Below are 72089 nucleotides of genomic sequence, written 5' to 3'. Positions count from 1 at the left end.
CCACAACACTACATAAAGATAGACACCCCAACACTACATGAAGAGAGATACTACAATAATTCATAAAGAGAGACACCCCAACACTACATGAAGAGAGATACTACAATACTACATAAAGAGAGACACCCCAACACTACATGAAGAGAGATACTACAACACTGCATGAAGATAGACACCACAACACTACATGAAGAGAGACAACACAACACTACATGAAGGGAGACAACACAACACTACATAAAGGGAGACACCACTACATAAAGAGAGACACCACAACACTACATGAAGGGAGACAACACAACACTACATGAAGAGAGACAACACAACACTACATGAAGAGAGACAACACAACACTACATGAAGGGAGACAACCCAACACTACATAAAGAGAGACACCCCAACACTACATGAAGAGAGATACTACAACACTACATGAAGAGAGACAACACAACACTACATGAAGAGAGACACCCCAACACTACATAAAGAGAGACACCCCAACACTACATAAAGAGAGACAACACAACACTACATGAAGGGAGACAACACAACACTACATAAAGAGAGACAACACTACATAAAGAGAGACAACACTACATAAAGAGAGACACCCCAACACTACATGAAGAGAGATACTACAACACTACATGAAGAGAGATACTACAACACTGCATGAAGAGAGATACTACAACACTACATGAAGAGAGACAACACAACACTACATGAAGAGAGACACCACAACACTACATAAAGAGAGACACCCCAACACTACATGAAGAGAGATACTACAATACTACATGAAGAGAGATACTACAACACTACATGAAGAGAGATACTACAACACTGCATGAATAGAGATACTACAACACTACATGAAGAGAGACAACACAACACTACATGAAGAGAGACACCACAACACTACATAAAGATAGACACCCCAACACTACATGAAGAGAGATACTACAATACTTCATAAAGAGAGACACCCCAACACTACATGAAGAGAGATACTACAATACTACATAAAGAGAGACACCCCAACACTACATGAAGAGAGATACTACAATACTACATGAAGAGAGACACCCCAACACTACATAAAGAGAGACACCCCAACACTACATAAAGAGAGACACCCCAACACTACATGAAGTGAGACAACACAACACTACATGAAGAGAGACAACACAACACTACATGAAGAGAGACAACACAACACTACATGAAGAGAGACACCCCAACACTACATGAAGAGAGACACCGCAACACTACATGAAGAGAGACAACACAACACTATATGAAGGGAGACAACACAACACTACATAAAGAGAGACACCACAACACTACATGAAGGGAGACAACACAACACTACATGAAGAGAGACACCCCAACACTACATAAAGAGAGACACCCCAACACTACATAAAGAGAGACAACACAACACTACATGAAGAGAGACAACACAACACTACATGAAGAGAGACAACACAACACTACATGAAGGGAGACACCCCAACACTACATATAGAGAGACACCCCAACACTACATAAAGAGAGACAACACAACACTACATGAAGAGAGAAAACACAACACTACATGAAGAGAGACACCACAACACTACATAAAGAGAGACACCCCAACACTACAAGAAGAGAGACACCCCAACACTACATAAAGAGAGACAACACAACACTACATGAAGAGAGACAACACAACACTACATGAAGGGAGACCTAAGAAACAAGACTAGGGTTGTACAATTCAGTGATTTCTGGCGAACCTGGGACATTTGGGAAAGTTTTGCAACCCTCATTTCCTCAGGACTCATTTCCTTTGCAGTCCTCAGACCATCCTACTATGTCTCTAAATTAGTCCCCTGTTACCAACCCTTTGTGTGATGCTCCTATGTCCTGTCACTCTTCCCCAACCCCCAACACCCCTCTGTTTTACAACTGTGATATCTCTGTGTCAATGGCTCCTCTCCCTGACCCTTGACCCTTAGCTTTAAGACAAGCCACTGACCCCTCTCTTTATAGCCTAGCTCCTTCTATTGATGTCCCTCCCCCACCACCAAGCCCCGAGCTCCCTCCCCCCAAACAGAGTCACTGGACTGGGGTATGTGATAGTCTAAATGCCCCTCATTGTTGGCAGAATGGTGCCTTTTGTCCATGGCCCCATCCCCCCAGCATGTGCTGACTAAGGGTCATTGAATGAGCCCACTCATTCTATAGTTTTTTTTGCTATGCACCACGCCTCTCTCCCCTGGAGTGTTTTAGGAATTTAACTTTCTCAGTACCAGTGTCCCTTACCATCCCCCTCCTCTGGCCCATCCCATATTATTGGTACCCCCCATCTCCACCTCCTCTGGCCCATCCCATATTATTAGTACACCCCATCTCCACCTCCTCTGGCCCATCCCATAATATTAGTACCCCCCATCTCCACCTCCTCTGGCCCATCCCATAGTATTAGTACCCCCCATCTCCACCTCCTCTGGCCCATCCCATAATATTAGTACACCCCATCTCCACCTCCTCTGGCCCATCCCATAATATTAGTACCCCCCATCTCCACCTCCTCTGGCCCATCCCATAGTATTATTACCCCCATCTCCACCTCCTCTGGCCCATCCCATAGTATTAGTACCCCCATCTCCACCTCCTCTGGCCCATCCCATAGTATTAGTACCCCCATCTCCACCTCCTCTGGCCCATCCCATATTATTAGTACCCCCATCTCCACCTCCTCTGGCCCATCCCATAGTATTAGTACCCCCATCTCCACCTCCTCTGGCCCATCCCATAATATTAGTACACCCCATCTCCACCTCCTCTGGCCCATCCCATAGTATTAGTACCCCCATATCCACCTCCTCTGGCCCATCCCATAGTATTAGTACCCCCCATCTCCACCTCCTCTGGCCCATCCCATAATATTAGTACCCCCATCTCCACCTCCTCTGGCCCATCCCATAATATTAGTACCCCCATCGCCCCTCCTCTGGCCAATACCCCTATAATATTAGTACCGCCCCCTCCTCTGGCCAATACCCCTATAATATTAGTACCGCCCCCTCCTCTGGCCAATACCCCATATAATATTAGTACCTCCCCCTCCTCTGGCCAATACCCCCTAAAATATTAGTAATGCCCCCTCCTCTGGCCAATACCCCCTATAATATTAGTACCGCCCCCTCCTCTGGCCAATACCCCTATAATATTAGTAATGCCCCCCTCCTCTGGCCAATACCCGAGAGGTATCAATTCTTCAGAGACATTAATGTAATGTTAACTTGTGTATTTCTCACGTCCCGAACACTAGCTCTGGAGGTTGCACACAACACTCTCCAGATGACAGGAGGAGGACAGTGTAAACAGTGTAAGCAGGACAGTGGAAACAGAACTGGCTCGTTCAGCCCAACATTCCTACTGCAGAGCAATATTTTTGGTTGTTGACATTTTCATTATACTGTATTAGAGACTTGCTTTATTGAGTTCTCACTTGAAATTGCTGTAACAACCTGTTACGTTCTGAAAGTGTTGTCTTAGCATTAAGAAAGGAAAGCTCAATGGAGTTTTCCCCTTTGGCTGCTCTGAGCCACCATCCAGCCCAAAAGCATGCAGCAAAAAAGCTAATCAACACACAAGTGAATTTGTAAAGTTTCAATTGCAATTTTGAGTTTACCTCATATAATTATAGACCTCCATGATATTGATAAAACAAAGCCTGGTTTGTACTTGTATATTCCTATTACAGGCGTAACTCTTCATCAAATCAAATGTTGATTGTTACTAGCTAGCTGTGTTATTTTCTTGCAAGCTACATTTACCTAATGTGTATACAAACAAGAAAATAAATGGTTTAATTGATTGTATGCACATGCTTGTGATTTGTTGCATTATTCAAGAGTTTAATACGGTTTGGTTGCATTATTCAAGAGTTGCTAGCTGATATGTTTTAGAGGAAGCGTTGCTTGCAATGTTGAATAGTAAGTTTCAAATAACTTAATGGCTAGTCAGAGGTTACTATGATACTGAAATATTACAGTACATTTGGAGCTGTAGAGCAAGAACGTCACGTTGCCAGCCACAACGAAGGTAGATCAAGAACGTCACGTTGCCAGCCACAACGAGGGTAGATCAAGGACGTCACGTTGCCAGCCACAACGAGGATAGAGCAAGTACTTCACGTTGCCAGCCACAACGAAGGTAGATCAAGAACGTCACGTTGCCAGCCACAACGAGGATAGATCAAGGACGTCACGTTGCCAGCCACAACGAAGGTAGATCAAGGACGTCACGTTGCTAGCCACAACGATGGTAGATCAAGGACGTCATGTTGCCAGCCACAACGAGGATAGATCAAGGACGTCACGTTGCCAGCCACAACGATGGTAGATCAAGAACGTCACGTTGCCAGCCACAACGAAGGTAGATCAAGAACGTCACGTTGCCAGCCACAACGAAGGTAGATCAAGGACGTCACGTTGCCAGCCACAACGAAAGTAGATCAAGGACGTCACGTTGCCAGCCACAACGAGGATAGATCAAGGACGTCACGTTGCCAGCCACAACGATGGTAGATCAAGAACGTCACGTTGCCAGCCACAACGAGGATAGATCAAGAACGTCACGTTGCCAGCCACAACGAGGATAGATCAAGAACGTCACGTTGCCAGCCACAACGAGGATAGATCAAGAACGTCACGTTGCCAGCCACAACGAGGATAGATCAAGAACGTCACGTTGCCAGCCACAACGATGGTAGATCAAGAACGTCACGTTGCCAGCCACAACGAGGATAGATCAAGAACGTCACGTTGCCAGCCACAACGAGGGTAGATCAAGGACTTCACATTCATTGAAATGTTTATGTACATGTACGTATATGTATATTGAAATCTCGTCGCGCTGCCTCTCCTTAAATGTTTGCAAGGAAAATAGCCTCTTAGCTTATCTGAGAACATTGATTAGAGATGTGGAGAAAGGATTGAATATGAGATTACTTTCTTACCATAATAAGGATCTGCATACATCCACAATCCTTAATTCATCTCCCTAACACGCCCTCGTAGCCTATAAAGGACTTCCTATGACACGCTTTTAAAATGTCCCTTTCAAATGATCACTGGTAAACCACGTAGAAGCACAGAATGCAGTGTGCAGACTGTGGCGTCTCCCTTGGTCATTTCCTTTCAAACTATATCTAATTCATTGTACTCGTCTGACTGGTATTTATTTACTAGACAGCCTTCATCGCCATCCCCCTTTAAAAAAAAACACATGCCTGTCTATGACCATATATCTTTAATTGTATGTCAGGCTATTTAACGACACACACACACACACGCACGCGCACACACACACACACACACACACACACACACACACACACACACACACACACACACACACACACACACACACACACACACACACACACACACACACAGACAAATAGAGTCAGCCCGCAGTATAAATCTCCTCCACATCAAGTAGAGAGCCTGCGTCTACACATCAATATCTTTCCACCGTCGCCTGGTTATAATGGCCGTCGTTACGACAACCGTTCATAATAACCGCCACTTGACTTCCTCTTTGATTGGGCTAATTATGCGTCCTGCTGATCATAGTAAACTTCAGTGACACACACACTTCTTCAGCTTCAGTAACAAGAGGGCCATTAGAAGCAACAGGGAGAGGCTCATTCACTTTTTAAATGCCCCAATTTGCAAGGCTGTGCTAGGTAATAAAACCCCTCCACTCCTAGGTACTAAAACAACTCCACTCCGAAGTAATAAAACCCCTCCACTCCTAGGTACTAAGACAGCTCCAGTCCTAGGTACTAAAATCCCTCCACTCCTGGTTACTAAATCCATTCCACTCCACTCCCAGGTACTAAATTCACTCCATTGGAGTATCGACCCACTGTTTCTGACACCCTGTATTTGCAGGGCGAAAATAAACATCCAGCCAGGACGGGTTGTGTCAGCTCTACACTTCAGACCTCCAGTGCGCCTCCAGAGTCCAGTACGCCCTGTTTCTGCTCCTCGCAATCGCCCTGAGGTGCGTGTCCCCAGCCCGGTACCACCAGTGCCGGCACCACGCATCAGGCCTCCAGTGCGCCTCGGCAGTCCAGAGCGTCCGGTGACAGTTCCCAGTCCAGAGCGTCCTGCGACAGTACCCAGTCCAGAGCGTCCGGCGACAGTTCCCATTCCAGAGCGTCCTGCGACAGTACCCAGTCCAGAGCGTCCAGCGACAGTACCCGGTCCAGAGCGTCCAGCGACAGTACCCTGTCCAGAGCGTCCTGCGACAGTACCCAGTCCAGAGCGTCCGGCGACAGTACCCGGTCCAGAGCGTCCGGCAACAGTACCCGGTCCAGAGCGTCCGGCGACAGTACCCGGTCCAGAGCGTCCGGCGACAGTACCCGGTCCAGAGCGTCCGGCGACAGTACCCGGTCCAGAGCGTCCGGCGACAGTACCCAGTCCAGAGCATCCGGCGACAGTACCCGGTCCAGAGCGTCTGGTGACAGTTCACAGACCGGAACCTCCAACGACGGGCCACAGTCCGGAACCTCCAACGACGGGCCACAGTCCGGAACCTCCAATGACGGGCCACAGTCCGGAACCTCCAACAACGGGCCACAGTCCGGAACCTCCCACGACGGGCCACAGTCCGGAACCTCCAACGACGGGCCACAGTCCGGAACCTCCAACAACGGGCCACAGTCCGGAACCTCCCACGACGGGCCACAGTCCGGAACCTCCAACGACGGGCCACAGTCCGGAACCTCCCACGACGGGCCACAGTCCGGAACCTCCCACGACGGGCCACAGTCCGGAACCTCCCACGACGGGCCACAGTCCGGAACCTCCAACGACGGGCCACAGTCCGGAACCTCCCACGACGGGCCACAGTCCGGAACCTCCCACGACGGGCCACAGTCCGGAACCTCCCACGACGGGCCACAGTCCGGAACCTCCAACGACGATCCGGGGTGGGGGGGATACTGTCACACCCTGACCTTAGATATCCTTGTTTTCTTTATTATTTTGGTTAGGGAGGGACGAGGGTGGTTTGTTTAGTTTTTGTATTGTCTAGGGTTTTCGTATTGTCTAGGGTTTTTTGTATGTCTATGGGTTTTTGTAAGTCTAGGTGTTTATATGTCTATGGTTGCCTAGATTGGTTCTCAATCAGAGCCAGCTGTTTATCATTGCCTCTGATTGGGGACCATATTTAGGTAGCCATATTCCTTGGGTAGTTTGTGGGTTGTTATTCTATGTTTAGTTGCCTGCCTGCACTAGCCATATTAGCTTCACGGTTCGGTTTGTTGTTTTGTTAGTTTCGTTCAGTGTTCATTCTTTCATTAAAAGAAGTATGTACGCTTACCACGCTGCGCCTTGGTCTCCTCCATATGAGGACCGTGACAACTTCAATGTGCCTTGCATACCCCATAACACCACCACTATGTTTGAGGTTAATTTGGTAGAAATTGTGTTTAGGGATTGAAAATATGTAATAGCACTGGAATTATGTAATTTACAGACATTTGCCACTTTGGAGAGGTTTAGGGACACTTGGAAACATCCCGTGACCACACCTGACACCAATTATTAAAACATCTGCCCATTTATAGTTGTTAGGTCTATCAATTCAATTTTTTCCAGAATCATGTAATTACACATGAATAGCAGTTACTTTTGGGTATGTCTATTTAGGAGGAAATCAAAATGTTGCCATTACATCTAAGAGGTTTTAAGATGTTTCGTTGAGTATATCTATCTATATTGACGCTTATAATGGGATGCTGTGTCAACAGTGTCATAATGTTGGATATTGGTTATGAGAAAGTTGGTTATGTTGTTACTTTGGGTTAGGAGACAGCTTAATGTGTTTCAGTGACTGTGGAAGTACATAATAGGACTGGGTAAGTTTATCGACCTATCTATATTGAGTTGCATAATTTTGAGAGAGCACAGCCAACTAATACCATACAACGTTGTTACAATGTTGCAAACAGGTGATGAGAAGGTTGGTCAGGACGTTACCATGTGATGACGTTGTGACAACCCCACTTTCCTTTCAGGGTATGGATATACAGTATGTTTGAGTAATGGTAGTGAGTGATGTGATATTGTGAATGGTCAACGATATGCATCCCGGTTAATGACGCCAATACATTGTATTCAATGTACAAAACGTCTGTGTCCGTGCATGGTGGATGGTCCACCATTGTGGAAGTGCATCTAGGGTTTATAGAGGGGATACGAACCATCTGGCGAAGGCCGGATCTGACAACTCATTAGTTTTCACATGGAGATCCATCATGGAAACTACACTGTAGTTCCTATAGCATCAATGCCAGACAGAAACTACACTGTGGTTCCTTTAGCATCAACGCCAGACAGAAACTACACTGTGGTTCTTTTAGCATCAACGCCAGACAGAAACTACACTGTGGTTCCTTTAGCATCAACGCCAGACAGAAACTACACTGTGGTTCCTATAGCATCAATGCCAGACAGAAACTACACTGTGGTTCCTTTAGCATCAACGCCAGTCAGAAACTACACTGTGGTTCCTTCAACATCACAGCCAGACAGAAACTACACTGTGGTTCCTTCAACATCACAGCCAGACAGAAACTACACTGTGGTTCCTTCAACATCACAGCCAGACAGAAACTACACTGAGGTTCCTTTAGCATCAACGCCAGACAGAAACTACACTGTGGTTCCTTTAGCATCAATGCCAGACAGAAACTACACTGTGGTTCCTTTAGCATCAATGCCAGACAGAAACTACTCTGAGGTTCCTTTAGCATCAATGCCAGACAGAAACTACTCTGAGGTTCCTTTAGCATCAATGCCAGACAGAAACTACACTGTGGTTCCTTTAGCATCAACGCCAGACAGAAACTACTCTGAGGTTCCTTTAGCATCAACGCCAGACAGAAACTACACTGTGGTTCCTTTAGCATCAACACCAGACAGAAACTACACTGTGGTTCCTTTAGCATCAACGCCAGACAGAAACTACACTGTGGTTCCTTTAGCATCAACACCAGACAGAAACTCCACTGTGGTTCATTTAGCATCAACGCCAGACAGAAACTACTCTGAGGTTCCTTTAGCATCAACGCCAGACAGAAACTACACTGTGGTTCCTTTAGCATCAATGCCAGACAGAAACTACACTGTGGTTTCTTTAGCATCAACGCCAGACAGAAACTACACTGTGGTTCCTTTAGCATCAACGCCAGACAGAAACTACACTGTGGTTCCTTTAGCATCAACGCCAGACAGAAACTACTCTGAGGTTCCTTTAGCATCACAGCCTGACAGTCATTCTTTCTCTCATCCACCTTCTTCCACTTTGTCAACTCAATGGTCTTCTGTTGGCCAGGGCATAGTAGAATACTGAATCATCAAGGCATAGAGTAGACCACTTCAGAACCATCAGAAAACCACACCATGCTTCCTGAATCACCTCTCTCTTCTCTCACTCGCTCTCTTCTCTCGCGCTCTTTGTTGACCAGAATAGACTACTTTTGAACCCTCTTTCTTTCCCCTCTCTTTTCAACCTCATCCTTTCTTTTCGATGATTCACTTCAACCCGTGACTGTGTGTCTATTGGGACCCTCAGAGTAAGTGGGGTATATAGTGTGTTGTTGGTTGTGTTGGATTGGGGAGGGGGGGGACATAGTCATATTTTAGCAGTTTGATCCTATAACATCAATTAGAGCCAGCTGTTGCCGTGGTTTCGTGGTATGACTGTAGTGGCCTGGACCCCCATTTCATGTGTAGATAATAAGGACGTGAGTTACTTCCTTAGCGTAGCCTGACTTAATAAAAAACAGAAGCTGAAGCAAAGAAACAGCTCAGTGGAGGAGAGGAGAAGGGATTGAGGTGGTATCAGACAGTAAATAAAAGACGGCTATGGGTCACTAGAGTTAGGTTTTCGGGTGAGAAGTGATTACAGGGAGACGCCATGCATTCATTCATTCAACCTCGCATGTGTGTGTGTGTGTGTAGGGGGTTATTGGGGGGTGGGAGTCTGTATGTACAGGACCTTCAGAAAGTATTTATACCCCTTGACTTATTCCACATTTTGTTGTGTTACACCCTGAATTAAAAATGGATTCAATTGATTGTTTTCTCACCCATCTACACACAATACTCCATAATTACAAAGTGAAAACGTATTTTTAGAGAATTTTGCAAAGTTATTGAAAATGAAATACAGAAATATCTAATTTACATAAATATTCACACCCCTGAGTCAATACATGTTAGAATCACCTTTGGCAGTGATTACAGCTTTGAGTCTTTCTGGGTAAATGTCTTAGAGATTTGCACATCTGGATAGTACAATATTTGCCCATTAGTCTTTTCAAAATTATTAAAGCTCTGTCAAATTGTTTTTTGCTGATTGCTAGACAACCATTTCAAAACTCTAATTCGGCCACTCAGTAACATTTACCAGTGCAGATTTGTCCTTGTGTTTTTTGTTAATGTCCTGCGGAATTCATCTCCCAGTGTCTGGCGGAAAGCAGACTGAACCAGGTTTTCATCTAGGATTCTGCCTGTGCTAAGCTCCATTCCGTTTATTTTTTAAATCCTTAACGATTACAAGCATACCCATAACATGATTACCCATCTACCAATAGGTGCCCTCCCTTTCCCTTTCCTTTGTGAGGCATTGGAAAACCTCCCTGGTCTTTGTGGTTGAATCTGTGTTTGAAGTTCACTGCTCGACTGAGGGACCTTACAGATAATTGTGTGCGTTACAGAGATGAGGTAGTCATTCAAAAATCATGTTGAACACTATTATAACACTGTTATTAACATATTATGTGACTTGTTAAGCACGTTTTTACCCCTGAACATTAAGCTTGCCATAATAAAGGAGTTGAATAGTTATTGACTCAAGACCTTTAAACTTTTCATTCGTAATTAATTTGTTAAAAATGTCTAAAAACATAATTCCACTTTGACGTTATGGGGTATTGTGTGTAGGGAAGTGACACAAAATCTCAATTTAAACCATTTTAAATTCAGGCTGTAACACAACAAAATGTGGAAAAAGTCAAGGGGTGTGAATAGTTTCTGAAGGCACTGTATGTGTGTGATTCTATGTGTGTGTTTCTACGTGTGTGTTTCTACGTGTGTGTTTCTATGTGTGTGTTTATATGTGTGTGCGTATTGACACACACTTGAGCCCTGTCTTTGTGAGAATGTCTTCATCCTGCCAGTGTAAAAGACCGAATCCATCAACGCAGCATCGGAATCAGCTTTGAGCTTTCCTCGCTTGTCCGTACCTGATCCAATAGACTTTTCTTAGAACGCGCCCGTGCAGGCCTCACATACTTGTTGACTTTTACAAGGTAAGTTAACAATTCATAAAGTTAAAAGGACTGTGCAGATCAAAGTATATTTGCTTCTGTCGAAATCATCTGAAAGAAATCGCTGAACATTGTGCACAGACATTGAGCTACATGTTTCTACTCTGTCTTATGAGGTGCATTCTGAAGAGCACTGTTATAGGGATGCCTCTTGTTTTCAAATCTCATTGGCTCTCGTCATAGCAGTTTTAAGCTTTCACTCCGTGTGATTCGCTACCTTACACCCTATCAGCCTGAAGTCATAACTCTGCCTCATTGTTCATTCAGATTCCTTCAAGTGTCTCAGAGTTCCGAAACCACAACCTGAAACAGAGAGACACCTTGTTGAAAGAATGCTAAAATAACGTTAAAGGCCCAGTGCAGTAAAACATTAGATTTCCTGTGTTTTATATACAGTACCAGTCAAAAGTTTGGACACACCTACTCATTCCAGGGTTTTTCTTTATTTTTTACTATTTTCTACCTTGTAGAATAATAGTGAAGACATCATAATTTTGAAATAACACATATGGAATCATGTAGTAACCGAAAAAGTGTTAAACAAATCAAAATATATTTTATATTTGAGATTCCTCAAAGTAGCCACTTTTTGCCTTGATGACAACTTTGCACACTCTTGGCATTCTCTCAACCAGCTTCATGAAGCTTCACCTGGAATGCATTTCAATTAACAGGAGTGCCTTGTTAAAGGTACATTTGTGGAATTGATTTCCTTCTTAATGCGAGCCAATCAATTGTGTTGTGAAAAGGTAGGGGTGGTATACAGAAGATTGCCCTATTTGGTAAAAGACGAAGTCCATATTATGGAAAGAACAGCGCAAATAAGCAAAGAGAGTCGACAGTCTATCATTACCTTAAGACATGAAGATCAGTCAATCCAGAAAATTTCAAGTCAATCTGGAAAATTTCAAGAACTTTGAAAGTTCTTCAAGTGCAGTCACAAAAACCATTAGGCACTATGATGAAACTGGCTCTCATGAGGACCCGCCACAGGAAAGGAAGACCCAGAGTTACCTCTGCTGCAGAGGATAAGTTCATTAGTTACCAACCTCACAAATTGCAGCCCAAATAAATGCTTCACAGAGTTCAAGTAAGAGACACATCTCTTACATCAACTGTTCAGAGGACACTGCGTGAATCAGGCCTTCATGGTCGAACTGCTGCACTACTAAAGGGCACCAATAAAAATAAGAGATTTGCTTGGGCCAAGAATCATGAGCAATGGATGTTAGACCGGTGGAAATCTTTCCTTTTGTCTGATGAGTCCAAATTTGAGATTTTTGATTCCAACCACCGTGTCTTTGTGAAACGCAGAGTAGGTGAACAGATGATCTCTGCATGTGCGGTTCCCACCGTGAAGCATGGAGGGGTGATGGTGTGCGGGTGCTTTGCTGGTGACACTATCAGTGATTTATTTAGAATTCAAGGCACACTTAGCCAGCATTGTTACCATAGCATTCTACAGCGATATACCATCCCATCTGGTTTACGCTTAGTGGGACTATCATTTGTTTTCAACATGACAATTACCCAACACGCCTCCAGGCTGTGAAAGGGTTATTTGACCATGAAGGAGAGTGATGGAGTGCTGCATCAGATTACCTGGCCTCCACAATCACCCAACCTCAACCCAATTTGAGATGGTTTGGGATGACTTGGACCCCAGTGCTCAGCATATGTGGGAACTCCTTCAAGACTGGTGGATAAGCATTCCAGGTAAAGCTGGTTGAGAGAATGCCATCAAGGCAGAGTGTGGCTACTTTGAAGAATCTAAAATCTATAATATATTTTGATTTGTTTAACACTTTTTTGGTTACTACATGAATAAATATGTTATTTCATATTTCATTTTAATGACATCATTATTATTCTACAATGTAGAAAATAGTACACATTTAAGAAAAACCCTTGACTGGTACTGTATATTTCTGCACTATGAAGTTGGAATAATACTGTGAAACTGTGAAAATAATGATAAACCCTTTCAGTGTAAGAGCCGTTTGAAAAGACTGCCTGAAATTTCAACCTGTTTTGGTGGGATGGAGTAAAGTGCTAATTGTTTCCCAGGAATTATTTGATATTGAGCTAAAAATGGCTGCATTGGACCTGTTTAGGGTTTTGGTTATAGTTTTCATCTTGGTTCAAACCTCAAGCTACAGGTATTTGGAAAGAGTGAAGGAAAATCCAAAGGAATGTTGAAAAAGAGAGAATGAGTTTATAATGCCTGGTCATGTTTCGACGTCTCTCCTCCCTGTTGCTATGTGTTATCCTGGAGGAATGGTGACGTTAGGTCATTGGAATCTTTAACACACACAGACACTTAAACACACACACTAAAACACACACACAGACACTGAAACACACACACAGACACTTAAACACACACACAGACACTTAAACACAGAAACACACACACAGACACTTAAACACACACACAGACACTTAAACACACACACAGACACTTAAACACACACACAGACACTTAAACACACACACAGACACTTAAACACAGAAACACACACACAGACACTTAAACACACACACACAGACACTTAAACACCCACACAGACACTTAAACACACACACAGACACTTAAACACACACACAGACACTTAAACACACACACAATGGCTGCATTGGACCTTTAAAAAAACTTGAAATTACATCAAAACAAGTTATTTTAACAAGACCAATAAACTCAAGTATTACAGTGAAAAGGGAATTTATTAAATTGCAGTTCTAACTTACTGTTGTGGTCACTGTATAAGCAACAATAGCCCAACATTGCAATGGTCAGTGAGGGTCAGTGTCTTGTATCTCCCCCGCTTTTCTTCTTTGAGGAAACGCAATTGGGCAAGAATGCACTGGTGTCACCACAGGTGGTGAATCACATCAGGAAGATAACAATGTGTTTAAAAGGACTGGGAGAGTAATTATCTTCCCCATGCTATTAGAATAGATAATTATCTTCCCCATGCTATTAGAATAGATAATTATCTTCCCCATGCTATTAGAATAGATAATTATCTTCCCCATGCTATTAGAATAGATAATTATCTTCCCCATGCTATTAGAATAGATAATTATCTTCCCCATGCTATTAGAATAGATAATTATCTTCCCCCATGCTATTAGAATAGATAATTATCTTCCCCATGCTATTAGAATAGATAATTATCTTCCCCATGCTATTAGAATAGATAATTATCTTCCCCATGCTATTAGAATAGATAATTATCTTCCCCCATGCTATTAGAATAGATAATTATCTTCCCCATGCTATTAGAATAGATAATTATCTTCCCCATGCTATTAGAATAGATAATTATCTTCCCCATGCTATTAGAATAGATAATTATCTTCCCCATGCTATTAGAATAGATAATTATCTTCCCCATGCTATTAGAATAGATAATTATCTTCCCCATGCTATTAGAACAGATAATTATCTTCCCCATGCTATTAGAATATATAATTATCTTCCCCATGCTATTAGAATAGATAATTATCTTCCCCAAGCTATTGGATTAGAATAGATAATTATCTTCCCCATGCTATTGGATTAGAATAGATAATTATCTTCCCCATGCTATTGGATTAGAATAGATAATTATCTTCCCCATGCTATTGGATTAGAATAGATAATTATCTTCCCCATGCTATTGGATTAGAATAGATAATTATCTTCCCCATGCTATTGGATTAGAATAGATAATTATCTTCCCCATGCTATTGGATTAGAATAGATAATTATCTTCCCCATGCTATTGGATTAGAATAGATAATTATCTTCCCCAAACTATTGGATTAGAATAGATAATTATCTTCCCCATGCTATTGGATTAGAATAGATAATTATCTTCCCCATTTTTCCCATGCTATTGGATTAGAATAGATAATTATCTTCCCCATGCTATTGGATTAGAATAGATAATTATCTTCCCCATGCTATTGGATTAGAATAGATAATTATCTTCCCCATGCTATTGGATTAGAATAGATAATTATCTTCCGCATGCTATTGGATTAGAATAGATAATTATCTTCCCCATGCTATTGGATTAGAATAGATAATTATCTTCCCCATGCTATTGGATTAGAATAGATAATTATCTTCCCCATTTTTCCCATGCTATTGGATTAGAATAGATAATTATCTTCCCCATGCTATTGGATTATGATAGATAATTATCTTCCCCATGCTATTGGATTAGAATAGATAATTATCTTCCCCATGCTATTGGATTAGAATAGATAATTATCTTCCCCATGCTATTGGATTAGAATAGATAATTATTTTCCCCAAGATATTGGATTAGAATAGATAATTATCTTCCCCATGCTATTGGATTAGAATAGATCATTATCTTCCCCATGCTATTGGATTAGAATAGATAATTATCTTCCCCATGCTATTGGATTAGAATAGATCATTATCTTCCCCATGCTATTGGATTAGAATAGATAATTATCTTCCCCATGCTATTGGATTAGAATAGATAATTATCTTCCCCATGCTATTAGATTAGAATAGATAATTATCTTCCCCAAGCTATTGGATTAGAATAGATAATTATCTTCCCCAAGCTATTGGATTAGAATAGATAATTATCTTCCCCAAGCTATTGGATTAGAATAGATAATTATCTTCCCCATGATATTAGATTAGAATAGATAATTATCTTCCCCATGCTATTAGATTAGAATAGATAATTATCTTCCCCAAGATATTGGATTAGAATAGATAATTATCTTCCCCATGCTATTGGCTTAGAATAGATAATTATCTTCCCCATGCTAATTAGAAAATGCTTCCCAAACTATTGGCTTTAGAATAGATAATTATCTTCCCCATGCTATTGGATTAGAGTAGATAATTATCTTCCCCATGCTATTGGATTAGAATAGATAATTATCTTTCCCATGCTATTGGATTAGAATATATAATTATCTACCCCATGCTATTGGATTAGAATAGATAATTATCTTCCCCATGCTATTGGATTAGAATAGATAATTATCTACCCCAAGCTATTGGATTAGAATAGATAATTATCTTCCCCATGCTATTGGATTAGAATAGATAATTATCTTCCCCATGCTATTGGATTAGAATAGCTAATTATCTTCCCCATGCTATTGGATTAGAATAGATAATTATCTTCCCCAAACTATTGGATTAGAATAGATAATGATCTTCCCCATGCTATTGGATTAGAATAGATAATTATCTTCCCCATGCTATTGGATTATAATAGATCCTTATCTTCCCCGTGCTATTAGAATATATAATTATCTACCCCATGCTATTGGATTAGAATAGATAATTATCTTCCCCATGCTATTGGATTAGAATAGATAATTATCTTCCCCATGCTATTAGATTAGAATAGATAATTATCTTCCCCAAGCTATTGGATTAGAATAGATAATTATCTTCCCCAAGCTATTGGATTAGAATAGATAATTATCTTCCCCATGCTATTAGATTAGAATAGATAATTATCTGCCCCAAGATATTGGATTAGAATAGATAATTATCTTCCCCAAACTATTGGATTAGAATAGATAATTATCTTCCCCATGCTATTGGATTAGAATAGATAATTATCTTCCCCATGCTATTGGATTAGAATAGATAATTATCTTCCCCATGCTATTAGATTAGAATAGATAATTATCTTCCCCATGCTATTAGATTAGAATAGATAATTATCTTCCCCAGACTATTGGATTAGAATAGATAATTATCTTCCCCATGCTATTAGATTAGAATAGATAATTATCTTCCCCAAGATATTGGATTAGAATAGATAATTATCTTCCCCATGCTTTTGGATTAGAATAGATAATTATCTTCCCCATGCTATTGGATTAGAATAGATAATTATCTTCCCCATGCTATTGGATTAGAATAGATAATTATCTTCCCCATGCTATTGGATTAGAGAAGATAATTATTTTCCCCAAACTATTGGATTAGAATAGATAATTATCTTCCCCATGCTATTGGATTAGAGTAGATAATTATCTTCCCCATGCTATTGGATTAGAATAGATAATTATCTTTCCCATGCTATTGGATTAGAATATATAATTATCTACCCCATGCTATTGGATTAGAATAGATAATTATCTTCCCCATGCTATTGGATTAGAATATATAATTATCTACCCCAAGCTATTGGATTAGAATAGATTACATTTACATTTAAGTCATTTAGCAGACGCTCTTATCCAGAGCGACTGCTATTGGATTAGAATAGATAATTATCTTCCCATGCTATTGGATAAGAATAGCTAATTATCTTCCCCATGCTATTGGATTAGAATAGATAATTATCTTCCCCAAACTATTGGATTAGAATAGATAATTATCTTCCCCATGCTATTGGATTAGAATAGATAATTATCTTCCCCATGCTATTGGATTATAATAGATCCTTATCTTCCCCGTGCTATTAGAATATATAATTATCTACCCCATGCTATTGGATTAGAATAGATAATTATCTTCCCCATGCTATTGGATTAGAATATATAATTATCTACCCCAAGCTATTGGATTAGAATAGATAATTATCTTCCCCATGCTATTGGATTAGAATAGCTAATTATCTTCCCCATGCTATTGGATTAGAATAGATAATTATCTTCCCCAAACTATTGGATTAGAATAGATAATTATCTTCCCCATGCTATTGGATTATAATAGATCATTATCTTCCCCGTGCTATTAGAATAGATAATTATCTTCCCCATGCTATTGGATTATAATAGATCATTATCTTCCCCGTGCTATTAGAATAGATAATTATCTTCCCCATACTATTAGATTATAATAGACAATTATCTTCCCCATGCTATTAGAATAGACAATTATATTCCCCATACTATTAGATTAGAATAGACAATTATATTCCCCATACTATTGGATTAGAATAGACAATTATATTCCCCATACTATTAGATTAGAATAGATAATTATCTTCCCCATGCTATTGGATTAGAATAGATAATTATCTTCCCCATGCTATTGGATTAGAATAGATAATTATCTTCCCCATGCTATTGGATTAGAGAAGATAATTATCTTCCCCATGCTATTGGATTAGAATAGATAATTATCTTTCCCATGCTATTGGATTAGAATATATAATTATCTACCCCATGCTATTGGATTAGAATAGATAATTATCTTCCCCATGCTATTGGATTAGAATATATAATTATCTACCCCAAACTATTGGATTAGAATAGATTACATTTACATTTAAGTCATTTAGCAGACGCTCTTATCCAGAGCGACTGCTATTGGATTAGAATAGATAATTATCTTCCCATGCTATTGGATAAGAATAGCTAATTATCTTCCCCATGCTATTGGATTAGAATAGATAATTATCTTCCCCAAACTATTGGATTAGAATAGATAATTATCTTCCCCATGCTATTGGATTAGAATAGATAATTATCTTCCCCATGCTATTGGATTATAATAGATCCTTATCTTCCCCGTGCTATTAGAATATATAATTATCTACCCCATGCTATTGGATTAGAATAGATAATTATCTTCCCCATGCTATTGGATTAGAATATATAATTATCTACCCCAAGCTATTGGATTAGAATAGATAATTATCTTCCCCATGCTATTGGATTAGAATAGATAATTATCTTCCCCATGCTATTGGATTAGAATAGCTAATTATCTTCCCCATGCTATTGGATTAGAATAGATAATTATCTTCCCCAAACTATTGGATTAGAATAGATAATTATCTTCCCCATGCTATTGGATTATAATAGATCATTATCTTCCCCGTGCTATTAGAATAGATAATTATCTTCCCCATGCTATTGGATTATAATAGATCATTATCTTCCCCGTGCTATTAGAATAGATAATTATCTTCCCCATACTATTAGATTAGAATAGATAATTATCTTCCCCATACTATTAGATTAGAATAGATAATTATCTTCCCCATACTACTAGATTAGAATAGACAATTATATTCCCCATACTATTATAACAGCCAATTATATTCCCCATACTATTAGATTATAATAGACAATTATCTTCCCCATGCTATTAGAATAGACAATTATATTCCCCATACTATTAGATTAGAATAGACAATTATATTCCCCATACTATTGGATTAGAATAGACAATTATATTCCCCATACTATTAGATTAGAATAGATAATTATCTTCCCCAAGCTATTAGATTAGAATAGATAATTATCTTCCCCATGCTATTAGATTAGAATAGATAATTATCTTCCCCATACTATTAGATTAGAATAGATAATTATCTTCCCCATGCTATTAGATTAGAATAGATAATTATCTTCCCCATACTATTAGATTAGAATAGATAATTATCTTCCCCATGCTATTATATGAGAATAGATAATTATCTTCCCCATACTATTAGATTAGAATAGATAATTATCTTCCCCATGCTATTATATGAGAATAGATAATTATCTTCCCCAGACTATTAGATTAGAATAGATAATTATCTTCCCCATGCTATTATATGAGAATAGATAATTATCTTCCCCATGCTATTATATGAGAATAGATAATTATCTTCCACATACTATTAGATTAGAATAGATAATTATCTTCCCCATACTATTAGAATAGATAATTATCTTCCTCATACTATTAGAATAGATAATTATCTTCCCCATACTATTAGAATAGATAATTATCTTCCCCATGCTATTAGAATAGATAATTATCTTCCCCATGCTATTAGAATAGATAATTATCTTCCCCATGCTATTGGATTAGAATAGATAATTATCTTCCCCATGCTATTAAATTAGATAATTATCTTCCCCATGCTATTAGATTAGAATAGATAATTATCTTCCCCATGCTATTAGATTAGAATAGATAATTATCTTCCCCATACTATTAGATTAGATAATTATCTTCCCCATGCTATTAGAATAGATAATTATCTTCCCCATGCTATTAGAATAGATAATTATCTTCCCCATGCTATTAGATTAGAATAGATAATTATCTTCCACATGCTATTAGAATAGATAATTATCTTCCCCATGCTATTAGAATAGATAATTATCTTCCCCATGCTATTAGATTAGAATAGATAATTATCTTCCCCATGCTATTAGATTAGAATAGATAATTATCTTCCCCATGCTATTAGATTAGATAATTATCTTCCCCATGCTATTAGAATAGATAATTATCTTCCCCATGCTATTAGAATATATAATTATCTTCCCCATGCTATTAGATTAGAATAGATAATTATCTTCCACATGCTATTAGATTAGAATAGATCATTATCTTCCCCATGCTATTAGATTAGATAATTATCTTCCCCATGCTATTAGAATAGATAATTATCTTCCCCATGCTATTAGAATAGATAATTATCTTCCCCATGCTATTAGAATAGATAATTATCTTCCCCATGCTATTAGATTAGAATAGATCATTATCTTCCCCATGCTATTAGATTAGAATAGATAATTATCTTCCCCATGCTATTGGATTAGAATAGATAATTATCTTCCCCATGCTATTGGATTAGAATAGATAATTATCTTCCCCATGCTATTGGATTAGAGAAGATAATTATCTTCCCCATGCTATTGGATTAGAATAGATAATTATCTTTCCCATGCTATTGGATTAGAATATATAATTATCTACCCCATGCTATTGGATTAGAATAGATAATTATCTTCCCCATGCTATTGGATTAGAATATATAATTATCTACCCCAAACTATTGGATTAGAATAGATTACATTTACATTTAAGTCATTTAGCAGACGCTCTTATCCAGAGCGACTGCTATTGGATTAGAATAGATAATTATCTTCCCATGCTATTGGATAAGAATAGCTAATTATCTTCCCCATGCTATTGGATTAGAATAGATAATTATCTTCCCCAAACTATTGGATTAGAATAGATAATTATCTTCCCCATGCTATTGGATTAGAATAGATAATTATCTTCCCCATGCTATTGGATTATAATAGATCCTTATCTTCCCCGTGCTATTAGAATATATAATTATCTACCCCATGCTATTGGATTAGAATAGATAATTATCTTCCCCATGCTATTGGATTAGAATATATAATTATCTACCCCAAGCTATTGGATTAGAATAGATAATTATCTTCCCCATGCTATTGGATTAGAATAGATAATTATCTTCCCCATGCTATTGGATTAGAATAGCTAATTATCTTCCCCATGCTATTGGATTAGAATAGATAATTATCTTCCCCAAACTATTGGATTAGAATAGATAATTATCTTCCCCATGCTATTGGATTATAATAGATCATTATCTTCCCCGTGCTATTAGAATAGATAATTATCTTCCCCATGCTATTGGATTATAATAGATCATTATCTTCCCCGTGCTATTAGAATAGATAATTATCTTCCCCATACTATTAGATTAGAATAGATAATTATCTTCCCCATACTATTAGATTAGAATAGATAATTATCTTCCCCATACTACTAGATTAGAATAGACAATTATATTCCCCATACTATTATAACAGCCAATTATATTCCCCATACTATTAGATTATAATAGACAATTATCTTCCCATGCTATTAGAATAGACAATTATATTCCCCTATTAGATTATAATACTATTAGATTAGAATAGACAATTATATTCCCCATACTATTGGATTAGAATAGACAATTATATTCCCCATACTATTAGATTAGAATAGATAATTATCTTCCCCAAGCTATTAGATTAGAATAGATAATTATCTTCCCCATGCTATTAGATTAGAATAGATAATTATCTTCCCCATACTATTAGATTAGAATAGATAATTATCTTCCCCATGCTATTAGATTAGAATAGATAATTATCTTCCCCATACTATTAGATTAGAATAGATAATTATCTTCCCCATGCTATTAGATTAGAATAGATAATTATCTTCCCCATGCTATTATATGAGAATAGATAATTATCTTCCCCATGCTATTATATGAGAATAGATAATTATCTTCCACATACTATTAGATTAGAATAGATAATTATCTTCCCCATACTATTAGAATAGATAATTATCTTCCTCATACTATTAGAATAGATAATTATCTTCCCCATACTATTAGAATAGATAATTATCTTCCCCATGCTATTAGAATAGATAATTATCTTCCCCATTAGAATATTAGAATAGATAATTATCTTCCCCATGCTATTGGATTAGAATAGATAATTATCTTCCCCATGCTATTAAATTAGATAATTATCTTCCCCATGCTATTAGATTAGAATAGATAATTATCTTCCCCATGCTATTAGATTAGAATAGATAATTATCTTCCCCATACTATTAGATTAGATAATTATCTTCCCCATGCTATTAGAATAGATAATTATCTTCCCCATGCTATTAGAATAGATAATTATCTTCCCCATGCTATTAGATTAGAATAGATAATTATCTTCCACATGCTATTAGAATAGATAATTATCTTCCCCATGCTATTAGAATAGATAATTATCTTCCCCATGCTATTAGATTAGAATAGATAATTATCTTCCCCATGCTATTAGATTAGAATAGATAATTATCTTCCCCATGCTATTAGATTAGATAATTATCTTCCCCATGCTATTAGAATAGATAATTATCTTCCCCATGCTATTAGAATATATAATTATCTTCCCCATGCTATTAGATTAGAATAGATAATTATCTTCCACATGCTATTAGATTAGAATAGATCATTATCTTCCCCATGCTATTAGATTAGATAATTATCTTCCCCATGCTATTAGAATAGATAATTATCTTCCCCATGCTATTAGAATAGATAATTATCTTCCCCATGCTATTAGAATAGATAATTATCTTCCCCATGCTATTAGATTAGAATAGATCATTATCTTCCCCATGCTATTAGATTAGAATAGATAATTATCTTCCCCATGCTATTAGATTAGAATAGATAATTATCTTCCCCATGCTATTAGATTAGAATAGATCATTATCTTCCCCATACTATTAGATTAGAATAGATAATTATCTACCCCATACTATTAGATTATAATAGATCATTATCTACCCCATACTATTAGATTATAATAGATCATTATTTTCCCCATACTATTAGATTATAATAGATCATTATCTTCCCCATACTATTAGATTATAATATACAATTATATTCCCCATACTATTAGATTAGAATAGACAATTATCTTCCCCATGCTATTAGATTAGAATAGATAATTATCTACCCTATACTATTAGATTATAATAGACAATTATATTCCCCATACTATTAGATTATAATAGACAATTATATTCCCCATACTATTAGATTAGAATAGATAATTATCTACCCGATGTTATTAGATTATAATAGACAATTATCTTCCCCATACTATTAGATTATAATAGATCATTATCTTCCCCATGCTATTAGATTAGAATAGATAATTATCTTCCCCATACTATTAGATTATAATAGATAATTATCTACCCCATACTATTAGATTATAATAGATCATTATCTTCCCCATGCTATTAGATTATAATAGATCATTATCTTCCCCATACTATTAGATTAGAATAGACAATTATATTCCCCATGCTATTAGATTAGAATAATTATCTTCCCCATACTATTATAATAGACAATTATATTCCCCATGTTATTAGATTAGAATAATTATCTTCCCCATGCTATTAGATTAGAATAATTATTTTCCCCATACTATTATAATAGACAATTATATTCCCCATGCTATTAGATTAGAATAATTATCTTCCCCATACTATTATAATAGACAATTATATTCCCCATGTTATTAGATTAGAATAATTATCTTCCCCATGCTATTAGATTAGAATAATTATTTTCCCCATACTATTATAATAGACAATTATATTCCCCATGCTATTAGATTAGAATAATTATCTTCCCCATACTATTATAATAGACAATTATTTTCCCCATGCTATTAGATTAGAATAATTACCTTCCCCATACTATTAGATTAAATAGATAATTACCTTCCACATGCTATTAGATTAGAATAATTATCTTCCCCATACTATTAGATTAGAATAGATAATTACCTTCCACATGCTATTAGATTAGAATAGATAATTATCTTCCCCCATGCTATTAGATTAGATTAGATAATTGTCTTCCCCGTGCTATTAGAATAGATCATTATCTTCCCCATGCTATTAGATTAGAATAGATCATTATTTTCCCCATTTGTTTTATTTAACCTCTATTTAACTAGGCAATGCTGTTCAGAACAAATTACGGCCTACCCCGGCCAAACCCGGACGATGCTGGACCAATTGAGAGCCGCCCTATGGGACTCCCAGTCACGGGCCGGAAGTGATACACTCAGGAGCCCTAGGTGATAAGTGTCTTCACATGCTAAGTATCTTCCCCATGCTATCAGATTAGCCTGTTGGGGAGGAATGGTCATCCTTTCATATGCAAAGAGGTGCCACACACACACACACACACACACACACCATACACACACCACACACACACCACACACACACACACACACACACCATACACACACACACACACACACCAACACACACACACACACACACACACACACACACACACACACACACACACACACACACACACACACACACACACACACACACACACACACACACACACACACACACACGAAGGCAGAAAGACAGATTCAAACACAGATTCAACCACAAAGACCAGGGAGGTTTTCCAACGCCTCGCAAATAAGGGCACCTATTGGTAGATGGGCATAAAAAAAACGGTCACTACAAAGATACAGGGGTCCTTCCTAACTCGGTTGCTGGAGAGGAAGGAAACTGCTCAGGGCTTTCACCATGAGGTCAATGGTGACTTTAATCGAGTTACAGAGTAATGGCTGTGATAGGAGAAAACTTGTGGAGTAACATTGTAGTCACTCCACAATACTAACCTAAATGACAGTGCTCTCATGCATGCTTCAGTGTTGCTTGCCAGAAAGCACACATAGAAGTAGTTTTTCTCATCTGGTAGGCTTGTGTCACTCGGTAGCTCGCGGCTGGGCTGTAAAACTGCAAAATATTTGTCAAAGAAATTAACTTTTTCAACACATCACTGAGCACCATTCTTCATATTTTCAAGCATAGTGGTGGCTAAATCATATTATGGGTATGCTTGTCATTGGCAAGAGGAAGGGAGTTTTTTAGGTTATAAAGAAACAGAATAGAGCAAAGCACAGGCCAAATCCTAGAGGAAAACCTGGTGGAGTTGCTTACCAAGACAACATTTAATGTTCCTGAGTGGATTAGATACAGTTTTGACTTACATCGGCTTGAAAATCTATGGCAAGATTTGAAAATGGCTGTCTAGCAATGATCAACAGTCAACTTGTACCCCAGTGACCAACAACCAACTTTGCAAAGCTTGAAGAATTTTGAAAAGACTAAAAGGTAAATATTGTACAATCCAGATGCGCAATGCTCTTAGAGATTTTCCCAGAAAGACTCACAGCTGTAATCACTGTCAAAGGTGATTCTAACAAGTACTGACTTAAAGGTTGGAATACTTATGTAAATGAGATATTTCTTTCTTTAATTTTCAATACATTTGGGGGAAAAAAAATCTAAAAAACATGTTTCTACTTTGTCGTTATGGGGAACTGTGTGTAGATGGGTGAGAAAAAATACATATTTAATCTATTTGAATTCAAGCTGTCACTGCGCAAAATGTGTAATGAATACTTTCCTGAAGGCATTGTATACAGCTTGGCTACATTGTAACCGCAAACCAGTCACAGTGCGCTCGCATAAGGGGCTCACCCATGACTGTTACTTTTTGTAACTGAATGAAAACATTTTAACAATGTGATTTAACTGATCGATGACATGAAATTATTTCACCGATGTAATCATGTAATATTAGTCCTATTGATTATTTCACACAAAGGTGCAACTTCCAGTAGGCTGATGGAAGGCTACTCAGAGGCTGCGATACAGCGAAGCCAAGACATGTCCGGTAGTGCTCATCGTGGTTATTACAGGCAAAGTCAAACAATGAATTTGCTCGTGGTGCACGCCGCTCAAATGATATTTAATAAGACATGACACACATAGCAACAGCACAACAAAATAGATCAAGATTTTATTTTGCAGGTGCCTTTTTATTTTGTACACAAGTGGTGCAACTATTGGTTTTTAACCGCACGGAGGGAATGAAATCTTGAGGCAACGGGACAGGGTGCAAAATTCAATATGTTAATTATTATATCACGTACAGTGAGGGAAAAAGGTATTTGATCCCCTGCTGATTTTGTATGTTTCCCCACTGACATAGAAATGATCAGTCTATAATTTTAATGGTAGGTTTATTTGAACAGTGAGAGACAGAATAACAACAAAATCCAGAAAAATGCATGTAAAAAATGTTATAAATTGATTTGCATTTTAATGAGGGAAATAAGTATTTGACCCCCTCTCAATCAGAAAGATTTCTTACTTCCAGGTGTCTTTTATACAGTAAAGGGAGTGCTCCTAATCTCAGCTTGTTACCTGTATAAAAGACACCTGTCCACAGAAGCAATCAATCAGATTCCAAACACTCCACCATGGCCAAGACCAAAGAGCTCCCCAAGGATGTCAGGGACAAGATGTAGACCTACACAAGGCTGGAATGGGCTACAAGACCATCGCCAAGCAGCTTGGTGAGAAGGTGAGAACAGTTGGTGTGATTATTCGCAAATGGAAGAAACACAAAAGAACTGTCCATCTCCCTCAGCCTGGGGCTCCATGCAAGATCTCACCTTGTGGAGTTGCAATTATCATGAGAACGGTGAGGAATCAGCCCAGAACTACACGGGAGGATCTTGTCAATGATCTCAAGGCAGCTGGGACAATAGTCACCAAGAAAACAATTGGTAACACACTATGCCGTGAAGGACTGAAATCCTGCAGCGCCCGCAAGGTCACCCCTGCTCAAGAAAGAACATAGACATGCCCGTCTGAAGTTTTCCAATGAACATCTGAATGATTCAGAGGACAACTGGGTGAAAGTGTTGTGGTCAGATGAGACCAAAATTGAGCTCTTTGGCATCAACTCAACTTGCCGTGTTTGGAGGAGGAGGAATGCTGCCTATGACCCCAAGAACACCATCCCCACCGTCAAGCATGGAGGTGGAAACATTATGCTTTGGGGGTGTTTTTCTGCTAAGGGGACAGGACAACTTCACCGCATCAAAGGCACGATGGACAGGGCCATGTACCGTCAAATGAGTGAGAACCTCCGTCCCTCAGCCAGGGCATTGAAAATGGGTTGTGGATGGGTATTCCAGCATGACAATGACCCAAAACACACGGCCAAGGCAACAAAGGAGTGGCTCAAGAAGAAGCACATTAAGGTCTTGAAGTGGCCTAGCCAGTCTCCAGACCTTAATCCCATAGAAAATCTGTGGAGGGAGCTGAAGGTTCGAGTTGACAAACGTCAGCCTCGAAACCTTAATGACTTGGAGAAGATCTGCAAAGAGGAGTGGGACAAAATCCCTTCTGAGATGTTTACAGACCTGGTGGCCAACCACAAGAAACGTCTGACCTCTGTGATTGCCAACAAGGGTTTTGCCACCAAGTACTAAGTCATGTTTTGCAGAGGGGTCAAATACTTATTTCCCTCATTAAAATGCAAATCAATTTATAACATTTTTGACATGCGTTTTTCTGGATTTTTTTGTTGTTATTCTGTCTCTCACTGTTCAAATAAACCTACCATTAAAATTATAGACGGATCATTTCTTTGTCAATAGGCAAACGTACAAAATCAGCAGGGGATCAAATACTTTTTTCCCCTCACTGTATAATGTGGAGATATATATTTTATAACATACTATAGCTCAAAATAATACTATTAATTGAAAACGACAAATTATCCAATTGATCGTGAGAATTTTCTTGTAAGTGGGGATGCAGCTGCTCTGTTTGCTCCATATCTCAGATGCCTACACACACACACACACACACACACACACACACACACACACACACACACACACCGAATTATCATAGTCAAAATACACACATTCTCCAACCAAGGCTATGCCCAGTTCATAGGAATGTACAGAAAGAAGGAAAATAGTTAGTTGATAACCAAGTGTTTTTCTTTAAGACAAGGGAGTTGGATATCTTGTTATGCCTACCGTTTGTTTTTCTCAATATCTATGAGAACGTGATGTCTGACTATGTCGCTATCTTTATTCCCACTTCAAGACAAGTTCTCTGTGCCCTGAGAAAAATGTCTGTTGCTCAAAGGGAAAAAAACCTTGAGGTTTTCTATACACATTCTATGACGGAGTCCCTCTAGGATGGATGCCGGGACGCCTAGGGCTCTGAGTTACAACAAGGCCACGCCATGTCATTAAAAAAGTACATTCTAAAAACCCAAGCTTTTTCACCACTTCTCTTTTATATCCCCACGTTTTTCCCTTCTTTTTAAATATATTGACAACCATTTTGCCTTCCCCTCCTCTCTGTCCCTCCCCTGCTTTTCTGCGCTGAGGGTCGCTGACAAAAGGAATTGTGCGAACGGGTCTTTTAAGAATCCCTAAATGTTCTCAGCACGGCGCACAATAGAATAGAATGAATGTGGGTCCGCCGGACAAAGACCCCCACTCTCCCGTCCTCTCTGTCCCCCTCCGACCCGCTTCCCCCAACCCCAAACCCGTGATGGATCCGAACGGACGCATGAACGTGGGCCCAATCAGGGATGGCTAACTAGCCCCATTCTACGGTCCTTTCACCTTGGGTCTGCTGTTGATTGATATGGGAAACAGACGCTGGTACCGGACCATAGCGTTTTCTCTCGCTCTATTTCTCTTCTGCTTCTGCCTCTCTGTCTCTTTCTCTCTCTCTCTCTCTCTCTCTCTCTCCACTAACATGCTTTATGCTTCAACCAAAGCCTATAATTATCCACCCTCTCCAAATGCTACAGATTAGATGCGGGGTTGCAAGTATTAAATGGTGATTCTATGTATGTAACACGTTTAGATTGTCCCTCAAAGCCACCATAGCCGCGTCTCGTGAGAGCGTCCACCCCGCCGAGGCGCTGTAACGAATGCGAGAGAAATATGAACGCGAGGGACGATGAAATTAGAGGATGAGAGAAAGAAAGAGGTATGGAGATATACTAATATGTGTTTTATTGCAGATAATTGTTCCTCCTACGGAAGCTTAAATACTAAAAAGAAGAGTTGATTGTGTACGGTTGATGGATATGGAGAATCTCCTCTCTCAAGGCCCAATCGTCGGTTTGTTGACAGCTTGATGTTCTGTATAGGAATGTTCTGATGTCCCTTCAGAGAAGGGACAACGTAATCATTACAACGTAATGAAAAGTACTATTCATAGAGAAACCCTTTAACCAATGAGTCATACCACAGACACAGAACATTACATGGAATGCAGATCAACTTTTACCCCCAGCTATATGGAAAACAATATAGGGACATATCTCACACACACACACACACACACACACACACACACACACACACACACACACACACACACACACACACACACACACACACACACACACACACACACACACACACACACACACACACACACACACAGGATATATAGGATCAGGATATAACTGATATAGGCCAGGATGCAGGTGCTAAACAGTGGGCGGGGGGTGTACTAGTGTGCATTCTTCTTTGGCCCATTTCCTCAATCCCTTTTTTTTTTTTTAACAGCCAAACAAGCACCAAATTCAGAATGTATACACTCTTAAAAACACATTCAGAAATCATAACCAAGCCATTGTCTCCGTGCGTAGTTTGACCTCATACCATGCTGCAAGGGTAGAAATGAATAATATGACAAAGGGGGAATTTCCAAGGCTCCAACCGTGGCTAAATGATAAGGCCACCCCATTGATAAACCATACACCCACGAGAACTTATCATTTGTGATGATTATGATCCGTCTCTATTGAAAGTTGTAAACAAGTTCCTCCGCATTACAGCGTGAAGATCTCTTTGCTCAAAGCTCATTCGGTGGCAATAACGTCACAATGAGGGTCTGTATGTAATTATAGCACACAGTCACGCAGGGGTGTGTGTGTGTTTATGTGTGTGCAGATTACACATACTAGTGCTTTTTACTCGAGGCTTGTGTGGACATAGTGTGTCTAATGTGTATTTTCAGGAATATGGGGGGGTGCATATCTGTGTGCGTGTTCATTTGTGTGTTCATGCGTGCGTGTTTGTGCGTGTGCCGTCTACACATATTTCTGTTTTTGACCTTAGGGCTTGTGTGTGTGTGTGTGTGTGTGTGTGTGTGTGTGTGTGTGTGTGTGTGTGTGTGTGTGTGTGTGTGTGTGTGTTCAGGAATGTGCGTAATAAACCATATCCGTCTATGTCACTTTAAGATTACAGGCTTTGGACCAATTCCATTTCAATTCAGTCAATTCAGGAAGTACTGCAAACTAAATTGACTGAATTGAAATGGGATTGACCCCAAACCTGAGTGTATATATGTAGGTTTACTATTTCATTACAAATATATGTAGCTGAATCTATTTCCACATCAACATCTGACCCTAGATCTGGTCTCTGTGCATGTAATTTTAAAAAAATATCCATAATGCCTGCGTTTTTAGCATCTCTGACCTCATATCCGGCACTCTTACCTTTGTCTTTCTTTTCTGGGGAACAGAACCCCAGAACCTCCAATATGTGCCATCTAATCTCTTCTTGTGTTTTATTGCTTCTGTGTTAGCGATACTGCTCAGATTCATAACATTGTTTGAAGTGAAGATTCTTTCCTTTGAGGGGTAATGTGTTCTGGAATGTGGTATAAGACTGGACATGACAAGATAACCAACAAAAATAGAGTAATTTAGGAGAGGGGAGAGAAAGAGGGGGAGAGACGGAGAGAGAGAGAGAGAGAGAGAGAGAGAGAGAGAGAGAGAGAGAGAGAGAGAGAGAGAGAAAAAAGAGAGGTGAAAGAGTGAACTCAGCAGAGAGTGGTTTGGAGAAACTGAGGGTCAAGTGACAGGGTGATAGGGAGAGGTCAGGGTCGAGTGACTGGGTGATAGGGAGAGGTGAGGGTCGAGTGACTGGGTGATAGGGAGAGGTGAGGGTCGAGTGACTGGGTGATAGGGAGAGGTGAGGGTCGAGTGACAGAGTGATAGGGAGAGGTGAGGGTTACCTGACAGGGTGATAGGGAGAGGTGAGGGTTACCTTACAGGATGATAGGGAGAGGTGAGGGTCGAGTGACAGAGTGATAGGGAGAGGTGAGGGTTACCTGACAGGGTGATAGGGAGAGGTGAGGGTTACCTTACAGGATGATAGGGAGAGGTGAGGGTCGAGTGACAGAGTGATAGGGAGAGGTGAGGGTTACCTGACAGGGTGATAGGGAGAGGTGAGGGTCGAGTGAAAGAGTGATAGGGAGAGGTGAGGGTTACCTTACAGGATGATAGGGAGAGGTGAGGGTCGAGTGACAGAGTGATAGGGAGAGGTGAGGGTTACCTGACAGGGTGATAGGGAGATGTGAGGGTTACCTTACAGGATGATAGGGAGAGGTGAGGGTCGAGTGACAGGGTGATAGGGAGAGGTGAGGGTTACCTGACAGGGTGATAGGGAGATGTGAGGGTCGAGTGACAGAGTGATAGGGAGAGGTGAGGGTTACCTTACAGGATGATAGGGAGAGGTGAGGGTCGAGTGACAGGGTGATAGGGAGAGGTGAGGGTTACCTGACAGGATGATAGGGAGAGGTGAGGGTTACCTTACAGGATGATAGGGAGAGGTGAGGGTTACCTTACAGGATGATAGGGAGAGGTGAGGGTTACCTTACAGGATGATAGGGAGAGGTGAGGGTTACCTTACAGGATGATAGGGAGAGGTGAGGGTTACCTTACAGGATGATAGGGAGAGGTGAGGGGGTCAGAGTGACAGGTGAGGGATGACAGGATGATAGGGAGAGGTGAGGGTTACCTGAGAGGGTTACCTGACAGGGTGATAGGGAGAGGTGAGGGTCGAGGGTGACAGAGTGATAGGGAGAGGTGAGGGTTACCTGACAGGATGATAGGGAGAGGTGAGGTTACCTTACAGGATGATAGGGAGAGGTGAGTGACAGAGTGATAGGGAGAGGTGAGGGTTACCTTACAGGATGATAGGGAGAGGTGAGGGTTACCTTACAGGATGATAGGGAGAGGTGAGGGTCGAGTGACAGAGTGATAGGGAGAGGTGAGGGTTACCTGACAGGGTGATAGGGAGAGGTGAGGGTCGAGTGACAGAGTGATAGGGAGAGGTGAGGGTTACCTTACAGGATGATAGGGAGAGGTGAGGGTCGAGTGACAGGGTGATAGGGAGAGGTGAGGGTTACCTGACAGGATGATAGGGAAAGGTGAGGGTTACCTTACAGGATGATAGGGAGAGGTGAGGGTTACCTTACAGGATGATAGGGAGAGGTGAGGGTTACCTTACAGGATGATAGGGAGAGGTGAGGGTTACCTTACAGGATGATAGGGAGAGGTGAGGGTTACCTTACAGGATGATAGGGGATGACAGGGTGATAGGGAGAGGTGAGGGTTACCTTACAGGATGATGATAGGGAGAGGTGAGGGTTACCTGACAGGGTGATAGGGAGATGTGAGGGGTTACCTTACAGGATGATTGAGGGTCGAGTGAGGGTGATAGGGAGAGGATGGGTTACCAGGATGATTACAGGATGATAGGGAGAGGTGAGGGTTACCTTACAGGATGATGATGATGAGGTGAGGGGATGATAGGGAGAGGTGAGGGTTACCTTACAGGATGATAGGGAGAGGTGAGGGTCGAGTGACAGAGTGATAGGGAGAGGTGAGGGTTACCTGACAGGGTGATAGGGAGAGGTGAGGGTTACCTGACAGGGTGATAGGGAGATGTGAGGGTTTCCTTACAGGATGATAGGGAGATGTGAGGGTTACCTTACAGGATGATAGGGAGAGGTGAGGGTCGAGTGACAGGGTGATAGGGAGATGTGAGGGTCGAGTGACAGAGTGATAGGGAGAGGTGAGGGTTACCTGACAGGGTGATAGGGAGATGTGAGGGTTAACTTACAGGATGATAGGGAGAGGTGATGGTCGAGTGACAGGGTGATAGGGAGAGGTGAGGGTTACCTTACAGGATGATAGGGAGATGTGAGGGTTAACTTACAGGATGATAGGGAGAGGTGATGGTCGAGTGACAGGGTGATAGGGAGAGGTGAGGGTCGAGTGACAGGGTGATAGGGAGAGGTGAGGGTCGAGTGACAGGGTGATAGGGAGAGGTGAGGTGAGGGTCGAGTGACAGGGTGATAGGGAGAGGTGAGGGTCGAGTGACAGGGTGATAGGGAGAGGTGAGGTGAGGGTCGAGTGACAGGGTGGTAGGGAGAGGTGAGGTGAGGGTCGAGTGACAGGGTGATAGGGAGAGGTGAGGTGAGGGTCGAGTGACAGGGTGATAGGGAGAGGTGAGGTGAGGGTCGAGTGACAGGGTGATAGGGAGAGGTGAGGTGAGGGTCGAGTGACAGGGTGATAGGGAGAGGTGAGGGTGACACAACCGAGCATGCTGCTCTGCTTCATTAGGTCATTCGTGTCTATTTGCGGTGAACTACCTGTTCGCAAAGTTTTACATGTACAATTTTATTAGGAAGATTCCGACGTTTCAGTTTACTGATATTCATTAGAGCATTTCCCTCCATTTCAGATAATATTCAAAACATGAAGAACACCTTCCTAATATTGAGTTGCACCACCTTTTGCCCTCAGAACAGTTTCAATTCGTCAGAGAATGGACTCTACAAGGTGTTGAAAGCGTTCCATAGGGATGCCGGCCCATGTTGACTCTACAAGGTGTTGAAAGCGTTCCATAGGGATGCTGGCCCATGTTGACTCTACAAGGTGTGGAAAGCGTTCCATAGGGATGCTGGCCCATGTTGACTCTACAAGGTGTTGAAAGCGTTCCATAGGGATGCTGGCCCATGTTGACTCTACAAGGTGTAGAAAGTGTTCCATAGGGATGCTGGCCCATGTTGACTCCAATGCTTCCCACAATTGTGTCAAGTTGGCTGGATGTCCTTTGGGTGGTGTGGACCATTCTTGATACACACAGGAAACTGTTGAGCGTGAAATACCCAGCAGCGCTGCAGTTCTTGACACAAACCGGTGTGCCTGGCATCTACTACCATACCCTGTACAGAGGTGCTGTGTCTTGCCCATTCACACTCTGAATGGCACACATACACAATCAATGTTTTAAATGTATAAGGCTTAAAAGTCCTTCTTTAACCTGTCCTCCCTTTCATCTACACTGAATGAACAGGTGACATCAATAAGGGATCATAGCTTTCACCTGGATTCACCTGGTCAGTCTATGTCATGGAAAGAGCATATGCTTTATCCAGCGCGACCGACAGTCATGCATGCACACATTATTCACGTATGAGTAGTCCGGGGAATTGAACCCAGTATGCTGGCATTGTAAGCTCCATACCAACTGAGCTACAGAGGACCTGCATACTATAATGCATTCTATAGCCAAGGACAATACAGGCCTATAAAGAGCAAGAGGCACTATAGTAACACGCTGTTAATATTAGCCACCAGGAACAATTAGACGACATCTCATTCCTATTGCGCCGGGAGTCAAGAGAGTGAGCGATTTGAGCAATAAATGAACTTCCCTGTTAAAAATGTCCGTCTCGCCCGTCAAACTGTCATCAAGAGGCACCATTGGTAGTACCAACAAAAACCCACCCAGCCCCACATCACCAATCACATCGCTCAACTCGAAAAGGAAGAAACCCCCAAAATAACATTATTCTGCAGTTCGCTGCTTTCATGGCTTGAATGGCTCGGGGGGCTGGATGTAAAGTGGGGTGCACAGGAGCCCACAAAGGACCCTGCCGAGAGAGAGAGAGAGAGAGAGAGAGACCAGAAGACCATTCACAATTAGAGAGAGAAAGAAGAAATTAACCAGGTGACAAGAGCATTTTTGAGGAGAGGTAGGAGTAGGAAAGAGGGGCCTGGAAACAAAAGAGAGAGGGAGAAGCAGTTAAAAGGGAATTTCCCCCTGGGGGAATCTGGGATTATTTTTCTCATGTCTGAGGCATTTCTAGGTTAGTGAGACATGTTTCACAAATAATTGCCAGGGAGGAAGGCAGGTCTGGGCTTCACTCGCTGAACGATACCCCTTATGACAGCTTCCTGTGTATTGATGGGGGGGGGGTCAACAAAAAAAAATGTAGTCCTGTTTGTGGCATTTCGCGAAGCCTCTATGTTATGCTGATCAAACTATAAGGCTATATGCTATGCTGACCACACTATAAGGCTCTATGCTATGCTAATCAAACTATAAGGCTCTATGCTATGCTGACTACACTATAAGGCTCTATGTTATACTGATCACACTATAAGGCTCTATGTCATACTGATCACACTATAAGGCTCTATGTTATGCTGATCACACTATAAAGTTCTGTGTTAAACTGATCACTCTATAAGGCTCTATGTTATGCTGACCACACTATAAGGCTCTATGTCATACTGATCACACTATAAGGCTCTATGCCTTGCTGATCACGCTGATCACGCTTTTTTGAAAAGCAGGCGGACACTAACAACACAATCCTTTGGGCAAAACTCAAAGAACTGAACAGATGCAATGACTCATCAACACGAAATCGACCTTGGAGCATTTTTTTATGATTCTATTAGCTAAATGGTGACATTCATCCATACATGTTTCAACCAGAATATAGCTAAGAGGATAAAAAAAGAATACTTGGATTTAGCTAACGTTAAAAGCTCAGCTACAGCCAATCGATCAATCAATCATTCAATCAAATGTATTTATAGAGCCCTTTTTACATCAGTTGATGTCACAAAGAGCTATACAGAAAACCAGCTTAAAACCCCAATTAGCAAGCAATGCAAATGTAGAAGCACGGTGGCTAGGAAAAACTCCCTAGAAAGGCTGGAACCTAGGAAGAAACCTAGAGAGGAACCAGGCTATGAGGGGTGGCCAGTCCTCTTTTGGCTGTGCCGGGTGGAGATTATAACAGCACATGGCCAAGATGTTCAAACTTTCATAGATGACTAGCATGGTTAAATAATAATAATCACAGTGGTTGTAGAGGGTGCAACAGGTCAGCACCGCAGGAATAAATGTCAGTTGGCTTTTCATAGCCAATCTTTCAGAGTTAGAGACAGCAGGTGCGGTAGAGAGAGCGAGAGAGAGAGAGAGAGAGAGTTGAAAACAGCAGGTCTGGGACAGGTAGCACGTCTGCTATGGAAAACAGCAGGTCTGGGACAGGTAGCATGTATGCTATGGAAAACAGCAGGTCTGGGACTGGTAGCACGTTTGCTATGGAAAACAGCAGGTCTGGGACTGGTAGCACGTCTGCTATGGAAAACAGCAGGTCTGGGACAGGTAGCACGTCTGCTATGGAAAACAGCAGGTCTGGGACAGGTAGCACGTTTGCTATGGAAAACAGCAGGTCTGGGACTGGTAGCACGTCTGCTATGGAAAACAGCAGGTCTGGGACAGGTAGCACGTCTGCTATGGAAAACAGCAGGTCTGGGACTGGTAGCACGTCTGCTATGGAAAACAGCAGGTCTGGGACAGGTAGCACGTTTGCTATGGAAAACAGCAGGTCTGGGACTGGTAGCACGTCTGCTATGGAAAACAGCAGGTCTGGGACAGGTAGCACATCTGCTATGGAAAACAGCAGGTCTGGGACTGGTAGCACGTCTGCTATGGAACCCTGAACAGGTCAGGATTCCATAGCCGCAGGCAGAACAGTTGAAACTGGAGTATCAGCATGACCAGGTGGACTGGGGACAGCAAGGAATCATCAGGCCAGGTAATCCTGAGGCATGGTTCTAGGGCTCAGGTCCTCAGACACACACAGAGAGAGAGAGAGAGAGAGAGAGAGAGAGAGAGAGAGAGAGAGAGAGCACCAAGGGTACAGATGACAAATATGGTGCATAGCTAAGTAAGGTATTTGTCCTGCAAAACACCAAGCTAGCTAACTTTAGTTAATCTACTGAAACCCATATTGTGTATTGCTGGCTAACATACTACTGTGTTACAGTTGGGGGAAATTATTATTTAATTATTTAGCTGTTTCCTAATTTGACTAGTTTTACAATCTGAGATCTTTTGCAGACGTGGCTACTAAACAGAAAGCTACAACATTACAATCAGCCAACTAAAGCTAGGTATACCAGCAAATGTTAGCACATGACTGGAGTTGGCTAGCTAGTTAGCCTGGCACCTGCTAGGGTTAGGGTTAAGGGTTAGGGTTAGGGCTAGTAGGAAAACCTGCAAAATCGTCAGTGTATCAAATACTTGTTCTCCCCACTGTATATATTTTATAAAATGTGTCTTGCAAACAATATCATGGTACCTGGGCTTCTAGATAAACAAACATAATTCCTTTGCCTGTGCGTGTCATTGTACCAGAACTGTATCCTGGGAACTGTATAGCTCTCGAGGGATTGGGAATTATGCTGGATTTCAAGCAGATGACTCATGAGGAGCTAAATGACAGTTTGAAAGCTGTGGGATGAGTGTTGTCATGATCAAAGTATTCCCTGACCTTCACTACACTGATCAATCTGTATTTTCTTACTGTATGCTTCCTTGTCCTTGTCATGACCACTAATTCTATTAGTTACAGATTATTACACCAGATCATGTGATTTCACCAAAGATTTTTGTATCCATTACTGGGAGTTACAGGATAGGTACTGTTTGGTTTAGCACAGAGAATTTTCAACCAACATTAGCGAGGCCGTCGTTGTCCTCGATTCATGGAAATAGGAGTCTCATTAAATGTTAGTGTCCAGTCGCAAGGGATCAGTTTTAATTTAGTAAAATGCTCCGTTATTAATATAAATACTTTCAGTGGAATGGTTTCAAACACGCACATCAAGCATTATTCCATTCGCTCAATTCCAGCCAATTATTATGAGCCGTCTTCCCCTCAGCAGCCTCCACTGAATACAACAATGTACCATCGTGTCTATTTCAAGTTTTCTCTCATTGATAGAGACAGCCCTCTGTCATCATGACATGCAGCACTTTGGGGTGGACACCCACCTGTCTCCGTCAATGAGAGAAGACTTGAAATAGACACGATGTCGGCAAAAATAGTTCGGTAAATCACATGATCAGATGTAACAAGCTGTATCTACAGTTCTCTGCACTTCTGTGCCTCTACACTTGAGACACACTCAGACACCTTGAACTGTACTACACTGTTCATATATTTTTTTTGAATGTTACGTTTACCATTTAACATTCTTGTTGAATACTCAATTCTCTTGATTTAGCATTAAACAGTGTACACTCCCCTGTATTTTAGATAGACATTCTTTGAATATCTGAATGTCTGTTTGATGCTACAGAGCTAATCTTTGAATCCATGAAGGCAGACAAATGTAGAAGATTGATGGATTGATATGCATATATTATGGCGGTTCTACATCAGGTCTCTCCAGCCCTGTTCCTGGAGAACTACCGACCTCACTCCAACCCTGTTCCTGGAGAGTTACCGTCCTCACTCCAACCCTGTTCCTGGAGAGTTACCATCCTCACTCCAACCCTGTTCCTGGAGAGTTACCGTCCTCACTCCAACCCTGTTCCTGGAGAGTTACCGTCCTCACTCCAACCCTGTTCCTGGAGAGTTACCATCCTCACTCCAACCCTGTTCCTGGAGAGCTACCATCCTCACTCCAACCCAGTTCCTGGAGAGTTATACCATCCTCACTCCAACCCTGTTCCTGGAGAGCTACCATCATCACTCCAACCCTGTTCCTGGAGAGTTAGCATCCTCACTCCAACCCTGTTCCTGGAGAGTTACCATCCTCACTCCAACCCTGTTCCTGGAGAGCTACCATCCTCACGCCAACCCTGTTCCTGGAGAGCTACCATCTTCACTCCAACCCTGTTCCTGGAGAATTACCTCCTCACTCCAACCCTGTTCCTGGAGAGTTACCATCCTCACTCCAACCCTGTTCCTCATTCCAACCCTGTTCATGGAGAGCTACCATCCTCACTCCAACCCTGTTCCTGGAGAGTTACCATCCTCACTCCAACCCTGTTCCTGGAGAGCTACCATCCTCACTCCAACCCTGTTCCTGGAGAGCTACCATCCTCACTCCGACACTGTTCCTGGAGAACTACCGACCTCACTCCAACCCTGTTCCTGGAGAGCTACCATCCTCACTCCGACCCTGTTCCTGGAGAGCTACCATCCTCACTCCAATCCTGTTACGGGAGAGCTACCATCCTCACTCCAACCCTGTTCCTGGAGAGTCACAGTCTGGTAGGTTTTCACTCCAACCCTGTTCCTGGAGAGCTACCGTCCGGTAGGTTTTCACTCCAACCCTGTTCCTGGAGAGCTACCGTCCGGTAGGTTTTCTCTCCAACCCTGTTCCTGGAGAGCTTTACCGTCCTGTGTAATGGAGGCTGATGACTTGAAGAATTGAGGAGGATGGTATAGGCGTGGAATGCACAGAGACAACAAAGTGTCTTTCAAAAATCAATAAAGACTAATTATTTTAACCTAAAGCATTTAATGAAGACATAGTACAATATTTTTGGGAAGGGGAATGAGAGGGCTACTTACACCATGCTGGAAAGGGATCACAGCAGTGATTGAATGAGGATATGAGGCATGAGTTGAGGTGTTCAGAGGCTGGACCAGTGCAGGACAGGCTTTGACTGTGAAGAGAAAAAACAATCACACAACGCACTACACAGTTAGACAAAAGATCTAAGAAAGAGTTAGTCCAAGCATGGAGTAAAATCATTGATGTGTAATAATGTGATTGTGTTTGTGATTGACTCTACATTTAGTAATGAGAGAAAATCGATAGGGGTGCTCACAGTGCTCGGAGAGGAAACATTCAATGTGCCAATGGATGAGTTGGCACATGAGACGTGGCTTCAGTTCATGTCAGGAGAAAGTTGCCAATGGTAGTGGAGTGGAGTAGTCATCACCTCTTAATCAGTGAACAGGAGGGGACTGAGCTGTAAATACAAATAGCAGATACATTCCATTACAGCTGCGCCATCGTAGGTTTGGACAACGAGTTTCTCTATGAAGTCAAACACAGACTGCGCATCTTGCCCACTTGACACATCAAAGTAGCCCAAGAAATGTTCCTTAATAAATTCCTGATCATTCACATACCTGACGATAACTGACAACTGCAAGCAGACTGGTGGCACCATAGGTCCCAGAGTGGTGGGGCAATTTTTACCCCCTAGGGCCTGGAGTTGTTCCTTACATGTTAACCTAACTAGGAAAACTCTGGACCCTATAAGCTGATCCTAACTGTTATAGGCCTATTTCTATTTAGCCCTGTTTATCGAAAGTGTTGGAAAAACTTGTCAATAATCAACTGACTGCTTTCTGGATGTCTATAGTATTCGCTTTGTCTATGGTATTCTCTCTGGTTTCCGCTCAGGTTATGGATGTGTCACTGCAACCTTAAAGGTCATCAATGATGTCAACATTTCCCTGGATTCTAAGCAATGTTGTATTGCTATCTTTATTGACTTGGCCAAAGCTTTTGATACCGTAGACCATTCCATTCTTGTGGGCCGGATAAGGAATATTGGTGTCTCTGAGGGGTCTTTGGCCTGGTTTGCTAACTACCTCTCTCGAAGAGTGCAGTGTATAAAGTCAGACAATCTGCTGTCTCAGCCACTGCCTGTCACCAAGGGAGTACCCCAAGACTCAATCCTAGGCCCCACGCTCTTCTCAATTTACATCCACAACATAGCTCAGTCAGTAGGAAGCTCTCTTATCCATTTATATGCAGATGATACAGTCTTATACTCAGCTGGCCCCTCCCCGGATTTTGTATTAAATGCGCTACAACAAAGCCTTCTTAGTGTCCAACAATCTTTCTCTGCCCTTAACCTTGTTCTGAACACATCCAAAACAAAGGTAATGTGGTTTGGTAAGAATAATGCCTCTCTCGCCACAGGTGTGATTACTACCTCTGAGGGTTTAGAGCTTGAAGTAGTCACCTCATACAAGTACTTGGGAGTATGGCTAGATGGTACACTGTCCTTCTTTCAGCACATATCAAAGCTGCAGGTTAAACCTAGACTTGGTTTCCTCTATCATAATCGCTCCTCATTTACCCCAGCTGCCAAACTAACCATGATTCAGATGACCATCCTACCCATGCTAGATTACGGAGACATCATTTATAGATCGACAGGTAAGGGTGCTCTCGAGCGGCTAGATGTTCTTTACCATTCGGCCATCAGATTTGCCACCAATGCTCCTTATAGGACACGTCACTGCACTCTATACTCCTCTGTAAACTGATCATCTCTGTATACCCGTCACAAGACCCACTGGTTGATGTTTATTTATAAAACCCTCTTAGGCTTCACTTCCCCTATCTGAGATATCTACTGCAGCCCTCATCCTCCACATACAACACCTGTTCTGCCAGTCACATTCTGTTAAAGGTCCCCAAAGCACACACATGCCTGGGTCGTTCGTCTTTTCAGTTCGCTGCAGCAAGCGACTGGAACGAGCTGCAACAAACACTCAAACTGGACAGTTTTATCTCAATCTCTTCATTCAAAGACTGGACACTTTTACTGACAGTCGTGGCTGCTTTGCATGATGTATTGTTGTCTCTACCTTTTTGCCCTTTGTGCTGTTGTCTGTGCCCAATAATGTTTGTACCCCGTTTTGTGCTGCTACCATGTTGTGTTACTACCATGTTGTGTTTCTACCATGTTGTTGTCATGTTGTGTTTCTACCATGCTGTGCTGTCATGTGTTGTTGCCTTAGGTCTCTCTTTATGTAGTGTTGTGTTGTCTCTCTTGTCGTGATGTGTGTTTTGTCCTAAATAAAGGTATGACAGTGATTAATCAGTTGTTAAAAGGTTTCTGATGGGACCAGTTTTTCCTAATCAGGTCACATGGTTTTAAAAAACTCCTGACAAAAACTCCTGGCCCTGTGGGGATGAAACCCCTGTCAAACTGCAGCTACCTTATATTTGTTCATATGAATTATATTTAGACTGGATTAGTAGGGGGATTTCCTCTACCCAGACACGTAGACAACAGAACTCACAGGGCTGAGCTGCCTTTATGCATGTTTGCATCATACAGGCCTATGCAACTGTAGGCTTTACAAAACATTTACACACATCTGTCATCACTATTATGTTGACTGAATAATGACAGTTAATAATTTTAGATTAAAAATGTATATGCAGCCTAGCCTGCCCAATTTTGAATATAAACTCAGTTTGATCACATTCACATTTTCTCCTGACACATACCTGTATATGGACTACATACTGTATAGATAACGTTACCAATTAGTTTACCCTGACCAGATGGACTATAAATACATAACGTTACCAATTAGTTTACCCTGACCAGATGGACTATAAATACATAACGTTACCAATTAGTTTACCCTGACCAGATGGACTATAAATACATAACGTTACCAATTAGTTTACCCTGACCAGATGGACTATAAATACATAACGTTACCAATTAGTTTACCCTGACCAGATGGACTATAAATACATAACGTTACTAATTAGTTTACCCTGACCAGATGGACTATAAATACATAATGTTACCAATTAGTTTACCCTGACCAGATGGACTATAAATACATAACGTTACCAATTAGTTTACCCTGACCAGATGGACTATAAATACATAACGTTACCAATTAGTTTACCCTGACCAGATGGACTATAAATACATAACGTTACCAATTAGTTTACCCTGACCAGATGCACTATAAATACATAACGTTACCAATTAGTTTACCCTGACCAGATGGACTATAAATACATAACGTTACCAATTAGTTTACCCTGACCAGATGGACTATAAATACATAATGTTACCAATTAGTTTACCCTGACCAGATGGACTATAAATACATAATGTTACCAATTAGTTTACCCTGACCAGATGGACTATAAATACATAACGTTACCAATTAGTTTACCCTGACCAGATGGACTATAAATACATAACGTTACCAATTAGTTTACCCTGACCAGATGGACTATAAATACACAACGTTACCAATTAGTTTACCCTGACCAGATGGACTATAAATACATAACGTTAGCAATTAGTTTACCCTGACCAGATGGACTATAAATACATAACGTTACCAATTAGTTTACCCTGACCAGATGGACTATAAATACATAACGTTACCAATTAGTTTACCCTGACCAGATGGACTATAAATACATAACGTTACCAATTAGTTTAGAACAGGGCTCCGGGCAGCCGAGCGGAAATGGAGGAAAACTCGCCTCCTTGCGGACCTGGCATCCTTTCACTCCCTCCTCTCTACATTTTCCTCCTCTGTCTCTGCTGCTAAAGCCACTTTCTACCACTCTAAATTCCAAGCATCTGCCTCTAACCCTAGGAAGCTCTTTGCCACCTTCTCCTCCCTCTTGAATCCTCCCCCCCCCCCCCCCTCCTCCCTCTCTGCAGATGACTTCGTCAACCATTTTGAAAAGAAGGTCGACGACATCCGATCCTCGTTTGCTAAGTCAAACGACACCGCTGGTTCTGCTCACACTGCCCTACCCTGTGCTCTGACCTCTTTCTCCCCTCTCTCTCCAGATGACATCTCGCGTCTTGTGACGGCCGGCCGCCCAACAACCTGCCCGCTTGACCCTATCCCCTCCTCTCTTCTCCAGACCATCTCCGGTGACCTTCTCCCTTACCTCACCTCGCTCATCAACTCATCCCTGACCGCTGGCTACGTCCCTCCCGTCTTCAAGAGAGCGAGAGTTGCACCCCTTCTGAAAAAACCTACACTCGATCCCTCCGATGTCAACAACTACAGACCAGTATCCCTTCTTTCTTTTCTCTCCAAAACTCTTGAACGTGCCGTCCTTGGCCAGCTCTCCCGCTATCTCTCTCAGAATGACCTTCTTGATCCAAATCAGTCAGGTTTCAAGACTAGTCATTCAACTGAGACTGCTCTTCTCTGTATCACGGAGGCGCTCCGCACTGCTAAAGCTAACTCTCTCTCCTCTGCTCTCATCCTTCTAGACCTATCGGCTGCCTTCGATACTGTGAACCATCAGATCCTCCTCTCCACCCTCTCCGAGTTGGGCATCTCCGGCGCGGCCCACGCTTGATTGCGTCCTACCTGACAGGTCGCTCCTACCAGGTGGCGTGGCGAGAATCCGTCTCCTCACCACGTGCTCTCACCACTGGTGTCCCCAGGGCTCTGTTCTAGGCCCTCTCCTATTCTCGCTATACACCAAGTCACTTGGCTCTGTCATAACCTCACATGGTCTCTCCTATCATTGCTATGCAGACGACACACAATTAATCTTCTCCTTTCCCCCTTCTGACGACCAGTTGGCGAATCGCATCTCTGCATGTCTGGCAGACATATCAGTGTGGATGACGGATCATCACCTCAAGCTGAACCTCGGCAAGACGGAGCTGCTCTTCCTCCCGGGAAGGACTGCCCGTTCCATGATCTCGCCATCACGGTTGACAACTCCATTGTGTCCTCGTCCCAGAGCGCTAAGAACCTTGGCGTGATCCTGGACAACACCCTGTCGTTCTCAAATAACATCAAGGCGGTGGCCCGTTCCTGTAGGTTCATGCTCTACAACATCCGCAGAGTACGACCCTGCCTCACACAGGAAGCGGCGCAGGTCCTAATCCAGGCACTTGTCATCTCCCGTCTGGATTACTGCAACTCGCTGTTGGCTGGGCTCCCTGCCTGTGCCATTAAACCCCTACAACTCATCCAGAACGCCGCAGCCCGTCTGGTGTTCAACCTTCCCAAGTTCTCTCACGTCACCCCGCTCCTCCGCTCTCTCCACTGGCTTCCAGTTGAAGCTCGCATCCGCTACAAGACCATGGTGCTTGCCTACGGAGCTGTGAGGGGAACGGCACCTCACTACCTCCAGGCTCTGATCAGGCCCTACACCCAAACAAGGGCACTGCGTTCATCCACCTCTGGCCTGCTCGCCTCCCTACCACTGAGGAAGTACAGTTCCCGCTCAGCCCAGTCAAAACTGTTCGCTGCTCTGGCCCCCCAATGGTGGAACAAACTCCCTCACGACGCCAGGACAGCGGAGTCAATCACCACCTTCCGGAGACACCTGAAACCCCACCTCTTTAAGGAATACCTAGGATAGGATAAAGTAATCCTTCTCCCCCCCCTTAAAAGACCTAGATGCACTATTGTAAAGTGGCTGTTCCACTGGATGTCATAAGGTGAAAGCACCAATTTGTAAGTCGCTCTGGATAAGAGCGTCTGCTAAATGACTTAAATGTAAATGTAAATGTAGTTTACCCTGACCAGATGGACTATAAATACATAACGTTACTAATTAGTTTACCCTGACCAGATGGACTATAAATACATAATGTTACCAATTAGTTTACCCTGACCAGATGGACTATAAATACATAACGTTACCAATGTGTTTACCCAGACCAGATGGACTATAAATACATAACGTTACCAATTAGTTTACCCTGACCAGATGGACTATAAATACATAACGTTACCAATTAGTTTACCCAGACCAGATGGACTATAAATACATAACGTTACCAATTAGTTTACCCTGACCAGATGGACTATAAATACATAACGTTACCAATTAGTTTACCCTGACCAGATGGACTATAAATACATAACGTTACCAATTAGTTTACCCTGACCAGATGGACTATAAATACATAACGTTACCAATTAGTTTACCCTGACCAGATGGACTATAAATACATAACGTTACCAATTAGTTTACCCTGACCAGATGGACTATAAATACATAACGTTACCAATTAGTTTACCCTGACCAGATGGACTATAAATACATAACGTTACCAATTAGTTTACCCTGACCAGATGGACTATAAATACATAACGTTACCAATTAGTTTACCCAGACCAGATGGACTATAAATACATAACGTTACCAATTAGTTTACCCTGACCAGATGGACTATAAATACATAACGTTACCAATTAGTTTACCCTGACCAGATGGACTATAAATACATAACGTTACCAATTAGTTTACCCTGACCAGATGGACTATAAATACATAACGTTACCAATTAGTTTACCCTGACCAGATGGACTATAAATACATAACGTTACCAATTAGTTTACCCTGACCAGATGGACTATAAATACATAACGTTACCAATTAGTTTACCCTGACCAGATGGACTATAAATACATAACGTTACCAATTAGTTTACCCTGACCAGATGGACTATAAATACATAACGTTACCAATTAGTTTACCCAGACCAGATGGACTATAAATACATAACGTTACCAATTAGTTTACCCTGACCAGATGGACTATAAATACATAACGTTACCAATTAGTTTACCCTGACCAGATGGACTATAAATACATAACGTTACCAATTAGTTTACTCTGACCAGATGGACTATAAATACATAACGTTACCAATTAGTTTACCCTGACCAGATGGACTATAAATACATAACGTTACCAATTAGTTTACCCTGACCAGATGGACTATAAATACACAACGTTACCAATTAGTTTACCCTGACCAGATGGACTATAAATACATAACGTTACCAATTAGTTTACCCAGACCAGATGGACTATAAATACATAACGTTACCAATTAGTTTACCCAGACCAGATGGACTATAAATACATAACGTTACCAATTAGTTTACCCTGACCAGATGGACTATAAATACATAACGTTACCAATTAGTTTACCCTGACCAGATGGACTATAAATACATAACGTTACCAATTAGTTTACCCTGACCAGATGGACTATAAATACATAACGTTACCAATTAGTTTACCCTGACCAGATGGACTATAAATACATAACGTTACCAATTAGTTTACCCTGACCAGATGGACTATAAATACATAACGTTACCAATTAGTTTACCCTGACCAGATGGACTATAAATACACAACGTTACCAATTAGTTTACCCTGACCAGATGGACTATAAATACATAACGTTACCAATTAGTTTACCCAGACCAGATGGACTATAAATACATAACGTTACCAATTAGTTTACCCTGACCAGATGGACTATAAATACATAACGTTACCAATTAGTTTACCCTGACCAGATGGACTATAAATACATAACGTTACCAATTAGTTTACCCTGACCAGATGGACTATAAATACATAACGTTACCAATTAGTTTACCCTGACCAGATGGACTATAAATACATAACGTTACCAATTAGTTTACCCTGACCAGATGGACTATAAATACATAACGTTACCAATTAGTTTACCCTGACCAGATGGACTATAAATACATAACGTTACCAATTAGTTTACCCTGACCAGATGGACTATAAATACATAACGTTACCAATTAGTTTACCCTGACCAGATGGACTATAAATACATAACGTTACCAATTAGTTTACCCTGACCAGATGGACTATAAATACATAACGTTACCAATTAGTTTACCCTGACCAGATGGACTATAAATACATAACGTTACCAATTAGTTTACCCTGACCAGATGGACTATAAATACATAACGTTACCAATTAGTTTACCCTGACCAGATGGACTATAAATACATAACGTTACCAATTAGTTTACCCTGACCAGATGGACTATAAATACATAACGTTACCAATTAGTTTACCCAGACCAGATGGACTATAAATACATAACGTTACCAATTAGTTTACCCTGACCAGATGGACTATAAATACATAACGTTACCAATTAGTTTACCCTGACCAGATGGACTATAAATACATAACGTTACCAATTAGTTTACCCTGACCAGATGGACTATAAATACATAACGTTACCAATTAGTTTACCCTGACCAGATGGACTATAAATACATAACGTTACCAATTAGTTTACCCTGACCAGATGGACTATAAATACATAACGTTACCAATTAGTTTACCCTGACCAGATGGACTATAAATACATAACGTTACCAATTAGTTTTGACCAGATGGACTATAAATACATGTTACCAATTAGTTTACCCAGACCAGATGGACTATAAATACATAACGTTACCAATTAGTTTACCCTGACCAGATGGACTATAAATACATAACGTTACCAATTAGTTTACCCTGACCAGATGGACTATAAATACATAACGTTACCAATTAGTTTACCCTGACCAGATGGACTATAAATACATAACGTTACCAATTAGTTTACCCTGACCAGATGGACTATAAATACATAACGTTACCAATTAGTTTACCCTGACCAGATGGACTATAAATACATAACGTTACCAATTAGTTTACCCTGACCAGATGGACTATAAATACATAACGTTACCAATTAGTTTACCCTGACCAGATGGACTATAAATACATAACGTTACCAATTAGTTTACCCTGACCAGATGGACTATAAATACATAACGTTACCAATTAGTTTACCCTGACCAGATGGACTATAAATACATAACGTTACCAATTAGTTTACCCTGACCAGATGGACTATAAATACATAACGTTACCAATTAGTTTACCCTGACCAGATGGACTATAAATACATAACGTTACCAATTAGTTTACCCTGACCAGATGGACTATAAATACATAACGTTACCAATTAGTTTACCCTGACCAGATGGACTATAAATACATAACGTTACCAATTAGTTTACCCTGACCAGATGGACTATAAATACATAACGTTACCAATTAGTTTACCCTGACCAGATGGACTATAAATGACCAGATGGACTATAAAACGTTACCAATTAGTTTACCCTGACCAGATGGACTATAAATACATAACGTTACCAATTAGTTTACCCTGACCAGATGGACTATAAATACATAACGTTACCAATTAGTTTACCTGACCAGATGGACTATAAATACATAACGTTACCAATTAGTTTACCCTGACCAGATGGACTATAAATACATAACGTTACCAATTAGTTTACCCTGACCAGATGGACTATAAATACATAACGTTACCAATTAGTTTACCCTGACCAGATGGACTATAAATACATAACGTTACCAATTAGTTTACCCTGACCAGATGGACTATAAATACATAACGTTACCAATTAGTTTACCCAGACCAGATGGACTATAAATACATAACGTTACCAATTAGTTTACCCTGACCAGATGGACTATAAATACATAACGTTACCAATTAGTTTACCCTGACCAGATGGACTATAAATACCAATTAACTGACCAGATACCAATTAGTTTACCAATTGACCAGATGGACTATAAATACATAACGTTACCAATTAGTTTACCCTGACCAGATGGACTATAAATACATAACGTTACCAATTAGTTTACCCTGACCAGATGGACTATAAATACATAACGTTACCAATTAGTTTACCCTGACCAGATGGACTATAAATACATAACGTTACCAATTAGTTTACCCTGACCAGATGGACTATAAATACATAACGTTACCAATTAGTTTACCCTGACCAGATGGACTATAAATACATAACGTTACCAATTAGTTTACCCTGACCAGATGGACTATAAATACATAACGTTACCAATTAGTTTACCCTGACCAGATGGACTATAAATACATAACGTTACCAATTAGTTTACCCTGACCAGATGGACTATAAATACATAACGTTACCAATTAGTTTACCCTGACCAGATGGACTATAAATACATAACGTTACCAATTAGTTTACCTGACCAGATGGACTATAAATACATAATTACCAATTAGTTTACCCTGACCAGATGGACTATAAATACATAACGTTACCAATTAGTTTACCCTGACCAGATGGACTATAAATACATAACGTTACCAATTAGTTTACCCTGACCAGATGGACTATAAATACATAACGTTACCAATTAGTTTACCCTGACCAGATGGACTATAAATACATAACGTTACCAATTAGTTTACCCTGACCAGATGCACTATAAATACATAACGTTACCAATTAGTTAACCTGACCAGATGGACTATAAATACATAACGTTACCAATTAGTTTACCCTGACCAGATGGACTATAAATACATAATGTTACCAATTAGTTTACCCTGACCAGATGGACTATAAATACATAATGTTACCAATTAGTTTACCCTGACCAGATGGACTATAAATACATAACGTTACCAATTAGTTTACCCTGACCAGATGGACTATAAATACATAACGTTACCAATTAGTTTACCCTGACCAGATGGACTATAAATACATAACGTTACCAATTAGTTTACCCTGACCAGATGGACTATAAATACATAACGTTACCAATTAGTTTACCCTGACCAGATGGACTATAAATACAATTAGTTTATAACGTTACCAATTAGTTTACCCTGACCAGATGGACTATAAATACATAACGTTACCAATTAGTTTACCCTGACCAGATGGACTATAAATACATAACGTTACCAATTAGTTTACCCTGACCAGATGGACTATAAATACATAACGTTACCAATTAGTTTACCCTGACCAGATGGACTATAAATACATAACGTTACCAATTAGTTTACCCTGACCAGATGGACTATAAATACATAACGTTACCAATTAGTTTACCCTGACCAGATGGACTATAAATACATAACGTTACCAATTAGTTTACCCTGACCAGATGGACTATAAATACATAACGTTACCAATTAGTTTACCCTGACCAGATGGACTATAAATACATAACGTTACCAATTAGTTTACCCTGACCAGATGGACTATAAATACATAACGACTTACCAATTAGTTTACCCTGACCAGATGGACTATAAATACATAACGTTACCAATTAGTTTACCCTGACCAGATGGACTATAAATACATAACGTTACAATTAGTTTACCCTGACCAGATGGACTATAAATACATAACGTTACCAATTAGTTTACCCTGACCAGATGGACTATAAATACATAACGTTACCAATTAGTTTACCCTGACCAGATGGACTATAAATACATAACGTTACCAATTAGTTTACCCTGACCAGATGGACTATAAATACATAACGTTACCAATTAGTTTACCCTGACCAGATGGACTATAAATACATAACGTTACCCTGACCAGATGGACTATAAATACATAACGTTACCAATTAGTTTACCCTGACCAGATGGACAGGGCGCATAGACTGCAACGTTATGCAACTGCTCTTATTAGTAACCTACATTTGATCAGACTGAAAAATACTTGTGTTTTCATCCCATACAGCATGTCAGATTACTAATGTTTAGGTGTAGAGTTTTTGATTGGGTCTGTCCGGAGTGATAATGTGTTATCATCTTTGCTAAATAAATACAGGAGGAAAGTGGAAAGCCTACTTGATTATTTATTTAGTATGGTCAGGGCGTGAGTTGGGTGGGAAGTCTATGTTTGTTTTTCTATGATTTGGGTATTTCTATGTTTCGGCCTAGTATGGTTCTCAATCAGAGGCAGGTGTCATTAGTTGTCTCTGATTGAGAATCATACTTAGGTAGCCTGGGTTTCACTGTGTGTTTGTGGGTGATCGTTCCTGTCTCTGTGTTTGCACCAGATAGGACTGTTTTAGGTTTTCTCACGTTTGTTGCTTTTGTTAGTTATCTCATGTGTAGTTTCTTTATATATTAAAGAACATGAATAACCACCACCCTGCTTTTTGGTCCGCTTCTCCTTCACCACAGGAAAACCCTTACAGGATGATGCGATGGAAGCTTTCAAATAATTTGGAAAAGACAGTGGAAAGTTCGATTATGTGGGTATTTATATGCTCCCTGCTATTGTTTTGCCGTTTAGCTGAACGATCAATGTTCTTTAGGTCACTGTACCCACCTTTCGACCAAGGCTCAGACTTTCCAAAAAGCAGGCATGGCCAGCAATACAGGCGGCTTGATGAAAGGCTCCCTGTTAACCAGCTATACTTTTGATACCAGTTGATATTGAACGCCCTCACCTTTTCATCCTTCCTCATGAAACTGATCTCAGGCAGAGGTCGACTCTCGCTTATAATTCGCACCTTTTCGTGTACCCCAGAGAGTGAAAGGGGTTCTTCAAGAAGTCCACAACATTTTCGGCAGCGTTGGCCATTCTACCATTCTATTGGAGAAAACTGCACACTCGCGCTGGTAGATAGCTAGCTAGTGAAGTTGGCAAGGCTAACTTTTAACTCTGTCCAACAATGTCAGCAAGCTTCTCAATACAACACACTAGGTTGATTCTCTGATCCTAATTCTATGATTGGATGGACAACATGTCAGTTCATACTGCAAAAGCTTTGATTGGTTGGAGGACGTCCTCCGGAAGTGTCATAATTACCATGTACAAATACTTATTTTCCACCATAATTTGCAAATAAATCCATTAAAAATCCTACAATGTGATTTTCTGATTTTTTCTGTCATAGTTGAAGTGTACCTATGATGAAAATTACAGGCCTCTCTCATCTTTTTAAGTGGGAGAACTTGCACAATTGGTGGCTGACTAAATACTTTTTTGCCCCACTGTATGTCTATGGAAGGGGGTGAGGCCTACGAGCCTCCTAGGTTTTGTATTGAGGTCAATATAGCCAGAGGAGGACACACCCCAGAGAGTGCTGTTGAAGTTACTGTAGACCTTCATTGCAAAACATTGCATTTTAATCAATTATCTGGTGACATATGAATATATTTAGTATAGTTTTATCTAAAAATTATTACTTTTTTAATGTTTCTAATGAGGAGCATCCATTGGTCCCGTAGGTTTTCACTCCAACCCTGTTCCTGAAGAGCTAACGTCCTGTCAATTTTTTCTTCTCCATCCCTAATCTAGCACACCTGATTTTAATAACTGGCTGGTTGATAAACTGAACCAGGTTAGTTTCAACTGGGGTTTAAGCGAAAACCTACAAGAAGGTAGCTCTCCAGGAACAGGGTTGGAGACCCCTGTTCTACATGGTCTTATGCTGAGCCACACTGGCTGTGTTTACACAGGCAGTCCAATTCTGACCTTTTTCCCATTAATTGGCCTTAATCAGATCTATTTCAGAACTGATCTAAATGGTCAAAAGATCAATTAGTGAAAAAAATATAAAATTGGACTGCCTGTGTAAATGCAGCCATAGTCCTTTATCAGGCTTTGGTACACTGACAATGGTGTTAGTGGGCTCTTTGTGCTTATAGCGAATGGTCTTGTCTTGTCTGCGGTGAAGAGCCAGCTGGACAAGACTCTACCGAAAGTGGTGTAGGGCTTCTTACCCACCAACTGTTTGGTCCTCTTGCTGAAAATCTACTGGTACTGCAGGTCTCCTGGAAGGACATGGTTGTGGTGTTAGCATTTACACTTTTTGTGGCAGAGACGTAGGGCAACGCGCCTTTGTTGGTAAAGGTGTCAACTGAATGGGACAGGCTAGCGTATTGTTTAGGGACAATCAAGGGACGTTGGGAGATGCTTTTGAGAGGAACGATCAGTCAACAAAGTGAATGGGCAGGGGGCTAAAGAAGGTGTGAGAAGTCTTATGACTGCAGTTTTACAGAGTGTGAATTGTTGTGTATGAGAGACTGATGAGAAATGGCTGTCTAAGCACAACCCATCTAAATGTCCTATCTGTAAACTTCTCCTAGCCTATTGACTTTGACAGATCATTATTGTCAATAGTAGCCCTTTGCAGTAGATTTTTGTCGACATGTCTTTGTACTGTGTTTTGAGAATCTGCAGAGAGAAGGAGGAGGTGGTTGTGTCTTTACTGTTGTAGTCTTGATGTTATACTTTTCAGTGACACTTGCTACTTTCTGTCCCACAATCTTGTTGTGCTCCATAACCGCAAGGTGTGTCCGCTCCCTCATGCTCCTGTACCCAAAATGCAGCAGCTTTGGGGTATTATTCAGCAGGGCCGGTGGAAGGACTTCAGATAACCTGAGTTTTACAAAGAGAAAAGGTAAACAGAGAAGAGGGCTAGAACAAATATATTACATGATCTGGAAGTTTCTCTGTGGTCCTCAGATTACATCTAACCTCCTGTAACCCCATAACACAACCACAAACCATACAAACACTACCCAATTCATTTTCATATGCCTACTGTAAATGTAACTACCTTAACCGTCAGCTTGTAAATATTTTTGCCAACTTACTTTCATCTTGTTGAGAGCTAGGGGTTACAAGCGCATGTTGGCAGAATCAAATCCTGTACCACCTTCAACAAAATGCACAACAATACACAATTTAACCACCCCACTAATTATATTGATCTCTATTATACAGGCTAGATTTGCACACCTAACACAGACATTTCAAAACAGTCTCTGCTTGATGTTAGACAACTAGCATAACTAAATTGGCAGCAAGATTTATTTAGAGACACAATATTCATTGCTAATGTTACCAACACACAAACAGAGACTGAGTTAGCTATATCGACAGGTCTATAGGGTGGAATAGATGGCTACCAAATTGAGCTCTTATTTGCTAACATTGCTAGCTTACGTTAGCTAAAGTCAATCAAAAATAGAGTGAACAGGGCCTCGCGAGTGGTGCAGCAGGCTAAGGCACTGTATCGCAATGCTTGAGGCGTCACTACAGCCCTGGGTTCGATCCCAGGCTGTATTACAGCCGGCTGTGACTGGGAGACACATTTGGCCCAGCGTCGTCCGTATTTGGGGAGTGTTTAGCCGGCCGGATATCCTTGACCCATTACGCTCTAGGGACTCCTTGTGGCAGGCCAGGCACCTGCAAGCTGACTTCAGTCACCAGTTGTGCAGTGTTTCCTCTGACACATTGGTGCGACTGGCTTCCGGGTTAAGCGAGAACTACGGCTTGGCAGGGTCGTGTTTCGGAGGACGCATGGCTCTCGACCTTTGCCTTTCCCTAGTCCGTACGGGAGTTGCAGTGATGGGACAAGACTGCAACTACCAATTGGGAAGAAAAAGGGGTAAAAAATACAAATAAAAGATAGAATTAACAAACATGTTTACTCTGTTGAAGATAGCTACCAGTCTAGCAGTGACTACCATGGCATAGGCAAAATTGATTGACAGTGTGTATCCAAAATATAACTATCTATATGATTTAGCTGATGGCTTTCAGAGTATAATACAGGCTAGCTGGCTAACTTATCTAGCTAGTCCAGCTAGGCTAGCAAGTTAGCTAGGTTACCTCTTATTGAGAATCTTCTGTTTTGTTGTGAAGGAATCAATGGTATTGCTTCTCAGCTGTTGTCGAAATGTATTTCCCATCAGTTCAGCCTGAAAATCCCTCTGATAATCTTCGTAAGGTCACCGCAAGGCACATCATTCTTCATAGCCACAAACCACTGGCAGCATTGGGGTAAATCTATGGTAGGCAGAATGGAACTGTGATTGATAACTCATTTTTGTGCTTCTTTGTAATTAGCACAGCCTGGCGTTGTACACCACACAGGCATCATGACATACGTTAGTGAAAAATAAACATTGTCAAAACAAGTATTGCCTACAGAAGTTCTGAGGTTGCTGTGTGTTGTTCATTCGAAGTACACAATAGCATGGGGATGAGGTAGATAGATGGGCTGTTTACAGATGGACTATGTACAGGTGCAGTGATCTGTGAGCTGCTCTGACAGCTGGTGCTTAAAGCTAGTGAGGGAGATATGAGTCTCTAGCTTCAGTGATTTTTTCAGTCCATTCCAGTCATTGGCAGCAGAGAACTGAAAGGAAAGGCGACCAAAGGAGGAATTGGCTTTGGGGGTGACCAGTGAGATATACCTGCTGGAGCGCGTGCTATGAGTGGGTGCTGCTATGGTGACCAATGAGCTGAGATAAGGCGGGGCTTTACCTAGCAGAGACTTGTAGATAACCTGTAGCCAGTGGGTTTGGCGATGAGTATGAAGCGAGGGCCAACCAACGAGAACGTACAGGTCGCAGTGGTGGGTAGTGTATGGGGCTTTGGTGACAAAATGGATGGCACTGTGATAGACTGCATCCAATTTGTTGAGTAGAGTGTTGGAGGCTATTTTATAGATGACATCGCAGAAGTCGAGGATTGGTAGGATGGTCCGTTTTACAAGGGTATATTTGGCAGCATGAGTGAAAGATGCTTTGTTGCGATATAGCCGATTCTAGATTTAATTTTGGATTGCAGATGCTTAATGTGAGTCTGGAAGGAGAGTTAACAGTCTAACCAGACACCTAGGTATTTGTAGTTTTCTATATATTTTAAGTCAGAGCTGTCCAGAGTAGTGATGCTGGACGGGCGGGCAGGTGCGGACAGTGATCGATTGAATAGCATGCATTTAGTTTTACTTGCAATTAAGAGCAGTTGGAGGCCACGGAAGGAGAGTTGTATGGCATTGAATCTCGTCTGGAGGTTAGTTAACACAGTGTCCAAAGAGGGGCCAGAAGTATACAGAATGGTGTCGTCTGCATAGAGGTGGATCAGAGAACCACCAGCAGCAAGAGCGACATCATTGATGTATACAGAGAAGAGATTTGGCCTGAGAATTGAACCCTGTGGCACCTCCATAGAGACTGCCAGAGGTCCGGACAACAGGCCCTCTGATTTGATACACTTAACTCTATCAGAGAAGTAGTTGGTAAACCAGGCGACGCAATCATTTGAGAAACCAAGGCTGTCGAGTCTGCCAATAAGAATGTGGTGATAGACAGAGTCGAAAGCCTTGGCCAGATCGATGAATATGGCTGCACAGTAATGTCTCTTATCGATGGCGGTTATGATGTCGTTTTGGACCTTGAGCGTGGCTGAGGTGGACCCATGACCAGCTCTGAAACCAGATTGCATAGTGTAGAAGGTACGGTGGGATTCAAAATGGTCAGTAATCTGTTTGTTAACTTGGCTTTCGAAGACCTTAGAAAGACAGGGTAGGATAGATATAGGTCTGTAGCAGTTTGGGTCTAGAGTGTCACCCCCGTTGAAGAGAGGGATGACCGTGGCAGCTTTCCAATCTTTATGAATCTCAGACAATATGAAAGAGAGGCTGAACAGGCTAGTAATTGGGGATGCAATATTTTCGGCAGATAATTTTAGAAAGAGAGGGTCCAGATTGTTTAGCACGGCTGATTTGTAGGGGTCCAGATTTTGCAGGTCTTTCAGAACATCAACTATCTGGATTTGGGTGAAGGAGAAATGGTGGGGGCTTTGGCGATTTGCTGTGGAGGGTGCCAGGCAGTTGACCAGAGTAGGGGTAGCCAGGTGGAAAGCATGTTCATCTGTAGAGAAATGCTTATTGAAATTCTCAATTATAGTGGATTTATCAGTGGTAACAGTGTTTCCTAGCCTCAGTGCAGTGGGCAGCTGGGAGGAGGTGCTCTTATTCTCCATGGACTTTACACTGTCCCAGAACTTTTTTGAGTTTTTACTACAGGATGCAAATTTCTGTTAGGAAAGCTAAGGCTAGCTTTTTCTAACTGCCTGTGTATATTTGTTCCTACCTTCCCTGAAAAGTTACATATCACGGGGGCTATTCGATGCTAATGCAGAACGCCACAGGATGTTTTTGTGCAGGTCAAGGGCAGACAGGTCTGGAGTGAACCAACGACTATATCTATTCCTAGTTCTAAATTTAGGTGGTACTGTACGCCTGTACCGTGTGGTGCGCTGGGAGTCGGGAAGCAAGTTCAGGGAGTGAAAAGTGTAATAATTAAACAAAACATAATACAAAACAAGAAACACGACCAACGCACAGACATGAAACAGAAACAGAAACAAAGGGAGTGACATAAACAGGACAGGTAATGAAGGAGGTGATGGAGTCCAGGTGAGTGTCATTAGGCGCTGATGCACATAACGAAGGTGACAGGTGTGCGCAATAATCAGCAGCCTGGTGACCTAGAGGCTGGAGAGGGCGCACACTTGACAGCGCCTCCCATAGTCTGTTCTTGACTTGGGGATTGTGAAGAGACCTCTGGTAGCATGTACTGTGGGGAATGCATGGGTGTCTGAGCTGTGTGCTATTATTAAACAGACACCTCAGAGCATTCATCATGTCAACACTTCTTGCAAAAACAAGTTGAGTGATAATGTCAATCTCTCCTGTACCTTGAGCCATGAGAGATTGACGTGCATATTATTAATGTTAGCTCTCCGTGTACATTTAAGGGCCAGTCGTGCTTCTCTGTTCTGAGCCAATTGTAATTTTCCGAGGTCCTTCTTTGTGGCAACTGACCACACAACTGAACAGTAGTCCAGGTACAACAAAACTAGGGCCTGTTTTTAGTGTTGTTAAAAAGGCAGAGCAGTGCTTTATTATGGACAGACTTCTCCCCATCTTAGCTACAGTTGTATGTTTTGACCATGACAGTTTTACAATTCAGGGTTACTCCAAGCAGTTTAGACACCTCAATTTCTACATTATTCAGTACAAGATTTAGTTGAGGTTTTAGTGAACGATTTGTCCTAAACACAATGCTTTTATTTTTAAAGTATAATGCAAAAGTGTTCCTTGCCACCCATTCTGAAACTAACTTCAGCTCTTTGTTAAGTGTTGAAGTGATTTCACTCACTGTAGTAGCTGACGTGTTTAGTGTTGAGTCATCCGCATACTACATAGACACACTGGCTTTTCTCCTGAGTGGCACAGCATTCTAAGGCACTGCATCTCAGTGCAAGAGGCGTCACTACAGTACCTGGTTCGAATCCAGGCTTCATCACATCCGGCCGTGATTGGGAGTCCCATAGGGTGGCGCACAATTGGCCCAGCGTCATCTGGGTTTGGCCGGAGTAGACCATCATTGTAAATAAGAATTAGATTGATTATATACATTTAGAAATACCTAAAGATGTATTACAAAAGTCGTTTGAAATGTTTTGGCAAAGTTTACAGGTAACTTTTGAGATATTTTGTAGCGACGTTGCGTAAATTGGAAGCTGTGTTTTTCTGGATCAAACGTGCCAAATAAATGGACATTTTGGATCTATATCGACGGAATTAATGGAACAAAAGGACCATTTGTGATGTTTATGGGACATATAGGAGTGCCAACAAAAGAATATATTTCTGCGTTTTGTGTCACGCCTGCAGAGTTTAAATATGCTACTCTCATTGTTTACTGTTGTGCTATCATCAGATAATAGCATCTTATGCTTTCGCCGAAGAGCCTTTTTGAAATCTGACATGTTGGCTGGATTCACAACGAGTGTAACATTAATTTGCTATCTTGCATGTGTCATTGAATTCAATTTAATTTTTTATAGAAATGTATTTGAATTTGGTGCTCTGTATTTTAGCGTCCCGCCTATCCCAGAGAGGTTAACACTTTTTTGGTTACTACACGATTCCATATGTGTTATTTCATAGTTTTGATTTCTTCACTATGATTCTACATGTAGAAAATAACAAAACTTAGGAAAGGTGTATCCAAACCTTTTACTGGTACTGTCTATCTAACGAACATTGGTTATTTTTAGGCGAAAAAAACAAAAACAACAAACCAAATGTTTCCAGCATACAGCGTTCAGCTGCGCACTCTGAGTGTGTGTGTGTGTGTGTGTGTGTGTGTGTGTGTGTGTGTTTGAGCGCATGCACGTCTGTGAAATATCACTTATAAAAACTTCATTTGGGACAAAGCCCATCACTACCATATCCAGTACCTAAATACCCCCCCCCCCCCCCGTCTTAAACTGATTCCAGTTAATATTAGTGCACTACTAGCTACTGTCAATCAAAGCAATTTTTTACAAGGCCCAGATAGGTTAAACACATTGTTTTCTTTGGAAATTCTCCATCTCTTTCTCTCCCTCTCAGCACTCCCTCCCTCCCTTCCCTTTCTCTGTATATTATTGCCAGATAGAATAACTTGTGGACAGTGTGTGTGTGTATCCGCAATCGTGCATGTCATGTGTGTGCATGTGCAACGAGGTATCACAGTTTGACTTCGAAATTTGACGTTTTCCAAACATCTATGGGTGAAGCCAAGGTGGGTATTTTTTATATTAAAGTTGAAACATTGTTACTTGGGGCGGCAGGGTAGCCTAGTGGTTAGAGCGTTGGACTAGTAACCGGAAGGTTGCAAGTTCAAACCCCCGAGCTGACAAGGTCTGTCGTTCTGCCCCTGAACAGGCAGTTAACCCACTGTTCCTAGGCTGTCATTGAAAATAAGAATTTGTTCTTAACTGACTTGCCTGGTTAAATAAAGGTAAAAATAAAATAAAACCTAACTCCACAAAAGTGAAACCAAAAACATAGGGCTGGGGGTTTTACATCTCATAAAGTTAAGGGTTACGGTTTGGGTTACGTTTAGGAATGAAATTAGAGTGGTAAAGTTTGGGAAAAGGCTTAACCCCTTACACTGAAAATGGCTTATATGGAGCGGGCAAAAATGTTTCTAACAGAATAACTATAAAAAGCATATGAACATGGTAGCAACTAAATGAGAACACTGCAATAATCAGACCAAATGTGAGGACACGACGGTTCACCTGACACGAGACAGAATCCAAAAATTACACTGTTGATTTTATGTACATTTTACATTTATTGTACTTTTCACAACATTTGGCAATAACTAAATCTGAAAATACTCTGGATACATTCAGTAACATAATAGGAATATTCTTTGGATAAAAAAAAGACTACAAGGTTTTTAGTGAGAGGTCTGATTGGTGTCTCCAAGTGGTCCACAGTTCCTAAGTCATTTTAATGCATTTTATGACTAAAAGTTTATTTATTTTAAATGGCTCTCAGCTTTGCCATTGAGGAAATGAAGCAAGCAACACTTACTGTTGTTTACGCAATCTGGGTCAGGTGGGCATCATTTGAAAGCTTTCTATTGCCAACATGACTAGCTAAATTATAAAATCCAAATTTAGACAGACAAACAGACAGACAGATTGTAATTTTGCTGCCCATAGAAGGGAGTCATGAGTGCATTCAAATGCGTGTTCCTCTGCAAATTTTCTTCGCAATATGACAAACGTAGTCTCATTCTGCTCTGGAAAACCTAGGATATAACGTCATCTTTGTAACTGTGGTTCAAACAAAGCGATCATAAACTTCGACATTGTAAATTACCTGAGTTTTCAAATATGGAAATGTGAAGTGCATAGTTTGGGTGTGTGGTTTGCTTATATGACATCAAAGTGGTCTAATAATGTTTTCTATTTACAGTGCCTTGCGAAAGTATTCGGCCCCCTTGAACTTTGCGACCTTTTGCCACATTTCAGGCTTCAAACATAAAGATATAAAACTGTATTTTTTTGTGAAGAATCAACAACAAGTGGGACACAATCATGAAGTGGAACGACATTTATTGGATATTTCAAACTTTTTTAACAAATCAAAAACTGAAAAATTGGGCGTGCAAAATTATTCAGCCCCTTTACTTTCAGTGCAGCAAACTCTCTCCAGAAGTTCAGTGAGGATCTCTGAATGATCCAATGTTGACCTAAATGACTAATGACGATAAATACAATCCACCTGTGTGTAATCAAGTCTCCGTATAAATGCACCTGCACTGTGATAGTCTCAGAGGTCCGTTAAAAGCGCAGAGAGCATCATGAAGAACAAGGAACACACCAGGCAGGTCCGAGATACTGTTGTGAAGAAGTTTAAAGCCGGATTTGGATACAAAAAGATTTCCCAAGCTTTAAACATCCCAAGGAGCACTGTGCAAGCGATAATATTGAAATGGAAGGAGTATCAGACCACTGCAAATCTACCAAGACCTGGCCGTCCCTCTAAACTTTCAGCTCATACAAGGAGAAGACTGATCAGAGATGCAGCCAAGAGGCCCATGATCACTCTGGATGAACTGCAGAGATCTACAGCTGAGGTGGGAGACTCTGTCCATAGGACAACAATCAGTGGTATATTGCAAAAATCTGGCCTTTATGGAAGAGTGGCAAGAAGAAAGCCATTTCTTAAAGATATCCATAAAAAGTGTTGTTTAAAGTTTGCCACAAGCCACCTGGGAGACACACCAAACATGTGGAAGAAGGTGCTCTGGTCAGATGAAACCAAAATTGAACTTTTTGGCAACAATGCAAAACGTTATGTTTGGCGTAAAAGCAACACAGCCCATCACCCTGAACACACCATCCCCACTGTCAAACATGGTGGTGGCAGCATCATGGTTTGGGCCTGCAAGGCACTGTATATAACTTATTATCATTTATTATAATGCTCAATGTCTCATCTTTCAGAGCACATCAACTCCTCTCGATTTATATTGATTTCCCTCACTTAGACAACAACACACCCGCCCAATTTAGTGGGAGGGATGGGGCATCTTCTTGTTCAGAACAGCTGTCAGTCAAAACCCATACAGAGTTGTGAACCCGGAGAACCTGAGCTCTGAAGTCATGTTACTGTACAGCCGCTGGGTTCCAATTTAGGTGCTTATCAATGACAACATTTTCCATTTCCAACCCGTATACGGAGCCCAGAGCACCGACCGCCGGAACGGGGGACATTTTTTGTTATTGAAAAACACATTTTGTTACGAAAAAGAAATCTGTTTTACGCTGCTATTCTACACATTTAGTCAAATCTCCAAGGGGCCCACTTCCCCAAAATAGAAATAGCTCAGCTTTTATGCCCATCCACAAAGCCCTAGAAACTCACCAGCCTATTTGAAACGCTCATTGTTTCTGTCAGGGGTTGTTTTTTGAAGGCAATACTAGACATTCTTGAGACCTGGATGGACAGCTAACTTTGACTTCAAACTAGAGTGATCTCCCTTGTGTGTGTCCATTTCTCTTTCTCTCTGTGTGTGTGTGTGTGTGTGTGTGTGTGTGTGTGTGTGTGTGTGTGTGTGTGTGTGTGTGTGTGTGTGTGTGTGTGTGTGTGTGCATGGGTTAGGGGACTTTGTTTGGTGATGGCCGGAGGTTGGGGATAGAGGGGTGGAAAGAGGGAGGAGGAGAAGGGGGGGGGGCATTAAGGATGGATTAAACCAGAACCAAAGTATCTCCCCTGACCGCCCACTCCTCCATCCCTGCCGGTAAACCAAGGTCCCTCCTACCTTTCCTCTGATCAACGGAACCGAAAAAAGGACATAGGAGAGGCCTCCAATTCCCTCAATATTCAGCCCCTACGGACCTTTTTTCACGAACCCCCATTCAGCTCTCACTCTCACCCTCCTTGCCCCCCAAATTCCTTTACTGTAACCACCAAACCATCCTCTATTCCCTTTACTGTAACCACCAAACCATCCTCTATTTCCTTTACTGTAACCACCAAACCCTCCTCTATTTCCTTTAGTGTAACCACCAAACCACCAAACCATCCTCTATTCCCTTTACTGTAACCACCAAACCATCCTCTATTCCCTTTACTGTAACCACCAAACCCTCCTCTATTTCCTTTACTGTAACCACCAAACCCTCCTCTATTCCCTTTACTGTAACCACCAAACCACCAAACCATCCTCTATTCCCTTTACTGTAACCACCAAACCACCCTCTATTCCCTTTACTGTAACCACCAAACCCTCCTCTATTTCCTTTAGTGTAACCACCAAACCACCAAACCATCCTCTATTCCCTTTAGTGTAACCACCAAACCATCCTCTATTCCCTTTACTGTAACCACCAAACCATCCTCTATTCCCTTTACGGTAACCACCAAACCATCCTCTATTCCCTTTACTGTAACCACCAAACCCTCCTCTATTTCCTTTAGTGTAACCACCAAACCACCAAACCATCCTCTATTCCCTTTACTGTAACCACCAAACCACCCTATTCCCTTTACTGTAACCACCAAACCCTCCTCTATTCCCTTTACTGTAACCACCAAACCCTCCTCTATTCCCTTTACTGTAACCACCAAACCCTCCTCTATTTCCTTTAGTGTAACCACCAAACCACCAAACCATCCTCTATTCCCTTTACTGTAACCACCAAACCACCCTCTATTCCCTTTACTGTAACCACCAAACCACCCTATTCCCTTTACTGTAACCACCAAACCCTCCTCTATTCCCTTTACTGTAACCACCAAACCATCCTCTATTTCCCTTTACTATAACCACCAAACCCTCCTCTATTGCCTTTGCTATAACCACCAAACCACCAAACCATCCTCTATTCCCTTTACTGTAACCACCAAACCACCCTCTATTCCCTTTACTGTAACCACCAAACCATCCTCTATTTCCCTTTACTATAACCACCAAACCCTCCTCTATTTCCCTTTACTGTAACCACCAAACCCTCCTCTATTTCCCTTTACTGTAACCACCAAACCCTCCTCTATTTCCCTTTACTGTAACCACCAAACCATCCTCTATTGCCTTTGTAACTTTGCTTTAATTTCTCTATATGTCTCTCACAATATGGAATATGCTATAATGTATACACATGCTGATGGTTTTGTACGTGTATGTGTGCGTATGCATGTCAGGGTGTAGTCCACCAATGCTCAATAACTGGTTTGACATTTTAATTTTTTTATTTAACCAGGTAATTTGACTGAGAACACATTCTCATTTACAGCAACGACCTGGGGAATAAAGCCATGGGCTATGGGGGTTTATGGGGCCAGTCTTATGGGAAAACACAGACAGTAAGCTTCACTGGGCCTCAAAGGAAGATCATCCATTAAGGCAGACACAGACACGCACCCACATGTGCACACTCACACACATGAAGGGTAGTTAAACATGTTTCTAAAAGACAAGTTAATCCTGCTTCCTATCTCCAAGCAGAGAGAGAGAGTGAGAAAGAGCGAGAGAGAGAGAGAGAGAGAGAGAGAGAGAGAGAGAGACAGAGAGAGAGAGAGGAGAGAGAGACAGAGAGAGAGACAGAGAGAGAGAGAGAGAGAGAGAGAGAGAGAGAGAGAGAGAGAGAGAGAGAAAAAAACGTTATGGTCTGGTACCACATATTGAGAGAAAAGAGCTGTGGGACCTGCTCTTTGAACTTTTTCACAAAGTTTAGCCTTCTGCTAAACAAAAACACAAAATCTTCTCCTCTTATCTCTTTTCATGCTTTCAGTCACACTTTGTTCTCCCTTTCTCATTTCTTCCTCCTCCTCCTCCTCTTCCTCTTGTTTCCTCCTATGGCTAACATCAGTTGGTCCTGGTCTGGCTCTCCTAGTTCTCCCTGTCTGGAACGCTCCCCCCTCTGGCTCTCCTAGTGCTCCCTCCCCCTCTGGCTCTCCTGGTGCTCCCTCCCCCTCTGGCTCTCCTAGTGCTCCCTCCCCCTCTGGCTCTCCTAGTGCTCCTTCCCCCTCTGGCTCTCCTGGTGCTCCCTCCCCCTCTGGCTCTCCTAGTGCTCCCTCCCCCTCTGGCTCTCCTAGTGCTCCCTCCCCCTCTGGCTCTCCTAGTGCTCCTTTCCCCTCTGGCTCTCCTGGTGCTCCCTCCCCTCTGGCTCTCCTGGTGCTCTCTCCCCCTCTGGCTCTCCTGGTGCTCCCTCCCCTCTGGCTCTCCTAGTGCTCCCTCCCCCTCTGGCTCTCCCAGTGCTCCCTCCCCCTCTGGCTCTCCTAGTGCTCCTTCCCCCTCTGGCTCTCCTAGTGCTCCCTCCCCCTCTGGCTCTCCCAGTGCTCCCTCCCCCCTCTGGCTCTCCTAGTGCTCCCTCCCCCTCTGGCTCTCCTAGTGCTCCCTCCCCCTCTGGCTCTCCTAGTGCTCCTTTCCCCCTCTGGCTCTCCTGGTGCTCCCTCCCCTCTGGCTCTCCTGGTGCTCTCTCCCCTCTGGCTCTCCTGGTGCTCCCTCCCCCTCTGGCTCTCCTAGTGCTCCCTCCCCCCTCTGGCTCTCCCAGTGCTCCCTCCCCCCTCTGGCTCTCCTAGTGCTCCTTCCCCCTCTGGCTCTCCTAGTGCTCCCTCCCCCTCTGGCTCTCCCAGTGCTCCCTCCCCCTCTGGCTCTCCTGGTGCTCTCTCCCCCTCTGGCTCTCCTGGTGCTCCCTCCCCCTCTGGCTCTCCTAGTGCTCCCTCCCCCTCTGGCTCTCCCAGTGCTCCTTCCCCCTCTGGCTCTCCTAGTGCTCCCTCCCCCTCTGGCTCTCCCAGTGCTCCCTCCCCCTCTGGCTCTCCTAGTGCTCCCTCCCCCTCTGGCTCCCCTAGTGCTCCCTCCCCCTCTGGCTCTCACACTGGGCGCGCATCCTGAAGTGATGTCTTTTGTGCTGGGGTACAGAGGTTGTGCCTGTTAGTGTGAAGAAATGCCTGCTGGGTCTTCTTATCCCGAGGTCTTCACCCCCACCACCACACCACCATTACCACCATTACCATACAGGACACTTTCATCCTTTGTCATGGGTGCAATCCCCCCCCTCCCCCCCCCACACCCTGAATAATTGTATGCATGATAGTTATTGTATGACTCCCATCAGGGGGAGAGGAGACAGAAGTAGGAGGGGCGGGGAAAAGGTTATTGGGGTGGAGGGGTGAGGGGTGAGGGGAGAAGTTAAGTAGACTAGGAAGGTTATGTTCTCTAGAATGTAAGTGTGTTACAAAATGCAAAAGGGGTGAGGAATGGGTTGTTGCACTGGAGTGAGTGATTAGGGAGGGGTATGTGGCTGAGTGGTTAAGGAGGGGTATGTGGCTGAGTGGTTAAGCAGGGGTATGTGGCTGAGTGGTTAGGGAGGGGTATGTGGCTGAGTGATTGGGGAGGGGTATGTGGCTGAGTGGTTAGGAAGGGGTATGTGGCTGAGTGGTTAAGGAGGGGTATGTGGCTGAGTGGTTAAGCAGGGGTATGTGGCTGAGTGGTTAGGGAGGGGTATGTGGCTGAGTTGGGGAGGGGATTGGGGAGGGGTATGTGGCTGAGTGGTTAGGAAGGGGTTATGTGGCTGAGTGGTTAAGGAGGGGTATGTGGCTGAGTGGTTAAGGAGGGGTATGTGGCTGAGTGGTTAAGGAGGGGTATGTGGCTGAGTGGTTAAGGAGGGGTATGTGGCTGAGTGGTTATGTGGCTGAGTGGAGGGGTATGTGGCTGAGTGGTTAAGGAGGGGTATGTGGCTGACTGGTTAGGGAGGGGTATGTGGCTGAGTGGTTAGGGAGGGGTATGTGGCTGAGTGGTTAAGGAGGGGTATGTGGCTGAGTGGTTAGGGAGGGGTATGTGGCTGAGTGATTAGGGAGGGGTATGTGGCTGAGTGGTTAAGGAGGGCTATGTGGCTAAGTGGTTAGGGAGGGGTATGTGGCTGAGTGGTTAAGGAGGGGTATGTGGCTGAGTGGTTAGGGAGGGGTATGTGGCTGAGTGGTGATTGGGGGAGGGAGGGGTATGTGGCTGAGTGATTGGGGAGGGGTATGTGGCTGAGTGGTTAAGGAGGGGGGCTATGTGGCTGAGTGGTTAGTGGGAGGGGTATGTGGCTGAGTGGTTAGGGAGGGGTATGTGGCTGAGTGGTTAGGGAGGGGTATGTGGCTGAGTGGTGGTTACTGGGGAGGGGTATGTGGCTGAGTGGTTAAGGAGGGGTATGTGGCTGAGTGGTTAGGGAGGGGTATGTGGCTGAGTGGTTAGGGAGGGGTATGTGGCTGAGTGGTTAGGGAGGGGTATGTGGCTGAGTGGTTAGGGAGGGGTATGTGGCTGAGTGTGACTTTAAGCCAATAGAGGCTCTGTGAAGAGTGACAGGTTAGCAACAGATTTTATGCATAGACCTACAGACACATGCATGCTCAGTCATCAGTACTCAATCATAAGAAATGGATGCCAGAGAGCACCTCAAGTGCACACACACACACACACACACACACACACACACACACACACACACACACACACACACACACACACACACACACACACACACACACACACACACACACACAGGTTGCTATAATCAAATCAAATCAAATTTATTTATATAGCCCTTCGTACATCAGCTGATATCTCAAAGTGCTGTACAGAAACCCAGCCAAAAACCCCAAACAGCAAACAATGCAGGTGTAAAAGCTATAGTAGGAGTGTGATCACTGATCATATATATATGTAATATTTGAAGTACTTAGGGCACATCCCTTCCTCCGCATTTCCTTCCCTCCCTTCATCCCCCCTTTCCTTCCTCACTCCTTTTGAGCCATGGATTTGAGTGGTCTCGCTTCACTCGCTGAGAATGAATGCCAGTCATTTGTCTTGATATGCAAATGAGATGTAACAACCTTGACGGAACGAGAACACACACACGTACATGGACATGCACTCATACAGGCACGCACGCACACAACACACACACACAACACATACACACACAACACACACACGCACAACACACACACACACACACACACACACACACACACACACACACACACACACACACACACAACACACACACACAGCACACCATGATCACACACCATCCCTTAATGACTAAACCAAATTTTATAAATATTCAAAATCACAAATTCATGAACACGCTTAGAAGTGTAACATTTCAACCAAGTGTTATTTTTAGTTACATTTGGATTTTAACAGACACTCTTATCTAGACTTTTACTGTATTCCATTATTAAAGTACTCTAGGTAAAACAACCACACATCACAATCATTGCAAGTAAAACCTTTGATCAAAATAGCCACCATTTGCAAAATCAGTGCTTATTCTTAGAACAACGGAATGTGTATGAATTCTAAGACAGAATTCCTTCTCTCTGAGATCTTCACCAGAGCCCTTGTTTATAATTCATGGAATGACTTTTCGTGTCATTTAACATGTAAACACTTGACGGAACACCTCCTCCATGCTATCTCTGCAATGTCATGCCTTAAAGAAAGGCAGCATGCACTGCTCCCCCAAGAGTGTGACCCCAGATCAGCATCTTCACCCTACACCAAAATACCTGAGAAACCCTACCAGGTGGCACAGTCCCCAAGGGCTCCGTTCTAGGTCCTCTCCTGTTCTCTCTTTTTAGTACAACAAATCACGTGGGTCAGACCTATACCCCTGCTGCCCCCCGTGCCCCCCACTACTGCAGGCCAGTAGGGGCAACGGTGAGCGCTAAAATTAGGCTCGTGGCATGCTTGCCACTTGTAAGAGACGAGCTCCGGCTCCGAGGACTGCGAGTTCAATCGCAGTGGTAGGCACTCATTTAATTTTTGTTGTTGTTGTTTTAACTCATGTCTATTGACAGCCACATCATAAACGCCATGCTGGCCAATGATCTGTTTCAACATGATTGTCTGTCTCTCTTTTCCTTTGAACTCGCCATGTGTCACTCTAGACATACGCACAGGTATAATGTTTCCTACCTGGGAGAGCGGAGGCCTCTTTAAAAGTTCCACATGAATCGAAAACAATTCCTCATTATTTCTACCTTCACTCTCTCTCTCTCTCTCTCTCTCTCTCTCTCTCTCTCTCTCTCTCTCTCTCTCTCTCTCTCTCTCTCTCTCTCTCTCTCTCTCTCTCTCTCTCATCCTCCCTTTAATCTGTTCAAACCCGCCGAAAATGACTGGAAATTGTGGGTTTATGAATAATGCTGAATGCGAGTGGTGGAGGGTTATTCAAACGATGAGACGGAAAGAGAGACAGAGGGAAGTGAGATGATGAACAATCTCTGTTCTATTGCTGGTTCGTTTGATCAGAGTTGAAGAGTACTTATCTATCTATCTATTTATCTTATCTGAGCTCATCAGAGCTCAGTCATCAGTACTAAATCATAAGAAATGGATGCCAGAGCACTTCAAGTGCACACACACACACACACACACACACACACACACACACACACACACACACACACACACACACACACACACACACACACACACACACACACACAACCCAACACAACACAACGCAACATAACACAGTAACCATTCTATCCCTTGATTCCCCCTGACATGGGCCTAATCTAAACTAGCCGTTACCATTATTAATCACTCACATACTGTAATGTACCTTATAACACACAATCAAACTGTCGGTAGGGGGTCATTTCCTCAAACTATTGTGGTTAGTCCATCACAAAGGCAGCAGAAAAAACTGAATTGCCCAATATTATTGAATATGTTTGGTCTTCATCATGGTTAAAGAGTTGCTCTGTATTTTATCTTTATTTAACTAAGTCAGTTAAGAACAAATTCTTATTTACAATGACGGCCTAGGAACAGTGGATTAACTGCCTTGTTCAGGGGCAGAACGACAGCCTAGGAACAGTGGGTTAACTGCCTTGTTCAGGGGCAGAACGACAGCCTAGGAACAGTGGGTTAACTGCCTTGTTCAGGGGCAGAACGACAGCCTAGGAACAGTGGGTTAACTGCCTTGTTCAGGGGCAGAACGACAGCCTAGGAACAGTGGGTTAACTGCCTTGTTCAGGGGCAGAACGACAGCCTAGGAACAGTGGGTTAACTGCCTTGTTCTTGGGGCAGAACGACAGCCTAGGAACAGTGGGTCAACTGCCTTGTTCAGGGGCAGAACGACAGCCTAGGAACAGTGGATTAACTGCCTTGTTCAGGGGCAGAACGACAGCCTAGGAACAGTGGGTTAACTGCCTTGTTCAGGGGCAGAACGACAGCCTAGGAACAGTGGGTTAACTGCCTTGTTCAGGGGCAGAACGACAGCATAGGAACAGTGGGTCAACTGCCTTGTTCAGGGGCAGAACGACAGCCTAGGAACAGTGGGTTAACTGCCTTGTTCCGGGGCAGAACGACAGCCTAGGAACAGTGGGTTAACTGCCTTGTTCAGGGTCAGAACGACAGCCTAGGAACAGTGGGTTAACTGCCTTGTTCCGGGGCAGAACGACAGATTTTTACCTTGTCAGCTTTGGGATTCGATCGAGAAACTTTTCGGTTACTAGTCCAATGCTCTACCCACTAACCACCTGCCTCCCTGCTGTATCATTAAAGGGGCAGTGTTGATAATGTTGATGATGAATGTGTGTGTTTTGGGGGGGCGGGAGGGCGGGTACGTGTGTGTGTGGGGGGTAGTGTGTGTGTGTGTCCGTGTGTGTGTTTCAGGGGGGGATAGTGTGTGTCCGTGTGTGTGTTTCAGGGGGGGATAGTGTGTGTGTGTCCGGGTGTGTGAGTGTGTGTGACTTTTACCAGTGTGTGTACATCATCAAAGGTTCAGCGGTGAAGACACCAGAACCACGGGGCATCGGGGCATCCCTACGGGCGCCGTTCCTCCATCCTTCCATCTTTGTCTTCGTCACAATCCACAACAAAAAGAGAGACAGAGAGGAGAGACTGTCGTGCATCCATGCCTCTTCATGCCTTTTCCCTCTGCCCGTATCCCGGCAACCAGTCAACCCTGGCACAAAACGGTACACCCCCTGCACTCCCCCCAATTCCTTTAGACCCTGGCCAGCGACACGTCAAGTCCCCCACCCCCCAACATGCCTTCTTCCCAGCGGGCTCTTGACACAGGCTGGCGTGCCCCGGAGGCAGGGGTGGGGGGAGATAAACCCCCCTAGAGGATCTGAGGAGGAAGGTCTTTTTGTCTATGTGGGGTACATCTCAATCAGCAGGGTGGTGGGAAAGAAGGGGTGGGTCTCTCCCATACTCATCCCTTTCACACACCCTCTTCCCCATACTCATCCCTTTCACACACCCTCGTCCCCGTGCTCATCCCTTTCACACACCCTCGTCCCCGTACTCATCCCTTTCACACACCCTCGTCCCCGTACTCGTCCCCGTACTCGTCCCCGTACTCGTCCCCGTACTCGTCCCCGTACTCGTCCCGTACTCGTCCCCGTACTCGTCCCCGTACTTGTCCCCGTACTCGTCCCTGTACTCGTCCCTGTACTCGTCCCTGTACTCA

Source organism: Oncorhynchus nerka, linkage group LG24, assembly GCF_034236695.1.
Source record: "Oncorhynchus nerka isolate Pitt River linkage group LG24, Oner_Uvic_2.0, whole genome shotgun sequence".
Lineage (NCBI taxonomy): Eukaryota > Metazoa > Chordata > Actinopteri > Salmoniformes > Salmonidae > Oncorhynchus > Oncorhynchus nerka.
This window is presented reverse-complemented; position numbering follows the sequence as displayed.